The sequence below is a fragment of the Hydra vulgaris genome, chromosome 08, assembly GCF_038396675.1.
Source record: "Hydra vulgaris chromosome 08, alternate assembly HydraT2T_AEP".
Lineage (NCBI taxonomy): Eukaryota > Metazoa > Cnidaria > Hydrozoa > Anthoathecata > Hydridae > Hydra > Hydra vulgaris.
Genome location: NC_088927.1, coordinates 62,642,285 through 62,714,373, shown reverse-complemented (window position 1 = coordinate 62,714,373; position 72,089 = coordinate 62,642,285). Strand labels below are relative to the sequence as shown.

The window sequence follows — 72,089 nt, the reverse complement described above, 5'->3', positions numbered from 1 at the left end:
CCCGGCTAAAAACAGAGGTTTTTGCAAACCTGGCCCCGGCCCCGGCTAAACAAACACAATTTGCAGGGGTTACTAGCCGGGGCTCGATTTTTGTTGTTGTTGTTGTTGTTGCTGTTTTTTTTTTATTTTGTTCAAGTTAAAATTTGTTATGAAAGTTTAAGAAAATATAAGAAAAAGTCACAAAAATAATATATATAAACATAATATAATTTATAAATATTTACAATGACAAATAAAAAGAACAAAGTAGATCAGATGGATATATGGTGTCTTTAAAAGATAGGAAAAGAAGTAACGATCTTAGAGAGAGTATGAGAGTAGTAATTATATTTATAGTGTGTATCAGAGAAGATGATAATGATGCCAATGATTAAGATGATGATGATGATCATTGTCATCGTCATCATCATAATCATCTTAATCATCATCATCAACTGTATGCTTGATGATGATATGATGATGATGATGATATGATGATAATCATATGATGATGATGATGATGATGATGGTACTAAGATGATGATGATGATGATATTATGATGATGATGATGATGATGATGATAATGATGATGATGATGATGATGATGATGATGATGATGATGATGATGATGATGATGATGATGATGATGATGATGATGCTGATGATGATGATGATGATGATGACGATGAGATGATATATACACCTTTATATAAAATATATCATGAATTTTAAATAACAATAATATATTTATAAGGAATATCAATAGTAATGCAGCCCTGGTCACAAACCCGGCCCGGGCTATGTTTTATCAAACCCGGCCCCGGCCCCAGTCAAATATCAACCTTGGTCGCTTACTAAATGTCATTCGTTGGGATGACAAGATATAATGATGATGATGATGATGATGATGATGATTATGATGATGATGATGATGATGATGATGATGATGATGATGATGATGATGATGATGATGATGATGATGATGTGTCAATCAGGTTTAGCCAAAACACAGAAATGAAGATTGTTGAAGAGTTTTTTACATTAAAAAATTTTGCTGACTTTTTTCTAACAATTTGAAACAACTCAAATTTAATTAATTAACTAATATTAGTTAAAATGCAAAATTTAATTTAATTTAGTTGAAAAATAGTTTAAGATTCTACTATTTTCTATAAATAATAAATTTATTTATAAAAAAATAATTAAATTTGAAACCAAACCCTTTTTACTTAACCTAGTTTATTATCTATACGCTTCACTCTAATAATTTACTCTAATAATAAAAAATACAAAAAATACTAAATCATATAAAATGAGATTTTATGCTTAAAATAAAATCAAAATACTCCTTTAGCAAAGAGAATAATAGAACAAAGTTTAGAAAATAATAAATGTAATTTTAAACTATATTGATTCAAAATGTGCAACCTCAAATCCTATAAATCAACTATTGAATCAGATAGTATATCCCTAATACAATATTAAATAACAATCAGTTAAATTATAGCCAAGTATTTTATTTGTTACTGACTACATACTTAGTTCTACAAAAATGTGCAAAATTATTAGCTAAATTACAACTTATATTTCAACATTCAATTGGACAATCAAATGTAAATTTTAATGTTTTTAATATTTATATTCAAAAAACATGGTATTACAAGTAAATGTTCTTCTTGGGTAAACTCTTTCTTTTCCAAGCTATGGAAACTTTAGGCTTTCAATTTAGCTCTGCTATAAAAGAGTGAACCATACTTTAAAGTGTTTGAAGATTTTTATTTACTTAAACAAAATCTATGAACTAGACTATGAATCTATATTTATAGTAAATATATTGTTATTGTTGACATTAAATGATTACTCACATGTTGGCATTAAGTAAGCATTGTTTAACTCAAGTAGTAAATAACTGAATTCCTAGTTAATTACTTGTTTCACTCAAACTAATTTCTAATAAAATTAATAATTCACTGTTATTGATTATTTTAAGTAGTATTATTTTTTTTGTGTACATGGTTCTCTTTATTTCAAAGTATGATCAATATGAAAACTTTGGTTTTAGGACTTGTGATAACTTAATGATAACTTTAAACGTTAAACTATAAAACCGTTATTCTCATTATTCGATCAAATTGCAAATCCAGTAACTATGTTAAAGTTTTTTAAATATAAGTTGCATAATAAACTTTCAATTTAAATATTTTAAATTTGTAATATGGTATTAAACTGTTGTAATTCTAACTATGATTTACATCATACTAAATTTTTATTAGAAAAAATTAATTGTTAAAATAAACTTATTAAGAATGATTATAATCGCAATATTTAATCACTTAAGTTTTAGTTATCAACTCAAACTATCAGCTTTATTATCAACTCAAATTTAATAAAAAGTAAACTTTGGTTAAATTATATGAGTATTTCCAAAAAAATTAAATATGTCAACTATGTGGGAATAATATAAATAGCTTTTAATATAAATTAAATTACTAACCTCATTAAAAAGCTATTATAAACTATTTATTCTTAAAAAGTTTTTTATTCGCTTAATTTTGAAATTTGCTTTGTTTACATGGCCGAAGATCGATAACACCGTTAAAATGGTATATAAAGTAAGTTATAACATTTACGTCAGATATGACACAGACTTCGTCAAATCTAACGGAATTTCAATTTTTTATTGCAACGCTATTTTAAAAGTAAAAACTTTAGTTTGTTTTTCTTATTTGTTTTTGCTTACATTTTGATATCTTTAAAAAGATCTTTGAAGTCTTGTCGCCAGACAAAATATATAAAATTATGCTTATCAAGTTTTACTTAATTTAATGAAAACAGCATGGAGAAAATGTAAATAAAAAAACAAAGCAACTCATTTAATAAAAAGTATTGTTAAAAAACGATTTATTAAAGTATTAGTATGTGCTATTAGATCGATAGTTTTTTATCGCACCAAAGACGGCGATTGTAATCAGTTTTCAATGAATTGCCAGTATTTATAATTAGTTAAGCAAATCTTCTATATCATATAATATGCTTTTTTTTCTTGTAATCAAATAGTCTTGAAATTTTTTTTTTTAAAGTGGAAATATCTAATTTTAAAAAAATCCAGGTTTTAAAAAAAATCCAGGTTCCAAAGAGATTTGAAATGTGCCCAGGGTTCAAAGCGAGCTTTGGGCATATTTCGCACATTCGCAAACGTGCGAAAGTTTTTTTCTGTTTTTTTTCAATTTTTGCATTAGGTGCCCCAACAAGACCTAACGGTCTTGTCACAGAGCACTGTTGAAGAGTATTTAACTAGGAAGTGCGCCTTCTTCCTAACTAATTTATTAATTTTAAACCTAATGTGCTCTACCAAACATCTAAAGTATGTGACTATATTCAATTTTTAAACTGTCAATTTATCTGGAACCACCAACACAATAACCTACCTTTAACTTTCATCAATTTCTTTCCAAAAGTGCTAACACTCGTTATCACCTTCGTTTCAATAGTAATTTAAACCTGTCTTTCTCTAAACACAGCTCTCATAATTACGAACATAAATCTATAAAATATCAAAGCATTAAAACTTAGAACAACCTTCCTTATGAACCAAAAGCTCTCAATTCATTCACAACCTTTAAAATCAGTTTATTCTACTTTTTATTAAAAAAATACAGTTAATATTTATAATTTCAATAATCAATTTTTGTTGTCTTTAGTATTGTTAATTATATCTGTTAATGATAAAACACGTTCGGTATTTCTAATTTCTATAATTTTGTTTTCATTACTATTGCTTATTGTTATTTTTATAAATATTTCCATTACTATTATTAACTACTTTTAACTATTATTGCTAATATTAATATATTATTATTATTATAGTAATTGTTATTGTTAATATTAGTGTATTGTTGTTGTAATAATAATTATTTTTATTACTGTCATTATTGTTGTTGTTGTATTATCATTGTTATATTATTATAGTATAACTTTTTATAATTACTACTATTTATGATTTCTACATTACATTTATTGTTGTAATTATCACTATTTTTATTTTTATTGAATTTGACAGGTGTTTACTTTATATTAGTACTCTTTACTATTTGTAAATATCCTTGATGTAAGAACTTTTATTCAGAAATGTATTTGATTTGATATTTGTTTTGATTTGATGCATCGGTAAGTAAGAAAAAGAAGAAACTCGAAACTTTAAATTTTTAAAAAACAAATTAGAAAAAATATGTAAATAAATTATTAAAAATAGTTTTTAAATAAATTAAAAAATGTTTGATGGAACATATTTACTAACAGTGGTAAAACAGTTCTTTATAATTAGAGGGTTGGTTAAAATATTGTCGTTATTATGGAGATTTACAATTAGTGTTGGGTGAGCGGTTTACAGTTTGCATTCAGACTTAAAGTGAATAATTTTTGAAATATCTTTTCAAGATGCTTTCATATTTCTAATATTTTTTTCAAAGTAGTAGTTAATATAGATTCTTTTATTTTCCTACAATTTTTATTCTAGGAAAAAATGGGTAAGGCATGGACCAAGTTATTTCAACAAATTTAACATATAATTGATAAGTTTTAAATTTCAAACAATAATCAGTATAAATTTGTAACCTATTTAATTTGCGGGAGTCAGTAGACTAATTTTAATTTTAGAGTTTAAAATGTCATTATATTTAAAAACGGGTTAATCCTACTGCACACTAAGTGGAGTCAACATTGGCCCAACGCTTCTGAAGTTGTTTTGACGTTAGCCGAACGTAATGTGCTGGTTAGGAAATGCTTAATCACAGGGTTCTGGGATTTTTGGATCCCATCAATCTCAACCCTATAACATTAAAGTTTGGACACTATAACCTGTATCAAACCATTAACTTCGGGGTCTTAGGACATGAGCGAAAAATATAGTGTTGGATCAAACGAAAAGTCAAATTAAGACTAGAAAAAAAAACACGACTCTCAAAGTTTTTAGCTTTAAATACAACTACTGGACGGTATGTTTTCCACAGTTCCTTATTTCAGCGTTTTAAGAATATTCTCTTTCATCGAATTTTTAAAGATTGCTATTTGTTTTTTAGAGTTCCAAAATTGGAACAATTTTTTTTTTAATAATCTTACAATATCTGCTTGCAGTTAATCCATAGGTTATTTAAGTAAGCAATTAATTATGATTAGCAAGTTTTGTAAAATCTATGCTCTGAAGAGATTGAAAAAATAATTTTTTCAATCTCTTCAGAGCATAGTTTTTACAGTAAACTTTTTTTAAAAAACATTTTTCTACAAAAAAATAGAGACCGGCAATCTAATATTAGGCGGGTTTAAACCCACAACTGGACTGTATATCAAATTTAAATAATAGTGTATTAATCTCAGTTTTAACGACTTCTTCAGTAGCTCCATTTGACTTTATGAGAGTTAACTAGTGAATCAATCAATCAACCAAAATTTATTGACAGGCTCAAGCCCCAATATAATAAATATACAATGGGTAAAATAAAGTGGATTAGAATAAAACAAACGCACTTGAATATAAACAAAACCCAAGAAAAAAAATAAATAAATAAAATGAAGGTAAGAAATTATAGTGTTAAATTAAGTGTTATAAATATAACTCAGTTCTCCATTTAAACATCAGTGGAGACTGCAAGAACCTGTCTGAGTTAACAAAAGCTTTTATGACGAGGTTCTCACTATTCTGCAGCAGTAACAGTGAGGAGTATTGTTGCTTGCGAATAACAACATTAAGTAAATGGGCACCATGTTTCACAAATAATTCACTTGCACTATTCCATGGTGGCTTGTTTAATATCAAGCGAACTGCATTATTATATGCAACACATAGGCGATGGAATGAGTCTTTTCTCCAAACGATACCACAGCTGACATCCATAGATTGGGCTGCAAACGGCATTAAATAACGTGATCTTTGTTTGTATTTGTGCAGAGCTGAACTTTCTACGGGTGAGGTTAGCTTTAACGTACATAGAGCGCACGTGTTTTAAAATATCTTTGTCATCCTGCATATCGTTTGAGATCAAGTGACTCAAGTATTTATATTGACTAGTGTATGTGAGAAGCATATTTATGAGGGGTTTATAAATTTCAAAAAATATTATTAGAGACCTAATACTTTTATAAGCTATATCATGTTTCACAGCATAACTAGAGCATAAATCAAGTAAAATCTGGAGACCTTTGGCTGAGGGTGCACACAGGGCAATATAATCATTAACACCAGCAGGTTATAGCAAACAGAACTTAAATTAGCATACTTTTAGACAAAAACAGAATCCTGTGAAAAAAACAAAAAATATGCTAAAAAAATCTTTTTTTATCTCAGTAGCAAACTTTTACATAATAGCGCAAATAAACAAAGCTTTTTTACGCTTTAGCTTTCTATCCAATGTTATGTGTTTCTATAAAACACCAAATGTCGCCGCAAAATCCTTGGTTGCTGATTTGTGTTTCCAATGACACAATATAAAAAAACATAAAAAGTATCACTCCAGAAACAATATTTTGCACAGTTGTTGTTTAACCTATAACTCTATGCTCAGGGTCGACCAAATCGTACATAAAATCACTTACGATTATAATTAAGTTACGCACGTCATGAAATGTCATGGAGCGTTTATAAACGTTTTCGTTGAACGGTGGTTGACAGCGCAGCCTAAATATAATCTGGCATCACTGCTAGTTGTCTATTGTCTGTCAGTGACGCAAGTTTACGCAACAATTGCCTGTATCTCATTTATTTCATAATGATGATTCAAAATAATTTTATTAAGTGTTAATAAATGATAAATACATCTTTTGATTATTGATAAATTTAAATTAATTAATTGCTGAAAACATTGAGGGTAAAGAGATTACTCCGCACTTTGACTGCAAAAAAATCAAAAAGATTGAGGATAATTAAAGTATTACCCTTAATGTTGAAAGAATTTCTTTTAATGTTCTTCACCAGAAATTGATAACGCAAATGATATCCTCCTTGGAGTTGTTCAAGCTGAAAACTTGAGTTAATCAGACAGATGTAATTTTAATTCTCTTAGAGTATTACAAATACTAATTGTTAATAAGGTGTTCCCATATGTTGTGACACAACTTTTTTCAATACTGAAGTGTTTTTTAGCATTATTACCGTTCTTACAAATATTCTCATTTTATGGATGCTTTTACCGGAAAGAAAATAAAAGGGCACAGGAAAGCATATGTAAGACTGCAGAAAGCATAGCCAAGCATCTTGGAAAAGATGGAAAAGATGGAGGAGATCATCAGGTTCAATATATCAGATATAGATCAGGAATGAGCTATAGGCTGGATCATCCTTGTACAAAATTACAAGAGAGATCTTAGAGTTTTGCAAAAAGACATTGACCACAAAGACATTTAATAGTAGAGACTACACGAAGCTCTGTGAATTAATTGTCTTCTATTTAGGAGGAGATATCAATCTGGAGCCTGTAATGAGATCTGGTCATGAAACCATGTGTAGTTAAAGTATATTATTAATAATTTTTATTTTAAATGAAGAGGTTCTTTTCAATATTTTTTAAATATTTAGTAATTAGTTTATTTATAAGATTCGTGGCAGATGCTTTATACCTGCTGATCTTGAGAATGACTAAGAAGGTAATCCATATCAAGAATGAAAAAGAAAAGAAGATAGTAAAGCCAGCAGCATTATTTCTTTCTATATGTTATGGACTCTGGTACTTAAAAACTTATATAAGCACAACTTCAAAAAAACGTCAAACTCAAATGACTTGGCTGCTCTTAGAGTGGTACACCACCAAATATTTTCTGACATTTGAAAAAAGTAAATTTTTTATATTTAGCTCATTTGATAGGCAATTTATTGTAGGTTAATAATATAAATGTTTGTTTGTAATTTGTTTTTTAATTTTTCGATAAAATAACTAACAAAAAAATTTATGTAGCTATGACAACAAAATTTACTCATTTTTTGCGATTTTCTCCGGTTTCAAATTTTGCAGAAGTGCAACTCACTTCAAATTTTAAGGAAATGTTTATTTAAGAAATAGTATAATAAACTTTATTATACTGTTTCCTAAGAAGTGGCATTTCAGAATTTTGAAACTCTGCCACAACCTTTTTTTTTAATTTTTAGGCCTGAAAAAGTTTTTTTTTATTATTTTAAAAAATTTGTTATAATTTTTGATGTACTTTCCTTACACGTCTAGAACATATGTAGAAAATATCACAGATTTTGTTTCAATATACTGCAAGTTATCTTTTATCTCGAATTTTGAATTTAGCCGTTAAAATGAATGTTTTTTGATAAAATCGAGGCAAAGATATTGAGACAAAGTAAAATGAAGTATAAAAAAGCAAATTTATCTAGCTTTTATTGATATAAAATTTATCTTTTTTTTTAAAGTTTAAACAATTTTTAATAAAGATTGTGAAAGATGAAAAAAATTTTAAGTCATCATTTGAAATAAGGGAATACTACCCAAAACTAGTACAAGCTTTCTTGTCAGCATGCAGCGACATGCTTGTTACATAAAAGACCAGTGGGTTATACTGGTCTGAAATAATGTTGACGAGAAGGTAAAGAATAAGATGCCAGAGATATTGATTAAGAGTAATGTCCTCGAGCAGTTTCATATAAGGAAACCAAAACTACCGGTTATTACGAGTTTGCTGAGTTTTCTGTTGGAAAAGTAAAGAAGGGGGAGATGAATTATTTATCTAGTTTTTTTTCCCGAACTTCAACCATTTGGAACTCTTGCCAGTCTTCATATTTTTCTGACTCATACAACCTACAATTTTTTAAGTCTTCTGTCAAATTTTTTAACTATAATCTTTATTTTCTAAAAACTCCCAACTTAATAATGGTTGCTTGCAATATTGTTGGGAGTGAATCAAAACAAACGCGCCAATAGCATAGGTGTTTTCTTGAATATGATGGAATTCTACGTTAAAGTTGGCAACTTTAAGATCACATAAAACTTTGAGTCTAATATTATTAGTGTTGATTAAATCTGAATATAGTGTCTCAATGTAGTAAATTTTTTATGCTTGAGATTTTCTTGGTGTGCCATCACCTTTGATATGTTATTAAGTCCAAGACCCAATATCAAAAAAAAATTATACGCCGTCAATTCTAGTCTTGATAAGATAATATATTGAGTGATCTCTTTTAAGCAGACCATATCCAAAATTATGAAAATCAAGAACAACATCAACTCATTTAGCTGACATATTGCTCCGCTTATATCCCACCAAGCTGCAGTCATTGCAAGCGCTTTCATCGTGAAATGGACAACAATTGCCTTGTTTGATTTAACTTTTTCAACAACCACGTTGCTCACCCATGGAACGCACTACCAAACGAAGGTGTCAGTGCAATCAATGTCAACTGTTTCAAAGCAAAATTCGATCAACTCACCATAATTACCACAGCGCATCATCTAGTTGTAAAAATCTCATACTACACCAGGATTTAAATAGATAAAAAAATCTTTGAAGTTTATTATTTGGCTTGACTAAAGCGCGTTTTTCATTTTCAATTACGCTGCAAAAAATTTTATTTTGTTTATTTTTATAAAAGTTTTTAACATTGGAAAAATCAAATTCCCGCTGACATCAAAATAAATTGATTTTATTAATTCCTAATGAATATCAAAGGATATTTTACTTTTCATTTATACAACATCTAATAATTAAAATTAGGATACATCCGTAAAGTAAATACGTTATAAAATCACTCATTTAGTACCCCCTCCCCCCTTGCACACACCTGTGAGCTTTCAAAGACATAATTTTTTCAAAACAATTGAAAAAAAAAAACTTTTAGTTAAACACATTATTTTTTTTTTTAAAACTCGTGAAATTCTATGTTTTTAAAAACAAAAAAGAAAAAAGTTTCAGGAGAAAAAGACGAGATAGTCAAACCGCGTACTTACTTGCTTTCTTTAACACCCCTCTCCCCCTTGTACGATTAAACAACCACTCTGGCAAAGTTATTATTTTAATCAAGAACGTATAAGTAAATATATTAATACTTCCTTGTTTTAATTAAATAAAAACTTTTTCAATAAATCATATAAAACGAAACTTTGATATCAAGTTTTTTACAATTTCTAATTATTATTTAAATTGCTCGTTAACTTAAAAAACAAACGTGAAAATATTGTTCATAAAATCCGCCGGTGGCTAGGCAAATATTTCCGTCCTCAATTCGATAGCCTTAGCTAGCTGGGAGGCAGAAGATTCTGGGGGTGGCCTCCAAATCAATTTTCCTCTAAAAATTTTTCTGGAGGCGATTACCAAGTAGGATTGGTCTATAGAATATGTAGAAGAACATTTTGCTGCCAAAAAGTTATTTGAAGGTAGCTACCGTGGAAGAAAAGTGGAGGCGAGAAGATTTTACGCCGTTTATCAACACTGATTTTAAAACTTGAATGATTAGTTATGAACTACATTTTTACCACTTCCTAGAAGATTTAATCTCTTTCATTTTTGATAATTTTTAATTTGTTATTACTTCCATTTTTTTTTTACTTTATTTTATTTTTATATTACTTCATATACCCAGTTACCTTTCTAGGTCACTGTATATACATATGTATAATATACGTATACATATATATATATATATATATATATATATATATATATATATATATATATATATATATATATATATATATATATATATATAAATATATATATATATATATATACATATATATATATATATATATATATATATATATATATATATATATGTACATATATATATATATATATATATATATATATATATATATATATATATATATATATATATATATATATATATATATATATATATATATATATATATATATATATATATATTAGAGGCGGAGCCACATAGGTCATATGGCTTGAGCCTCGAATTTTGTTGGGGCATCAATTTTTTAAAATACATACTTTAAACACCAAAATAAACATCAAAATAATAATTTTAAATTTCTAATTATTCTAAATAATTTAATTTAAAAGTTGAAATAATTGAAATTAAAGTTGACTTAAGTTATCAAATTAATTTCTTTTTCATAATTATCAATTTCCAAGCATAAATCCGACATTATAAAGATTACATAAATTAATGACGCAGTTAACCCTCCGTTGCACAGTGGAGTATTTCAAAGTAATAGTCGATCAAAAGTCGATTACAAAAATTTTGTAAAAGTATACTATTAACTATATATCATGAAAGATTTATAAAGGCTACATCACTAAACAACAATTTTAGTGTTGCCTACTCCCCCTTCCAGGTATAAAAAAAGTTTAAACTCGGACTTCGCGTGAGCTCATTGTATTTGTTTTTTACGCTTCCTGTCAAACACAACTTTTAAAAGTATTATTTAAGCTTGTATGCTGTAAAACCTTTAATAAATCACGATGAACGTTGAAGAAGAAGTTATGTACATACAAATTAAATGTATAATTTCTTCATTTTACTTAACAAAGTGAGATTTTTTAAAATATATATTCGAGACTAAAATTGTTAGATTTTTTTTTGTAAATACTATATTCAAAATTGTTTTCGTATATGAATTAAGCCGAATTTAGCAAAGATTTTTTATGTAACTTAAACATTAGTTATTCTAGTTAGCATTTTTGAAATAAAATGTTCCACATAAATCTTCCATTTTTTTAAATTTAATTTTGATTAAATAATACGACAAAAACGTTGTCTTTTGAATAAAAACTTATTTCATTTTTTTTTAGAATCCCAACCAATGGTAAAAGAGATGACTAGAAAAGAACTCTACCATGTTATGAAACAATGCCCAAAGAAAAAAATTGATGACAAATTTGTGTTTTTAGAAGATCATCTCAAAATTATTACAAAATGTACTGAAAATGAACAAAGTTCACTAAAAAACGCCTTAAATACTTTCAAGTTTCATTTTAAACAAAAATGGATAGCTGCTAACTACATAGAAGAACGTTTTTTGAAGCACAATGAACTATGGCTCGATGCTATCATAAGTTTACCCACCTGTATAATAAAAAGGCCTGGTCGACCATCAAAAGATTTTGAGTTGTTGAGTTCGCCAAGAAAGAGACGTAGAACAAAAGCTTTGAGAGACCAAATATCTTATGCACAACTAACCTATGCTGCCCAAATGAGTCAGCGTGATGCAGGACATTGTGATGCGTCTAGAATAATGAAAGATATTAGCTGCTCACCGGAAAAGGCAAACAAATATAGAGAAAACTTCAATTCCATTCAGACGAATTTTATAAAAAAACACACACCATCGGAAGCATTATCAATTTTTGTGGAAGCCAATATGACAAGGAGACAATATGAAATAATTCATGCAGCTAATAAAAATATTTATCCATGTTATTCGCTTTTAAAAAAATCAAAAAAACAATGTTATCCTCCACAAGAGTCAATGACAGTTTCAGAAACATGTTGTGAAATTAAACTACAAGATATTCTAGACCACACAACTAGACGCTTGTGTGAATATTTAGATGAAGTTTTGGAAACCTTAAACGAAGAAGAAAGAAGCAATTTAGAAATGTTATCAAAATAGGGTTGTGATATATGTCATATTGGTAGCCAGAAGATTGTTTGGCAAAACCCTGTGCCCTCTTTTACAAGATATTGTCGCCCAATTCGAATTCGTTTTACCCATGAAACTAAAGACATAACAAATGAAGAAATCTGCTATGTAGAAGATCAAATAAAAAAAACTGAAATATCGAAGTTTTTAGGTGGTATTATACATATAAAGCATACCTTGGCATTTACAATGGTTGATGCAAAAGTATGCAATGCTGCAACCAACACGACATCTACTATGAGGTGCTATGTATGTGGACTAACATCAAAAGACTTAAATAATTTAACAATAAAAAAATAGATAATCCAGATGCCCTTAAATTTGGCTTATCGATATTGCATACAAGGATTAGGTTTTTTGAATCTTTACTACATTTATCATACCACATTCCCATAAAAAAATGGCAAGCGAGAACACAAGATGATAAAATAATTGTAGCTGAAACAAAAAAAAAACATTCAAAACAAATTCAAAAAGAAAATGGGGCTGCTGGTGGATATTCCAACTGCAGGTTTTGGGAATACTAATGATGGCAATACATCAAGAAGATTTTTCTCAGATCCTCAAACTTCATCCTGCATTACAGGAGTTAACATTGGACTTATTAAAAATTGTAGTATCATTTTGGAAACCTTGTCAAGTGGATATAAAATAGATATCAAAAAATTTGAAAAGTTTGCAGAACTGACAGCAGAACTTTATGTTAAAATTTATGGATGGTATCCAATGACTCCTACAATGCACAAGATATTGAGACATGGTGCCACAATAATTGATCAAGCTATATTGCCTATTGGTCAATTATCGGAAGAGGCGGCTGAGGCTCGAAACAAGCACTTCCGTGATTATAGACAGAATTTCTCGAGGAAATTTTCAAGAGAAATTTGTAACAGGGTTATCATAAACAGACTTCTGTTAAGTTCCGATCCTTTGTTGAGCAGTGTCAGAAAGAGGCTCAAGAATAAAAGAAATGCTATTTCCAGTGAGGCATTAGAGTTCTTGCAATTAGAAACATTGAACGAACTACAACAATATGAAGAGGAGGCATCTAGCGAAAATGAATCAGACTAATGTTTATTTTTTATCGTTTTTTAAGTATACTTTTTTATTTTATGTTGTTTTTACTTTTATAGTAGGGTTTATTTCACCTTTATAGTATGTGTATTTGTATATTTCCTTTTGTTTAAATTGTTTGTATTTGCATCACTTTTTTTAAACATTTTTACTCTTAAGGCATTTAATGTTTTAATTGAAGTTTAACAGTTTATATTGTTGTTTAGTTTTTTTTTTAATTTTTATTTTTTAAACTTTTTTTTGTATGGTTTATATGCAAAAGTGTGTTTTGAGTAAAAAAAAACCTTTTTTTTTAATTGTTTATCTAATTGTTAAAAGCCATAAATTAATTTTGATCAACTTTTTACCATAAATACTACACTGTGCGTCGGGCGCGCTTGATCAAATTGATACGTCAATCATTTTTATCTTGTACGAGTTTTTGAGTTATGACTGAGTGTTCTACTTTTTAGCAGCTTCATTTTTTTCTTCTTTTTTAGTTGTACTTCATCGAACAGGATTAAATCACTTTATTTTGAACTGTTTCTTTACATTTTGTTGAAATTGATACATTGCGCCTTTGTCCGTTACGATTTGTTCGTTAACCTCTGTTTGTTATATTTTGCAACTAATTTTGTAAATAATTTTTTAATTTTTCAAACATAATTCAATATAAAAATTTGTATAAGTTTAATTAATGTATAAATTTATTATGTTTTCAAATTTCAATATATAATCAAATTTCAAATACCTTTATAATGAAGAGAAAATTTGATAGTGGTGCATGTAAAAGGCGGCGAAGAAAAGAGTTGGCCAAAGGAGCATGCGCCAACTCGAAGAAAACATATTCGTTTTTAAAAAAAACACCAAATACAGTTCAAATTGAACCAGGAAACTAATCTCAAAGTGTGAGTGCCAGTGGTACATTGAAAATGAAGTTATTCCAATTGCTGAATTTCAGGTTCAAAAGTTGCGTGAACAATTTAATAAGATTTTACCCCAGTAAAAATTGTTGCAGGAAATACAGGTATTTCATGTGAGTTTTTAACTAGTCGTCATTTGCCAAGTCAAGATGATGCCGAACTGTATTTTAAAATCAACGTTTATTTCGTCATTATTGACTTGATTCAATCTGGCCTTACGCGACAATTTCAGTCGTTACAAGAAATTTGCAAACTTTTTGGATTTCTAAGGCAGTTTAAATATTTGAATGACAAAGATCTTGTATTGGCTGCTCAACATTCTAAGCACAAATATGACAAAGAAATCTCACAAGAACTTGAAAATGATTTTTTTATTTTTAAAAAGAATCTATGGTGTCAATTTTAAACTAGATTACAGACCAAAATAGTTGCTGAAAGAAGTTCTTGGACTTGGTCTTTCGGGTGTTCTTCCAAACATTACATTTGAATAACTTATTATTAATAGTTTGCCTGCATTCACGGCTTCGGGCGAACGCACATTTAATGTTTTAAAGCAGATAAAAAATTACCATCGTTCAACTATGGGGCAGGAACGGTTGAATGGACTTACTATGCTGAATATAAATTGCGATATTACAAGAAAGCTGGATTTTTCAAATATTATTGCTGCATTTTCAGAACAAAAAGCATGAAAGGCATTCGCGAAAATTAAATAAAGTTAATTCATTCTGTTTTATATACAATTAGTGCATTTCTTTAAATTTCATTTTCAAAATGTGACCATAATTTAATTAATCATTTATATTGATTTGCAAATTACCTATTGAAAAAAAGCAATAAACAAAAATCAATGAATAATTATTTATGCAAGAGTCATACATTTGTGAAATCTGAATTGTAATATTTACGATAAAGTAACAGTGTAACACTCCACTAGTACGGTCGTACCCTCCCAAATCCCAGGCCTCCCTAAGAAATATGTAATTAGTTGACTATCCTATTTCTTGGCTAGTTGGGTAGCTAAAACGCACAAAAAGCTAACTAAAATAGAACTAAATAGCTTTACACAACTTGCGTTGCGTTTTGCGGAAACTTTGTGCAAATCGTCCTTTTGGGGCCTCCAATTTATAATTGTCCCAGTCCTCTCCAAACCTCTGAAAAGGCCTTATATATATATATATATATATATATATATATATATATATATATATATATATATATATATATATATATATATATATACATATATATAACGTTTTTTCATATTCTGAAATGTTTTTCCCGTAAGGAACTGTTTCTCAAGTATTCTTTAGAAATAGTTTTCTTTTCGTAAATCGTTATTACGGAGTTATTATTATTTTTATTTTTCGTATAATGCGTTACGGAAGGTGAATTTGCGCATGTACATTTTCCGCAATAGCAATTTGAAATACGGAAGATCAAAATGCGAAAATTTCGTAAATTTTGTTTTTCGGCGAACAACCCTAGTTAAATGTAGTTTTGTTAAAAAAAAGTTTTCATTATATAGAAAAATAATAAACTATTTTTAGAAAGAGAAGGTGTCAATATTGTTTGCATGGATTTTCTTAAATTTTTTCTTAAAACCATTTGAATTGTGAACACTACCAGGCTATTGAACATAAGCAAATAGTTTTTTTTTTAGACTGCAATTATCTTGCAATTTTAGGAATAAAACTTTTTTTGGCTTTAATGTGTTTTCTACTCCAAGACTTATTATGCAAGTATGTGTGGCAACTTTTAACGCTTGATAGTAAACTTTGTTCGATCTAAATGTTTGTTCAACTTAAGAATATATTAGAATGTGAAAGTCGTTTCAGCGTTGATTAAGGATGTATTATTTGAGGCTAACGTGTTACGTGAATTCAATTATACCTATCTGCATGTTTGTTTGGTTATGTATTATTATAAGTAAGTGAAATACACTCACCACAAAAATTCTTTAAAATTAAACTGAGATTCAAAACTATGTTATCATTAAAATACGACTTCCTCTGTAAAAACTTCAAATTGCGCCAAAACTTTACGTCAGAAACCAATTAATAAGTCTAGAATTCTTGATTTAATGAAAAGGCTAAAGTCTTTTGGTTCATTAAAAAGGAAAATTTAGACATAAAAAAAAAGCATAGGGCGTAACTATGTAATTAGTCGGAAAAATGGTTGTTAAGCCTTAATTTAAAATTACTAGGCAAGAATAATAAATTATAATATCATTGCTAAATTTATCATAAATAAGTTTTATAAAGAAAATAAAGGAATCAACATGAGTTTCATAATTCAAAATTGCAAAGTAAGTTTAACATATGTTTTTTTCAGGTTTTGATTACATGAATTTATTTATTTATAAACTTATAAGAATATTTACAATATTTTGTAGATATTCATTATTATTACCTTCTTGTATAACATTTTCAAACCTGAATAATATTTTCATTTTCAACAACACTAATCTAATCAAATTATTTTATTTCAACACATCAAATTTAGAATGTTTTTTAAAGGAATTCGTAAAAAGTTACTTTTTTATGGTGATAAGGCCGTAAGGACTTCTTGGAGCACATGAACAACTAAAAAAAAAAAAAAAAAAAATTTTCCAACTTGGATAAATTTTACTCGAACGGATACTTTATTTTACACTTTTGTTTTTGTTTTTTTATTATTGTTTTTTTTTTTTTCTGTTAAAAACAATAGAAATGTTTCTATTACAATGTACACGTGCATATAGATATCATAATATTAAATATAAAAGTATATACTGAACTTACAAAAAAATTAAGTACAAGCAGCTAGGACTCAAAAAAGGGTAAGGATAACATTACATTAACTCAATCTTTCATAGAACCCCTCTGTACATATTGATATTATTACATTCAATTTTTAAATAGAAACTTTATTTCCATTATTATTATTTTTTTTTTGATTACCTTGTTTAATTCATTCTTCTGAGCCTAGGACAATACTGCCGCATCAGATCAAAACGGGTGTCCATGATTCCTTCGTGTTTAATAAAGAATAGTATTACTAGTATAAAATTATTTAATAAATAATTGTATTACTAGAATAAAATACTACTTAAAAAACATTCTAACTATCAATATGGCAAATTGTTTAAAATAGAAGTTTATTTTAACGTATTGTTTTTTTATTATCATTGTTTCAATAAAATATACTAAAATATTTTTTTTTAGGTTTTTATGATAATCTACATTAGAATATTTTTTCTAAAAACAAACAATTGTTTGTTATTAAACAACGAAAACGGTAGCTCAATAGTTTTACAGCCAACTTTCACTATATCTCAATTAAATGCCAACTCAACTATCGACAAAAATGATTTGTTACAAGAAGCAACTGAGGCTTTGGATGCTACCAGTAGCACTTTTTCATATCCTTTAAACACTGCTAAAATTAATAATTTATCTACTTTAAATACTGCAAAAATACTAAATTCAAGTTCTTCAACTTTACAGGTAAATTTTAATGATATAATTTATACATCAAACAATGTGTTATTGACCGGTACTGGTACAAACTATTATCAAAATTCAACTACAAAGTTGATGGCCAAGAATGTCACATTTGACACTAACTTATTAAAATCAACAAACGAATTTCTTTATCAAGATTTTAACTCTACAATTATTTTATTACCTAATACAATTAGAGCGAGTAGCAGCTATATAGTAGATAGCAATATATTGACTTTGAATACTCAAACGTCATTGGTAGTATCTATTGCGGTAGTATTGCCTTCATTAATGCAACCGTCAATTCTATTTAAAACAAAAGCATCAAAAAACGTTGCAATCGTCAATAAAAACTGGAACCAGTATGAAAGATTTGTTATTTGTCAACAACAAGAGAACGCCTGTTTAAACAAAGGAGTTTGTTATAAGTCTTCTACTAATAAATTTTGCAAGTAAATTTTTTTAATTTATTTAGAGTTTTTTTTATTTTTTATTATTGTTGGTTATATTTTATTAATATATTTGTTTTTATCATTTCTACTATTGTTTTAGTTAGATAATTTTTACGTTGACATAAAAAAGTTTTTTAGATATTATGTGCTTCATAAACTTATGTGTTTAAAAGTTCTATAAAAACGCTTGTGCGGCTACGTAACCTCTTTAGATCTTTGCGGTAAGCGATGAGCGCGGTTTTAAGAGTTAATCGTAAAACATTATTTTAAATAAAAAAACTCATGGTTTGTAGTGGTTCAAAGATTTATTCAGTGTTAACATGTAGTTTAAAATAAGAAAAAAACTTCAGACTTATTTATATTGATACAGGCGTAATATAAACTTTTAAATTTACTATACTCATCAGTACCATTATTACTAAAGAACAATACTGTTAGTATTTTAAATGAGGGTGATTTCTAAAAAATGGTTTAATGAGGATAACTTGCAGCCTTCACAAAATTTATTTTCTCAAAACTAAAAGTTTTTACTTCATATAAGTTAATAAAATAAAGTTTTTTTCACCTACACTACCCACCCACAAACTACCCACCCACAAACTACCCACCCACAAACTACCCACCCACAAACTACCCACCCACAAACTACCCACCCACAAACTACCTATTACTTTTATTTTTAACTTTTTGCCCCCCCCATTTTTGATTTTTCAAACATTTTTTATCAAGAAAAAAACAACAGTTTTTCAATTTCAAAAAATATTTTCAGCTTTTTAACTAGCAATTTTGTGTCAACATTAACATTTAAAACATCTGGTTGTGCGAAAATGACAGTCTAATTAGTAAAATGTTCCTTTTTAGTTGTTTTTGTCTGTTTTAGATGCACTGGGGATTATTTTGGTTCACTCTGCGAAATCAAAGCATCAGGAGGTGAGATTTTAAACAACCAATCAAAATTTTTATGGTAAAAAGCTTTAACTGTAATCTTACAGTAACGACGCGTTTTTGTTTCAGTTATGGACAATGTCAATATTTGGTTAGGAACGGTTTGTGGGGGCTTACTTCTTCTTTTGATCATTACTACATTTTTTGTTTATAAGAAACTAAGGTAAGTTGCTTTAATATAAACTTCTTATCAAAATTAAAAGAAAATTTATTCTATTTGTTCTCAAGATATATATTGAATTTTATAACCAAAAACAACAAAACCTTTTGGAACATGCACATCGCATTTTAATGAATAAATTTGCATCTGAATATCTAATTATAAAAAAAAAGCTTATTGCATGGAATTAAAATAGAAAATTATTTTTATTTCTATAGCAAAGCAGATAAAAATAAGAAAAAGCTGGAAAATGAGCTTCGGTCACTGAAAATTCAACATGTTAAATTGATTGCTGAGCTTAAAGTCGGAAGAAAGCGATTTTCATCAAGTGAAAATAGCTTTAATTCAAGTGATTATTATGCGCCTCGACCATACAAACAAAGTTTATCAGATACAAGCAAAAGTTTTGAAATCTTAACTAATGTGGGAATTAGCACATCGTCAAAAGACGAAACAAAAAGCAAAAGCAACGAATGTATTTTTATTGATAACACGAGATGTCAAAGCAATGAAAAAATGAGTGCTGGAGACATATCAACAAATAAACAAATACCAGAACTTAATTTAAACAAAAAACGAAAAGGAATTTGGGCTCAGGAACAAGAGAGAAAAAAAGACTTATTAGTTTAATTTTGACAAATGCATTCAATTTTACTGATTGTTTTTATGCTGCTCTCCAAACCCCCTACTTTTTAACTTTAAAATCTTACTTTTGAATATCATTTGTTTTGATGGTTTTTCTATTTTTCAAATATAGTTTTCCTAAAGAAGTTCAAAAAAAGTCTAAAGCTCTAGTGAAAAATTAAAGATTTTAGAATAATAAAAAAGCTTTCAATGTTATGAAAATTTTCAATACTTGATTGTTTTTTTATTAAGATTGTTTCCTTGTTTTTAATAGCTAGTTATTTTTATACAATTGTATTTGTGCAATATGTTTATTGAAACTTACAAATACAGTAAACTTCCGGTTGTTCGAACTAGCACTTGTTTGAGTTTTCGCTTATTTAAAGCAATTTATGTTCCCGTTAAATTTTCCTTAACAAACTTTATTCGGTACATGGTTTTCAGTTATTCGAAGTTTTGTTTAATCAAAGTAAGTTCTTGTTCCCCTAGGAGGTTCGAATATTATATATATATATATATATATATATATATATATATATATATATATATATATATATATATATATATATATATATATATATATATATATATATATATGTATATATATATATATGTATATGTATATATATATATATATGTATATATATATATATGTATATATATATATATATATATATATATATATATATATATATATATATATATATGTATATATATATATATATATATATATATATATATATATATATATATATATATATATATATATATATATATATATATATATATTAGAAAAAGAGTACTTAATATTTGAAAATCAAAATTTGACTTGATTGACTTGCTAAATTTGAACGTTTTATTCAATACTTTCTTTATTTTAAATAGTGCAGTATTGAGAAATAAACAAAGCGATTTTTTGCAGTGTGTTCATAATTTCGAAACACTCGTTTTACAAACAATGTTTCAGCAGATTTTAAATAAACGTTTAAAATCTGCTGCAATAAGTTTTTTTATGATTCTTATGAACAAATTGTCAACAAAAATTATTGAAGAAAAAAATTTGTAAAAATTGAAATACGCAGAATTTTTTTGTCATTTACTCATAAATAACTAAAGTTACATGGCGACCGAACTATGGCGATTTTACGGTATTTTATCACCAACTCAATGAAAATATCTTATAGTTATGGGTAGGCAATTAGTTTTTATCGGCTAATATGAAAGCCTTTAACGCTATTTAAAAGGAACTACAACTTCAAGAAACTATAAATATATAAATAAATGAACATGTTATATATAAACATATAAAAAAAAAATATATATGAATAAATCTATTCTACTATATACTCTAATAAAAATTAGAATCATATATTGAAGCAACATTAATATTTATTCCTTTCACAGAAGCATTTAAACGATAGATATTTTGTTACACATAATAGTATAAATGACAAAAAAATTTATTAATGTCACCAGTTTTATTTAAACATGATCGCTTTGCGTGCCTTCTTCTTTACAAAGTTTTGGATTACTGTCTCAAAGTCTATATGAACTGCAATCCTAAATTCAATACTTAGCATAACCAGATTGTTTAGGAGACTCATACTCGTGGTATCGAGACCTCAGAAATTTTTTGAGATTTAAAGTTATTAATTAAAAGCATTTAACATTCCTAAAATTTATGCACCGAAAATCGGCTTTGTGAACTTTTGTTATGTGTTTGTTATTTGTCTTCATTGATGTCTTACTTGTTTCTTCATGTGTTTGTTATTTGTCTTGATGTCTTAATTGTTTCTTCATGTGTTTGTTATTTGTCTTGATGTCTTAATTGTTTCTTCATGTGTTTGTGATTTGTCTTGATGTCTTAATTGTTTCTTCATGTGTTTGTTATTTGTCTTGATGTCTTAATTGTTTCTTCATGTGTTTGTTATTTGTCTTGATGTCTTAATTGTTTCTTCATGTGTTTGTTATTTGTCTTCATTGATGTCTTAATGTTTTTGTTATTTGTCTTGATGTCTGATTGTTTCTTCATGTGTTTGTTATTTGTCTTGATGTCTTAATTGTTTCTTCATGTGTTTGTTATTTGTCTTGATGTCTTAATTGTTTCTTCATGTGTTTGTTATTTATCTTGATGTCTTAATTGTTTCTGCTTTAATTTGGCTGCTTTACTTATTTAATTCTTTTCTGTTCTTTTTTTTTTGTACAAAAGAAAGCTAAAATTTTTAGAAATCTGTTTTTCCGCGCTAAAACGAACTGTAACCCGTTTAATATCACACAGAATATTTGTTTTTGAAATTGGATTTCAAAGAGAGATTTGTCTACTTAGTTCATTTAGCATACATTTTTATTTTCTCACCTGTGTCTGGTAACGCTAGTGCATCTAAATAGTTTTATTTCTAAATGAAAGCTAAACACAACAAGCTTAACTTTGAACTAAACTACTTTTTAACTGTCACTAATTGCTACTACTGGTGAAAGCAAGCTCTATATATTTTAAACTTTCATATTTTAAATTGCTAACTTAAGTTGCATTACTAACTTAAATGATTTTGTTGTAAACAAAGTCATTCGATTAGCGAATGAAATGGCATTACTTTCCAATATTATGCAATTCCACTCCTATTTCGAAATCGTTTGAGTAATTTCAGAACCGTTATTTCAGCTACTTTCAGAATACTTTGCTTTAGAATAGAGTTTCAATTACTATGCACTGCAAAGATGGCGAAAGATTCGGCAAAGAAAATAATAACATTATAAATTTGTCTGAATGTTAATAACATTTTTACACTTGCACTTGAAATAATGATTTAACAAAATACCAATTCTGTCTTGCAATGAAAGACGTCTTTTTATTTTACATTATAGAAGATTACATTTTCTATGCCAATTACTTCATTCATGGTCCAGTTACATAACTTCTGTCAACTGGAATGAACTGACCCAGCAGTAATTAATACAGATTTGGAAGTAGTACTTAGCTCGGAGCAAACACCGTCAATTGCTAAACTTTATCTGCATAAAACTACTCGGGTATTTGACACATTTTAATCGGGTGAATTTTAGTTTTTGGACTTTTTTTTAAGAGCCACTCAGTACGTTTTAAGGATTCACCTACCCCCATCCCTCCTAATTTTAATCGAAGAATAGCTTCTGATTAAAATTATTCCCATTAATAAAATGCTAATCTGGGTCGTAAAAGTTATTAAGTAAAAAGTTATTTGCCAATTTGAAAATATTAAAGTGTAGCGAAATCTATTGTTTGTTTACTGATTAGTAAAGAGAATCATTATTCGATCGCTTCAACTTACGCAAAACTTATTTTCTTATATTCTAAATTCGCAGCAATAAATTTTATTAAATTCAATCTTTACAAATTTACCTTGATTACGAAGAATTTTAACTTCATCCCAAAGTTTTTTTCTCTCTTCTGTAGTCTCTTTGAAAAAGTTTAGTAGTTTTACTACGATAGTCCATGGAGTTTTTTCTTCTTTATACGACCCATTTTGATACGCTCGTTTCACAAACACTTTGCTTAAAACTTTATGATCGTTTATGAATATTTTTTTCACATATTTTTTAGTCACTTTCTCTTGGCGACTCTTTCAGACCATCGGTTCTTATGCTGTTACAACGAAAGCGGTTTTCTAAGTCAGTATTTTTTTTATTTATATTTTTAGTTTCAAGATCATATCCCTTTCTTATTTGTGTTAATTATTCCTTTATTTTTTTTCTTGAAAGTTGAAATTTTCTTTCACATCATTAACAACCTTTTTAATATTTTGCATATTTACTCTGTTCATATTTAATTCATTTTCTATTTTGTCGAGTCTATCAGTTTTAATCAGTCAATTATTTTTATATTCCCACTCATTATTTGTGTATCTTTTCTTGGTCTTTAAATAGACTTTCTGTTTCTTTGAGCAAACTTCTTTTTTGTTCTTAAAAATTGTTTGTGATAATTTTTCGATATTTTTAATTCTAATTTCCATTATTAAAATTAATATCTTCATTATTCATTGTCCATTTATTCATTTATTATTCATTGTCCATTTATTTAAATATATATTCATCGTCCATTCGGGATTAGATCTAAGCTGTTTAACGTTGTTTGTTGAAGTATTAACTGTGTATTTAATTAATTTTGGCTGTTAATTAAATGTGGCCCTAAAGCCCGGATCATGGTTTATAACAGGGGTCGGCAAACCGCTGCTTCGCGATTCGCATGCGTTTCTTTTATGGAATAGAATAATATTTAAATAAAGTACATAATTATTTTTATAATACTTCTGCCGTTTTATTCAAAAGCAAGTTTAGTTCCTTTAAAATTTTTTATTTGGATCTTCTTTTCAATGTGTTGCGATTGCCTTGTCCAAATGTTTCAGGAAAAATTATGGTCGAAGTAAAATAAAAAGTTCAGTATTACATCAAAAAATTAATATTAATAAATCAGATATATTTTGTTCTAATAAAACATCAAACAAGTTTAATAAAGACTTTACAAATGTTGGGATTAGTCTAGCAAATAAAATTATACCAACTTCTACATCATTTAAAACATATCTAAAAAAATCAGTAGATTCAACAATGTATGTTAGTGACTTAACTTTTTTTGAATTTGACGCAGCTTAATTTTTAAAATTATTTAAAACCCCTATATCTAACAAAAAAAGCATTACAAAATCTTTGTTCCTTATAGTAAGTTATCTTTAAATCGAGGAATATTTCCTGATATATTTAAACTTGCAAGAGTATACCCAATTTATAAAAACGATGATCACGCTGACGTATCTAACTACAGACTCATATTGGCACTTTCTGTTTTCTCAAAAATCTTCGAGCGTTTAGTTTGTAATCTTTGATTATTTCACGCAAAAATTTTTTTTTATCCAAAACAATTGGGATTTCAGAAAAACTACAACCAACTGAACATGCCATTATTGAATTAATTGATCAAATAAAAGATGGTTTTGAAAAAGTTTTTTACTCTCGGAGTATTCATAGGTTTATCCAAGGCATTCAAAACCGTTGATCACTTTATTCTGTTAGAAAAACTAAAATGGTACGGGGTATGCAATAAATTATATCATTGGATAAAAAGTTATCAATCTATTAGAAAAAAAATATGTTCAAAAAAAGAAATCCGGAATACTGAATATTCTGTGTGGAGTGCCTCAAGGATTAATCCTAGGACCGCTCTTATTTTTAATTTATGTTAATGATTTTAATAACGCATCAGTAAAACTAAATGCTATTAGGTTTGCAGACAATACAAATCTATTTTTATCAAATAGCAATATTAATGATCAATATCAGCATGTCAGCACATAAACATTGAATTAGAAAAACTAAATGATTGGTTCAGGTCAAATAAACTTTCTCTTAACGTTGAAAAAACACAATTCCTACCAATACCTTGTTTTATATAAAAACACAAGAAGATAACCCTCCTCTAAAACCGCCAAAACTTATTATAAATTATAAACGCATTAAAAAACAAGGTACTATAAAGTTTTTAGGAGTTATTGTGGATGGTCATTTATCATGGCTCATACATATAAAGTATATACAATCAAAAATTAGTAAAATCATTAGTATACTTGTGCTTAATTCATTGCTACATTACTTAAGCAAATATTAAGTGGGCAAGTTGTCAACCAACAAAACTTAAAAAAGTTCTTTGTTAACAAAAACATGCTGAAAAAATTATATACAACAAAAAACGGGGGATCACACTAAACCTTTAAAGATGGATATGAAAAAGATGAACATATATCAAATAAACATTTATCAACACCTAAGCTTTATGTATAAATATACCAATACTCTAACTCCTGAAATCTTTTTAAGTAAATTTAATAAAAATCTAAATGAGAATCCTCTTCTTTTTTTCTTATTTTGACTATTGGGGTCTATTTATAATTTTAAATACTATATATCCTATATTCACTATATGTAATATATCTTCTTTTTTGACTAATTGAGGATATTTGCACTTGTAAATAATATACCTTCTTTTTTCTCTACTTGCATTTTTAAATATTATCTTCGTTTTTACTGTTTTTTTTGTTGTTGATTTTTCTAATTGATTTATTTACCATATTTTACTCTTATTGTCATAATCTGCAAAAGTTTTAAAAAAATTGCAGTATTTTTAAAATTGCTATGATTTTGCAAACCTCTTCTAAAGGCATTTTACAACTTTATTTATTTATTTGTTTATTTTGCTGTAATAATTCATTATTACTTATTTATTCTACAACAACTCTGATGTAAAAATACTGTTCGAAACAATTAACACTGAACTAGAAAGCTTTAACCAATGGTTTATAGCTAATAAGTTATCATTACATTGTGAAAAAACAAGTTTTACTCTCTTAAAATAAAACAATTAACTAATCTTTCGTTAAAGTTGCCAAAACTGTCAATCAATAGAAATGAAATAAATCGAGTAAATCATACAAGGTTTTTGGTGAGTATATTTTGGTAATATTTGATGAGAACCTATCATGGAAAAAACATTAGTCTCATTGAAACAAAAATATCTTCTTCTATAAGTGCATCATATAAATCTAGGGCCTTTCTTGATTATAAATCACACAAAAATGCTTTACTTCAGCCTTGTTCATTGTCATCTTTCCTACGCTAATATTATTTGGATTAACACACACAAAACTAAATTAATAAGATTATAGAGCCCACAAAACCACGCATAGTTAGCCTTAACTAAATTTAGGTTTTCTGAATTGTGTCCAAATTAATTTCAAATGGTATTGTGTTATATTACATAGTTTAAGAGTGGATAATCACATAATCGGAATGTTTTAAATCATCAATTATTTACAAATATAACATTAAAAACTCAATGTGAACGATGTCAAAAAACCTCTAACAAAAACCTTAAAGTGTCTCCTGCTTTAAAACCTGTTATACGAGAGCAACACGTAATGAAGTAAGTTGATGTTGATTTAATTAAATTACCTGCATCAAATGGATTCAATTACGTTATTGTTCTTATTGATTATTTCTCTAAGTGGACTGAACCTCTTATTGACAAAACAGCAATATCAGTAGCATTATTTCTTTACAAAGTTATTTGCAGACATGGTTGTTTTCAAATACAAATAAATGACCAAGGTCGAGAGTTCGTAAATTCAGTATCTATTGCACTGCACGACATGACTGGAGTTCAGCAACGTATCACCTCGGCTTACCATCCACAAGCCAATGGCCTTGTAGAGAGACAGAATCAGACAATTAAGAAAGCCATTATCAAGGTCTTAAATGAAAATGTTTTAGGTTGGGTATCAGTTTTAGATGAAATCCTTTTTGCTCTACGTGTTAAAGTGCACGATTCAAGCGGGTATTCACCATTTTACTCTATGTATAACCGACAGCCTTGCCTTCCGATTGATGTAAAATACACAGATATACTCAATGGGGATAATTATGAACCTGTTTATGATAAAGAGGTTTTCCAAAAAACTTTACAAATGAAAAGAGGAATTGAGGAAAAAGCCATGAATAATATTGTTTTTTCATAAAAAAAAAAAAATTAGACTATGACAGAAAGCATGCAACGTCATCAAAATTTGTTGTTGGTCAAAAGATACTCTTGAGAAATTTTAAAAAAGATAATAGGAAAGGCGGGAAAATGACTTTCTCATGGCTGGGTCCATATAAGATACTTAATATTTTATCTAACTCAACATGCTTATTAAGGAACAGTAAAGGCGACACATTAAAAAAGAAATACTCTCTACATCATATTAAAACATTTGTTGAAAAGTAATTCAAAACTGTGTAATTTATCTACTGAGTGTGATAATCATGATGAATGTCACTCCAAATGAATGAAACATCCCTCCAAAGAAATTCGCCAAAAAATAGCTGAAAAACAAGGGCTCAAAATATTTATTATGCCAGATCTTACTGACAGAGAAGAAAATCATGTACCTTCCAAAATCCATGTATGCAAAGGTGATGGCAACTGTTTTTTTCGTGCAATTTCGTTTTTGCTGACAGGTTCTGAGTGTCAACATATACATGTTCGCAATGTTGTTGTAAAGTACATGATATTATATCTTGTTCCAGTCTCTTATCAGGATATTTAGGTGATGATGTGGAAAAGTATATCACTAAAAGTGGTATGGCTACAAATTGTATATGGGCTACAGATGCAGAGATCCTGGGTACTACAAATCTAATTTGAATTGATATTGCTGTGTGGTCATTCACTGGAGAGAAACTAGCATGGCTCAAATATCCAGCATCCGTTAAACTCGACCAACTAACAGCTAATACTATTCTTTTAGAAAATAAAAACAATAATCATTATAATGTTGTTTTGTCACTAAAACCTCTATAAAGTAAAAAATGTTGTTTTATATGATTTTTGTTATAAAATCCGTAATAATTATCTCATGATTGCATGTTTTTCACAACAAAGGGAACATAAATATTTATGTTCTCTGTTATTAATAGCTTTTTTTGTAATAAAACATTAAAAAAGTTTTGTCAAGAATCTCTATTTAATTAATAGCTATTTAATTTATTTTTAGATAAGATTTCGTCGCACAAATAAAGAAAATTACTTTACAGTAAAATAATAACGAGCGCAGTAATATTATAACGTTAAAATAATACTGCCTCAGTAATATTTTAACGTTATAGTTTTACCGCTAGGGAACCTTTAACGGTTGAAAGTTGCCGCGCAGTAAAATTTTAACGCAGTAATTTAAAAACGTTACACCGGTAAAACAAGTCTATCTACAAGAAATTCAGAGGGGTTTCCATGTACTAATACAGAGTTTATACAATTCATAAAATGTTGTGCACACTTAGGCTTTGAACCAGATTCTTTGAATTTTGTATAGTAGTTTTGACAGCTCTCGAAAGTTCTGTATGGAGCATTTGTCCAAGTTTCTCTTCTATTCCACTCACATACATAACAGGGATGAATTGAACTGCTACTTGGAGATATACCTGTCAGAATTTGACTAAGTTTGCTCAACTTTTTCAAGACTTGATTTTTCAAATAATATTTTAATGTTTAAATATCTTTCTGGGATTTCTGGAGCTACCAGAAGAAGAAATGAAGCATTTACTGACGAACCTTTAAATATTTTTTAGACCATTTTTATATAAAGACCTGCAAGCTGTTACCGGTTTTGTTTTAATGTAATCTATTTCAACTTTGCCGTAATTTTCAAAAATTTCATTGAGATTAACTGTATTTAAACAAAATTTAATAAAACCACTTCCCCCGTCAACAGCAATTTTTAGCAACTGATTCTTAGAATCAACACATTTAAGATCCAGGAGTAGTTTAACAAAAAGAGTAACATCATTGCAGTACGCTACTGTAATATTTTTATACTCCAAAGTTTTATCTTTGTTTTTAAATTCAAATAAAATATTTTCTTCGGTAAAAAATGAGAGAAGATAACTGTCCAAATCAGAGACACAGTCTTTCAGTCCAGGTTCTACAGCGTTTCTTCTTTTTTCAACAACTCTGTAATTATTAAATTTTGCATATTTTACAGCTGCAAGTTTTTAGTTTTCTGAAATTATATAAAAAATTATAACTTTATATTTCTTTACAACAGATATATAAATAAAATTTTACCATTTCGTGTTTTAGCCGGGATAGTCATCTTTGACCAGTCAATGTCAAAATTAATTTTCTGCCTGAGATCAACAACATTTGTTCTTTCAACTATCCCCCTACACCTTAAAAAGATAAGGATATGCTAGTGCTAAGCAAAATGAGATTTGATTCATTTATCAAATCTTATTTCTTTGAGTTCAACAAGGTATCCAATTTTTCAGTTATGTGAATGGTTTTACGTTTACGACAAATATACTTTTTATATATATTTATTTAGTTAAAAATCATTAAGTATACCAACCTTGGACACAATCCAGTAGGATATCGATCATTAGCAATGTTATAATCCGAAAAATAGCTCTAAAATTTAGAAATTATTTGGCTTTGGCTGTTTATTTTCATATGACATCTGTTCTTTTGATGATCTAAAATAGTCTGAGGATGTGATTTACCAATTCTTAATATTTTTTTAAACAAAATTTGTGCTATGATTGTCTTTTGCAACTAAATTTGTGGCAGAAAAAATGGCGGATTAAAGATGGTCGTAAAAGACAAAAAAAGCGCGAAAAAATGGCGCGAAAAAATCTTAAAAATGCCACAATTACTTAATAGGAGTTTTCTGATTTGGTGGACTGTCTACATAGTGATCAACAAAATATGCTCTTTCAGAAAACGTTGAAATTAATTTGGACGCAATTCAGAAAACCTAAATTTAGTTAAGGCTAACCGTGCACGCATGTAAAGCAGCTAACTTTTTAAAGAGATTAGAAAACCCTTCCCCTGTAATGAAATTACATCCGCGGTGCTCTGTGATAAGACCGTAGGGACTTCTTGGGGCACCTAAATAAAATTAAAAAAAAAAAAAAATACATGAATGTCCTAAATGTATCAAAACTTAATTCGCTTCAAATATTATCATTTATGTATAAATATAAGAATAACTTGCTGGCAAAACTATTTTCTGATACTTTTACATCGGTTTTTTCACAAAAATTGGAAAATAACAATATAAAAAACTTAAAAAGCACTTTCTCTTTTAAACGACAAATGAAATTACATCTCCTTAATTTCTGACTTAAATCAAGGAGTTATTATAGACTGGAGTGAGAACGAAGTTAAAATACGTCATTTTACAAGGAACAGTCTTCTTAGTAAAATAATTTTTTTATTAAACACTGCGTAATTATCATAATTAAAGTTAACCAATCACATTCCACGTTTAACAAAAATTATCTAATGATATTGTTTCAAAACGTTATAAACGATTGCAAATAAAAAATGGAAGTTCAAGAAATTCGTTAACAATATTTAGAGTTAGTTTATTTGTTATTTTTTTGTTGTGCTTTTGAACGACTAATAATAAATTTCTAGATTAGAATTTAACTAATAAATGTTTTAATAAGAATTTGGTAGTATTTTTGCCGGATTTACAAAAAGTAGTTTTATATTTCTATATTTGCTTTTAAATCCGACAAAAATACTCCAACACAAAATAAAATCCTGGAGGGATTTAATAAGTTCCTGGCCGAAATAACAGTTTTGAAGAACGTAACTAACCTGTAGCTGAACAGGCAAGCAAAAAATAAGGTTCAAATAAGTAGTAGAGATTAAAACTTTGAGAGTCTAAAACTTTGATATTTGTACCAATAATTGAGGTAAGCAAGAGACAATAACTTCGCCTTAATCGTGATTTTTGTTTTAATTAACTTCTTGATTGATTGAATAGTCGTTAAAAACATATCTAACAAAGTTTTCTTTTATTTATCCATTTTGATTGCAACTCTCAAAGCTTATTGATTACGTTTTAAAAATTTCCATTTTTTTGCAAAAGCGCCGTTTTGACTTGCTTCTGGAATAATTATACTACAAAGACTGTAACGCGATTTTAATTCATTTTCGGCTTTGTTTCCCTCCAGCTAAGCTATTATACCTCCTTGCTTAAATCTAAGTATGTTTGTATATGCGTGTGTGTTTATGTGTATATGTATATATGAGTATGTATGCAGATTTTATTCTTCGCGTAGTATTTTTAAGAAAAAATATTTTATTGTAAATTTAGTAAAGCTATATGGGCGTTAAATGTTATTATAAAGGGGATCTATGAAAAGATTGTGGTGACACCAGTCATCCGTATCTTCTTTGAGCCCCATTCTCTGTTTTATATATATTCTTTGTGTAACGTAAAAGTTTCTTTGTAATTTCATTATTATATGAACAGCAATATATATAGCAATAACAATATATTAAAAAAAAAATTTATAGCACAGTTTTATGTCTGATAACGATCTATTCTATTAAGATATAATTATTTGACTACAGTTATTTATAGAACGTCTTAAGTTCCAATACAAAAAGTTTAAGTTATCCAAAAAAATTTGCTGAAAGGGGGTGGAAAAATGGTTTACCTTAAGCGGAGAGTTGTAGAATTTAACGGAGAATCGGTCAGATAATTTCAAGCGATCAAATGAAGCAGTTAGAGATGATAAAAGTTTGAGTTAACCGGTGTTTGATTTAACGGAAATAAACCATATTCGTGACCAAAAGCAACCTGAAATAAAGCTTCTGAAAAAGGATTAACCTACCCCCATCTTTAGGAATTTTCCTTTAAAAATGCTTTTCTATAAAAATATAAAATCTTTGAAACATCGGGCTTATTTAACTTATTTTGTCATTAAATTTCGATTTTAAAATAATTCATTTACAGTCTACACTTTCTTTAATTATATTTCAGACATTAAACTGGATTTAAGTTTTAAATAAAAAATAAAATTAAAAAATTCAATCAGCAAAAATCATTTTGATTGTAACCGGATCAGTCTCGGTTGTTTAATAAAAGGGAAGGAAGAGAAGGCGTTTCAGTTGTCAACGAAGAAACCATATTCGAGAAGAGCAATGTAATTAAAAACATTTTTATCTTTAAAAAACTTTATGCGGTTGATTTTTAAAAGATAAAGTTTGAGAGCCATTTAAGCATACCTGATTTTGTAATTTTTTAATTTACTCTCCTGGGATTGTCCATAAATTACGTAACGCAAACTTTCACAATAAACAAAACAAAAAAGATTAAAAGTTTTCCCTCGCAGAGTCTTAATTTGAATAAAAAATAAAAATTGCGCATTAAGTTTAACGAAAATCGCCGCGTAAAAGAGCTTAATATCTCCTACTTCAGTTTTTAAAATATATTTTGTGTTGCGTAATTTATGGACGGTCCCCTATGAGAATACCACAAAAAAATACGCAAATATAATGTGTTCTAAAAAAATATTTACATTATCAACACACTTCAATATATATATGTATAAAAAAAAATAATTTCTGTATGTTAAGTTGTTTATGATTTTGACTGTCGTGTTTATCTTACAGATAAAGCCTACTTTTGTTTTGTTCACTAGGCTGCGTTAACTCCATTCCTAATGCGGCATTTTGAAATTAACTTCGAGAAAATTTTGTGAGAATAAAAAGTATTTTGTATTCTCAGCCTGATTCTATTTGAAATAGTGGTTGGCCTCGTTCAGCATGGTGATTTATTGCTTCACGGAAATCCTTAAATTATAAAGGTCTTCACCAATGCAACAAACCACTATTGCATATACTTGGGACTTCTCAAAACAATATTAGCAATGCTATTATGAGTTAGCTGATGTAACGCACACAGCCGATCCCATACCGGAGAGCATTGTATCAGCCGGAACTCTATTTTTGCATTCTTGTTCCAATTTTTCTCGGTGTAAACTTTCTTCTGCAGAAGCTTCTAAATATTCAGAACTGTTTAATACTTTTTTTTCATTGTCTTGCTGCGATTGTTGTAACGGTTGCAACAAACGACTAACACTTTGTTGCTGAAGTTGAAAAACAGCATTCGAACTATGCACTAATGAACCTTGTTGTAATTGATGACGTAATGTTAATGAAGGTCGACTATGCTTATTGGACTCCACGTTAGAAGTGATTGGATCACTTAATTTTCTTTTTTTAATGTCTTCGGTTTGAATAAGGGCTGGACGAGGATAAGCACGTTTTGCTGCTTGTAAAGCTTCAGTAGGATTCTGAAGAATACTAGAAGAGGGGGCTAACACAACAACAGTTTGAGGACTGTTACAATTTTGATAAGCCACTGAAGCAACTTTGCCAATTAAGCCGTTGACCGAATTTTGCTGACTAACTAAAAAAAAGTCATTAAAAATTAAGTTTACCTTTATTAGACGTATGATTATAAAAAAAAAAATATAATAATATATCTATACCTATGTTTCTTGTAGTTAGTATATCTGTTATAGAAAAAGCTTCTTTGTTTAAATCTTTTTTGTCATCGCTAGAACTTGAAGCTTGAAGAGCATCTAAATGCGAACCTGTGACTGAAAAAGTAATAGGAATCATTGAGCCCTGTTGTTGGTTCATCATATGATTTAATGCATTTACACTCAAAAGTTGAGCAGAAGTAAGTAATTGTGCAGAAGGTACTACGGATGTCACAATGGTTGTATGGCTAAATGAAGATGTTGAGTGATTTCCATTTTGACTAGGACTCAGTAATGGGGACTTAATTGGCTGATGAAACATCATTGTTGTTGGTGGGTTAATAGGTGATCGAACTTCAGTGGGTTGCCTATCATTTGTTTGTAAATAAATGCCAGATGGAGTACGACTTGGAGCAGCTTGAATTACTTGTCCTGAACTTACTGTACCAATAAACTTATTTGATGTAAAAAATACAGAGCGAGGACTAGGTTGGGCACTAATCGAAGAAATTCTAACAGGCTGCAAAGCAGGGGGTAAAGTTAGGTTAAGATCATTCTGTTCTTCAAGATTATTTAAATCTTGTTGATCATCTTCATTATTTCTTGACTGTGGTTTAAATGATGGAGGTAACATCACACCTTGAGTAGGTGAAACTGGAGCAGACCTATTGTAATTATTGTATATTTTGATAGCAGAAGAAAAAATGAAAAAAATCATAAAGCAAAATTATTAAAATTAAATCTATTAATTTATTGGTTTTTAAATTACCTGGAAGATATATAAGGAGGCCTGAAACAAGCCACACCTCTCTGTCTTCTCTTTCTAAATGCTTGCTCCATCAGTTTCGTTTCACATGATAAATCAATACGCCAAAAAGAGCCTTTTCCTGGCTCATCTTGAGATCGTGGAACTTTAAGAAAATAGCGATTCAAAGAAAGGTTGTGTCTGATTGAATTCTAAAACATTAAAAAAATAGAAAATAAATACCAAAGAAATAGATCTATTTATTCTTTTTATAAGTACAAATATTAACTTAGGAATTAATTGCTATATTAACCAAACCTGATTATATAGGTAAAAACAAGAATGAACTCTAAAACTACAATAAAGTAAAGGCACATATTTTTGAAGCGCCCATATATAAAATATATAGATCTATATATACATACATATCTATCTATATATCTTTATATATTTTCTTGCTTGGTTGTCTTTAATTTTTACCATAAAGTGTCACCTTTATGTTTGTTTGTTTTTTTTAAAAAAAATTTAGAAAACTGGAAAAGATTAAAAAATTTTTGAAAATAATTTTTTTAAATTGATAGACTGCCTACCCAAATCAAACCCTCACCCCTTGCAATATTTATCTATCTCTCAGTTAACGTAGCAACACCCCTTGCATTTTCTATCAACTCATCAGTCAATGCAGCGGCACTCCTTGCATGTTCTACCTATTCTTCATGGTTTTGACATAAAGAGTACTTGATTTTGTCTTCTGGAAACACAGTGTCGTTAAGAGCTGTTTTTTACCACAAATAATAAATTTAGATGTCAAAACTAGAGGAATATATATTTATATATATACACACACACATATTAGCGTTTTTTACCTGGGTTATTATCTTACAGGTTACCCAAATTTTCTTTCCGATTACCCGGGTACTTTTTAAAAATTATTTTTTGTAATAACAATGATATTTATATGGGCAATTTTGCAAAAAAGAGGCAAAAAAAAAAAAAAAAAAAAAAAAAAGTTTTTTTTATAACTATTTAAAAATATTTTTAAGCAAAAAAGTTATCAGAAAAAATTAGTTTATCATACCATAGCTTGGTTTTAAAGTTGTAAGGGTCGTATAAATGTGTTTTGATGCCTGTTGTGTAGCGTTAAAAATTGTATTGTATATATCCATAATTGAGAACTTTGATGTTATATTGCATTTTTTTAGCATAATATACATGGTTGTTAATAATTATTTATACTTTTTTACTTACATCATTGATTGCGTTGTTTTATTTGTTGTTTGTAAGCATTGGATTTTTTGTTACAACCATCATGACAAAAAAACAACATAAAAATGCTTATAAAACTTCAAGTAAAAACTACGAAACTCAGCATATAATAACATCAATATGTGCTAAAATACACATACCAAATATATATATATATATATATATATATATATATATTTACCATGCTGTTTGCTGCATTAGGTCAGACAAAGTTGTTTTGTTCAGAAGTGGTAAAAAGTAAGTGTCACACTCCGTAGAGTTAATTTTTGACAAAAAAATGAAGACTTTAATGATGTAACTATTACATACTAAATTATATGATAGTATTTCATATTTCTGCAAAGTTTCAAGTCATTTCCGTTTTTGGTTCATTTTTAATAGCTTAAGAGTGTCAAATGCTACTTCCGCTACTCTCGCAGAATCGCCCATATACATACATACATACATACATACATATATATATATATATACATATATATATAAACACACACACTTATGTATCACAGCTATATATCATTCATTCATAAAATATTTATATTTATTTGTTTATTAAATAAATATACACACACACTAGATGTCTAACTTGCAGGATTTTATTTGACGTGAGCATGATGGCCTTTTTTTTAAAAAACTTTAAACTTTAATTGTAATAAGAGCAAAAGCTATAACCGATGTACAAAACGAAAGTTAAAAATGCATGTTGAGAAATCAAAGATCATTAGAAAATTTATTTTAATAATTCATTTTAAAAGATTTTTATGAGCATAGGTTCATTAAAAAATACCCTAATTCATAAAAATGCTCCAAAAAGATCTGTCATTTCACTTGAAACTTTTATTTGACAAGGCTAGGAGGGGGAGGGTAAAATCCCCAAAACTTTTTGACATAATTAATGGACAACCCTTTGGTTGTTAATATGAATATATATATATAATAATATATGATAAAATAATTATTCTGGTAATTCTTAGGTAAATTTAAAATTACCCATTACCCAGATAATTTTTTACTGCTGGGTAATGGAAACACTAATACTTATGTATGCATGTGTGTGTATATGTATATACATATATATATAAGCCGAAAAAATACTAATATCAATTGAATATTTTAAAAATAGATTGTTTTTGTCCATAAATGGAGGTTAGGAAAAATATGATATTCACTTCTTTATTTACTACTTTGATAGTACCAATTATATAAATTATATAAATTTAACACAATAAAATAATATCAACATAATTCTGCCCAAAAAAGAGGTTAAAATACTCCCAAAATGAATTCTTCTACACTTGATTTTTTACATGTTGATTTTATAATCAATTACCAATGAATTTAAAAATAATTGCCAAAACTAATATCATACTATTCTAACTTATCAATCCATTTACATTTTATATATGAAAATTTTATTGTACTGACAATTTCTTACTTTATGCAAAATCTTTTAACTTTATAAACCTATTGTTTCAAATTAGGATTTTCTGTGCATCACCTTTTTCAATTGTTTTTTTATCTTCATAATTTATATTGTATTTAACTTTATTGCAATTTTTAACATAATTTATTTTATCACAGGATATATGAAATGGAAAACAGCATTCAAATAACAAGTAACTTCTCCTGTTCTTTTAAGAGAGTCTTTTAAGAAAGAATAAAAGAAATAAAACTAAATAAAAATAAAAAAGAAATTAAAGATCTATATTTAAAAACTTAAAAGACTTTTAGAACATAGAAAAGGAAAAAAAAAGAGTAAATATTTTAAAAACATTGTCAAATAGAAAGTTTCTTTGTTAAAAAAATATATTTTTTAAGTTAAAATTAATAGACTAATATATTAATTTACAACTTATTACTGTAAAACCTATAGTCATTAATCATTCATAAAAAATAAATAGCAATAAAAAGATTCAATATGTAAAAGCAGGGATGCATAGTCCCAAAAATAAATCTGGCTTTATATCTTTATTTTTTCCTGGTCTCCCATGTCAAGGAGCTCTAAAAATGCTGAGTGACTTAATATCTACAATAAGAAAATCATGAGATTTAATAACTTGGAGCCTATTGTTTTCCACCCTAAAGTCCTTGCTACCATTATACATAAGAATTCCAGGTTTAACAATTAAATGTTCCTAGCCTAAAAATCCTTATTTTTTTCCCTAAAAGTAGTCATAAAAAGTAATTCCTAAAAGAAAAAGTAAAAGTCTTTTATACTTTTAGAGTTCCTGGATAAAAAAAACCAGGAAGAAATGATTTTTTTTTTTCAACTTTCAATTAAATTTTGATAAAAATTACTTTTTTAAAACAATTAAATTTTACTTTAATGATAACATTTTAGTGAATAAAAATTATTATAAAGAACTATTAATACCTGCCATCCTTTGTCATTTATTCTGTAGTATGGATAATTTTTCATAATAAACTGATAAATGCCATTTAAAGTTAATTGTTTATCAGCTGATGATGTTATTGCTTGAACTATTAACTGAGCATATGAGTAAGGTGGTTTTTCTCCAGAATTTTTAGATTTGCCATCTATACTCATAGGAGGCAAAATAGAAGTTGGGGTTATAGCTTCATCACTAGAATCCTGACTAGATTTTTCACAAAACTCATCAATTCCATCACTATCCTCTTTATCATCATCAGCTGCTGCAGATGCTGCTGCAAGTAATTCAGAAGTGTAGCTCTGATGCTGGCCAGAACTTTGGGAGTCAGGTGGAGTTGGAAGATTTTGTTGAGCAGGACTTACAGGACAAGAGTTAGGTACACTATAAACATAAGACAAGTTGAAGTTTTTATAGTTATTCAGAATTATTTTTATGTATTGTTGCATTACGTATTACGCTGCAGACATTTTAAGAACAAAATTCTGATGGTTTTCCAATTCCTAAGCTATTGTTTTGCAAAAACCTTAATCTACTCAAAAAAACTTTAAAATATTGTTAATGTGAAGCTTATTTTGATAACATTACATCTAAATTATTTTTTAAAATATTTTATTTTAAATTCAATATATTTTTTGCTTAGAAATATACTTTTTAACTACTTTTTAAAATTTTTGTTTTTTTGTTTTTTTGTTATTCACCTCCTCAAGGCCGATAAAGCGACTACAGATGAGGAGGCTACTTAATAGTGGTTATAACCCTCTCTCAACTCTATAAATCCGAAACACGAACCTTGACGAACAAGGCCGCTGCGCGGAGAAACAAGTTGAGCGCGGTACTACCAGGGACGTGGTGGGGATCGAACTCGGAACCTCTCGCTTATGAAGCGAGCGCTTTACCACTACACCACTACCGCATTAATAAAATCTTATTTAAAGTCTTATTAAAAGTCATTTAAAATCTTAATAACTAAAACTAATATTTAAATAAAATTTTCAAAAATTTTTTTTCAACTACCCAAAACTGAATTTTGGGTAATTAAAAAAACAAAAAAATGTTCTTTTAGGTTTGATGTGCATTAACTTTTTCCCATCCTTTTATGAAACTGGTATGATCAACTTATATAAAAGTATTACAATAATATTTAAAAAAAAAAAGTGAAAATACGCAACAAAGTTGTAAAAAATTAATTTGCTTTAAATGGTTTTTAAATGGTTTTAAGATTTTTCATAGCTTGACTAAAATATTATTGATATTTTATATTTATCAAGTTTGGTCGCAATATTGTATATCGCAAATATTCCTTAAGTCATAATTTATATTTATGAACATTAGTTTGTTCATAAATAAGTTATTGTAATCTGATATATATCTTTTTGAAAACTACAAAAATGACTACAAAAATGTGCACATATATATATATAATATCCTACCATAAAACATAAAAATGAGGTTGGCAATTTTTTGCTGACCTCAAATACTTTTAAATTGGCAGTTTGGTCGGCATAGCCGAATGCCGATCCTAATTCCAAGTGTTGCACATACACACACACATATATATAAATAAAATTATTAGTGAAATAATGTTTGATAAAAACCTTGACAAATATTTTTAAATTAAAAAATGAGTTATTTTTTAAACAATAAAATACTACTGACCTAATAGTACCTGAAGGAGATGGAGCAGGTGACGAGTAAACTGAATCTGCATCTGGAATGCTTATTCTAAGTGGAATTATAGACCTCTGCCTGGGGGGACTGGCTAAAAGATTGTCAGTGGATGATTTATCAAGTAGGGATGTGAACCAGACTTTGATATTTGTAGATGGAAATCTTAAAACACATCTAAACAAAATATTAAAAAAAATAATAATAATAATCTCTAATATATATATAAATATATATATATATATATATATATATATATATATATATATATATATATATATATATATATATATATATATATATATATATATATATATATTAGGGTGGTTTAAAAAACAACTTTTTTAAAAATAGTCTGGTGTACTTAACTAAATGTGCTCTATATAATACAAAAACACTAGGTTTAAAATTCTTTTGAATAAAAAATATTTTTAGGGGTGCCTCAAGAACCTTAAAAATTTGACAAGTCCCTAATATTTTGATAAAAAAAGTTTTTCTAAAGTATGTCAACCTGGTACTCAAAAGAAGCGAAATTATATAAAAACATAAAAAATAATAACCAATTTACATAAAAATAAAATTTTTTCCGATATAATTGCCTAAAAACCATTGTTTATAAGATGAAAATAAAAAAAAGTCAATATTTTTAAGTTTTTTTAAAATAACTTTTTTAAACATGTTTTTTATGTAAATTGATTATTATTTTGAAGTTTTTATATAATTTCGCTTCTTTTGATTGGGTTGACATACTTTAGAAAACCTTTTTTTTTTCAAAATATTACAGACCTGTCAAATTTTTAAGGGTCTTGAGGCACCCCTCAAAATATTTTTTATTCAAAAAAATTTTAAACCTTGTGTTTTTGTATTATATAGAACCCATTTAGTTTTTGTATTATATAGAACACATTTAATTAACTCCTAACTGGTTGTTAGAAAGTTTTGTAGCAGCACTCTGTTGCAAGTCAGGCTATTTGTCAGTCGATGTAGCAGCATTTTGTTGCGAGTCAGGCTATAAGTCGATGTAGCAACACTCTGTGCATGATTTACAGTAAAAAAAAATAAAAATAAAAACACTTGATTAAAAAAAAAAAAAAAATTTTTTATATTATTAAAAACATTCAGAATGTTTTTAAAAACATTCTGGTCAATTAAATTTGCATTTTTGTGGTTTTTAAAAAAAATGATTATGTGATGTATTTGTTGGCATAAGAATCATTTTTTTCCTTCCGTACTCCCAAATTTCAATCAGCAACAATCTCTCTCCCCTTAAAAAAAAACATATTAAAATGAGTTTTTGTTAAAAACTTTTAAAACCTACATTCGCGTCACTATGTTGTTCCTATTGTGTCACAATGTTTTAGCTGCACTCACAAAAAAAAATCTCACCTGCAAAATTAGCATTAAATTTCTAAATAAATTCTTATACAATGCGTTAAAATAGAAAAAAATTATAACTTTGTGAAATTATTAGATTTCTTCTGTATGCTATCAATTGTATGAGTCAGGAAAACACAATAATAGGGAAGAACTTGAAACCACTAATATTTTAAAGAGAAACCTTAAAAAAGTAGGAGGCTCAACCTTGGCAGTTAAAACAGACCTAACAACAATATATTTTTGGATCTTATTTAAAATAAGAAAAAAAAAAAAAAAAATGATAACAGTATTCTAGACTAAGACAAATAAGAGATCTATAGAGGTAGAGAACGTAATCAGGAGTAAAAAAAGTGGTGAGTACAATAAAGAGAGGCAACTATAGCAGATGCCAAGTTTGTGATAACTATTAGGAGTAAATAACTGAGTTTTGTTTAGGTTAAAAACCACTGCCTTGTGCAGTTTTGCAAAATTAAACTTGAGCAATGATTAATTGTTTACGAATGTAATCACACAGTATCAATATATATCAGTGTATAATAATTAAAGTAGGTATTACTTTTATGCGCGTACAACTCATTTTTTCTTAGCTGTACACACATTCAAATCATTTTTTCATAGTTCTACACGCATACAAAATAAATGATAAACATGACTATAAATAAACAACAATAACAGTTAAAAAACATAAAACTACTTAGAAATAAAATGTTAAAGTTAATAATTAAAAGTCTCCGCAATAAGGATTTTAACCTGCATTTATGTAAACCTTAAATGCACACACATACAAATAACGACTTGGTATAATTAATTGTGTCTTATAGTATAATTAATTGTGTCTTTTAGTATAATTAATTGTGTCAAATCACTGCATTTAACAAATGTATCAGTGTTATTTACATTAACTTAATTATCAAAATATTTTTAAAGTTTTACTTTACCCTAAACATTTTTTTATCAATTCATCTCCTTAAGGCCGAGGGGGGCCAATACATATGAGAAGGCTACTTATCTCAACCCTTTCTAAACCCTTTAACTCCAAAACACGAACCTTAACAAATAAGGCCTCTGCAAAAAAAAAAAAAAAAAAACAAGTTAAGGAAAATTGCAAGGATTGAATTTGGGCCTTCTTGCTGATATTGCAAGTGGTCTACCACTAAATCATAACCACATAATTTGAAAATTATGTTTAATAATTCTTTTTAATAAAAAAAAACAACTTAAATAATAGAAATATAGGTGTGTGTTTGTCCACAATATGCATATATGCATTCAAATTACCTACATGTAGTTCTTTATTCATCTATAAAATATCATTAAAATATAATTTAAAAAAGCATCACTCACTTATTCTTTAAAAGAATTCGTTCAGATCCTTTTCGATAAAATTGTCCATCGACAAAAACACCGTTTTTCCCTCGAGTAGACAGATAAAAAAACGGGGATTCATATTTTATTTCTAAATGCTTTCTAGAAATAAAACTCGAGTGACCCATGTTAATGTCAACATCACCAAGTTTACTGTTTCTACCTATAGAAATTCTGTTTTGACGAACCATGTACTCAAACTCTCTACCGGCCAATTTTGCAATAGGAGAATTATTTGCCCATGCTGGCTTTTTTAATTTCTCGTTTTGTGAATCTCCCTGTCGCAACGATAATAGTGCTAAAGCTGGATCTTCGTGTTCATCTGATACACAAGCCATGTTAAGGGTACCTTTCCCTCCAAAAGTTTCTCTAAGAAGAGAACGTGTTTTGGAAGATTCGATTTACATGTTGTTTTTGAGATAACAGAGATTAATTTTTTGCGTTTAAAATCTCCCTTTAACTTTAGAAATAAAGATAGGTTCTCCGTTATATTCAGCAATTCTCCGTAAGTAAATGTAGTAATGATTTATAAGCAGAATAAAAACAACAACAACATTACTGTTTATCAACAAAACGCGCAATGGCTTTTGGGTGAAAGCATGCACATTTAAAAACATTGATTTTAAAAGCAAGAAGCTGTTTTGGCATAAAACCACCATGCAATGTTTTGGAACAAAAATGTTGACAAAATAAATGTGTATTCAAGGGGTGCAAAGCAATTGCAAGACCGTAGACAACCAAGCTAAGCAATTTTGAAGTAAACTTCAATTTTGTACTTTAATTTTTACTTCAATTTAGTACTTCAATTTTGTACTTCAATTTTTGTACTTAAATGTACAATTTTAATACTTCAAAATTGAAATATTTCATAAATAATTCAAATTTGAAATACTTCATATATATGAACATACTCAAATATGGAGTTTTCTACAAAACTCCATATTTGAATATGTTCATATGAGGAAAGAGGATGTTATACAAAAAATTGCGGCGATTGGATATTGGGAGCAACAAAAACCCTTAAAACGTTATTTCCCTTCCCCTCTCCTCCCCCTCACCCCAAAATATGAGGACAATGAGTAAAAGTTGTTATTTTTTTTTAATATTAATTTATATTCATCGTCGAATTTCAAATTTGATTCAATAATCTCTTGATCTCTTGTTTTTTGATCTCTGTCAGCTTTCATGATCTTTAAAGTTTACAGTTCTCTCAAATTGAGAGGAGGAGGGTAAATTTTAAATAGTCATAATTTTAGAACAGTAAGAGAATATTAATTAAATTTCCAAATCTGTTGATGAATACAAATTTAGTTAATTGTTGCAAAAAAATAATAACAACTTTAACTCATCGCCCTCATTTTTGGGGCTGGGCCTACGCTTTAGGGTTTTAGTTGTTCCTAGTCTCCAATCATCGCAATTTTTCTGCATAGTATCCTTTTTCCTCATATATATGAACATATTCAAATATGAAATTTTCTTCATGTTCAAAGTTACTTAGCTTAAACATCTAAAAAAGTTAGGTCAAACAACTAAAAAACTAGACAGAACACCATAATGGTGTTCTTGATAGTTTCGAATAGGCAACTATCAGTAATATAATGAGGGCATGAGGATCAAGGTAACACAAAAAAAACTTGAAATATTTTACTTGAGATACTTTGAGACAAAACGTAAGGTCTTGGGACAACATCACCAAATACAATGTTGTATGAGTTACATAGTTAATTGTAATACTTTGATTCGTCCTTAAAAAATTAATATAATTAGCTCGTTTGTATTTAGTTAGGATGCGTCAAACGATAGACTGTATTGTCGATCATTGGTTACCCCATGCTTTAGAAATATTTGCCCAAAAATACCAATATCGAAATCATCATACTTTTGCTTTCAAATGTTTAAAGAATTGTTTGTTTCAATACAAAAAAACGAAGGGTAAAATTAGACAAAATAAATTAAAAGATTTATCAAAACTAGCACTTGTGTAAAACAATCACCATCACTAAATCATTACTTTAGCTTACTAAAATCTTAACATAGGCGCCAGCAAAATGGCAAAGGAAGGAGAGGAGCACTTGCCCCTCTGCATTTACTAAATTATGAAAATGTTTTGTGTTTATTACCAATCTGCGTGCCATAAAATTTGTTACAACAGTACGGTTATAGTAAAAATATACAGTATGGTCATATTAAAAAAAAGTTTTTCGATACTATAGCAAACGAATTAGGTAATAAATTATCTGTTTGTGATGATACTAACTGATCTATACCGGCCTCATCCGTCCTAAAAGTTCAAAGGCGATATTTCTGGAATTGAAAAACGTTATTTCAGGTAATTTTTGCCATCTCAGTATACTCCATGGTTATCATATTCACCTAAATTAATATATTCTTTTTGCGTATTTTGTTTTTATTTTCACAACCAGTTAAAAGGGGATCTCAAGTTGCCTTTATTATTACCTTTTTACAAAGTATTAACATTACAAAGTATAAATTCTTTTATAAAGTATAAAGATTTATATAAATGTGCCAAAAACCATATCAACTTAGCATGGCATCGCAGGGCTCAACAAGATACAAAACACTGTGCATCAACAATAAGAAATCCAAATAAAAATATTCTTCGTCATAAATATTTCAGTAAAACTATTGTTGAAAAAAAATAGCAAGAAGCTGTAGCTTATTATTTTTACAATATTTGTGGAGCAAAATAAGATTGTAAAAATAATATTCCCTATTTTGCGGAGCAAAATATCTTGCATTAGGTGAAAAATATAGTTAAAAAAAAATGTACAACAACTCATGAGTATAGAGTTGAGGTAGAATGTGTTTAAAAAAACCATTTTGTTACAGCTGCTGAAAATCCACGTTAAAAGTCACACCATTCAAATAAATTTATTATTAGATTTCCGTATAACTTTACAACCATTTTATTGTAAACTCAAGTGTGTATAATAAACTTGTTTTTTTGAGTTGGCTACAACATTTACAGAAGTTATTGGCATCTATATATCAACTCTACCTATTGGGGCACATTGATCGATAAGTATGCGGGGCTTATTGATCGAAAGAACTTATATTATAAGACTTATATTTTTTGTTTAAATTTTATACATTTAAACGAATGGCATTTACAAAAGACGCATAAAAAATTTTATGTAGCAAATATTATTTTTAATATACCATTTTTAAAATATAATAGTGTTAAAAATAATATTAAAAATATTATATTTTAGTTTTACATAAGTTTTACAATTAGTTCAAAATCAAAAGTGGGTTGTTAACCATGTGATGTAACTGGTATTTATAATGTAACTGGTTAAAATCTTTTAAGGTATTTTATAGAAACAGCATCTTTGATAACTCTACTGAATCTTTACACAAATAGCCAATTATGTCGTCAAATGAATCCCAGCAGTTGATTCCAAAATGTCCTTCTCGGTTGACATCAACACCAATGTCTCAAGCTTGTCGTTACCTAGTAAGAATAGCAAGTTTAGACAATTTTAAATTTAATTGATGCCCGTTCATTAGAATTTTTTGTTTTGTTTTTGGTTGTTTGTTTGTTTATTTCACCATTCAATAACATTTACAATTTAAAAGTATATAAATAAAAACACTGGCAGGGCAAGTAGAAAACATTATTTTGTCATATCACCGAGCCCAATCGTACGTATTTACAATAGCCATATTATATATGTATACTGAAAAATATAAATGTAAAATAAATAGTATGAATGTATATTGAAAAATATAACTGTAAAATATATAACAATTAGTTTAAGAAATACATCAAGAACAATATTCATGTTAAGAGTGATAATCAAGTAAACAAAAAAAATTGAAAAAAAAGGATAAACAAATAAATTAAAGTGCACGTATTTACAAGAGCCGTAATATGTACGTATACTTTACAACTTATTTATTGAAAAATTTAAAAGTAAAATATATAACAGTTTGTGGTTGGTTAAGGAAAATGTTTAAAAACAGTATTCGTGTAAAAGTAATATTTAAGTAAAGTAAAAGTATAAGTAAAAGTTTAAGTAAAGAAAGAAAAATTATAAATAAAAGAGTACTTACTATTTACAAAAATCGCATACTTTCATATATATTATAATCGTATACCTTATATATATATACCTTAAAGCCATAAATGTATATTTTAAAACCAATTCGTATGAAAGCAAATTAAATAACAATTCATTGATAGTTAAAAAAAAAAAAATTCAAGAACTCATATTAGATTTCTACAATAATATTCAAGATTAAAGGTTACACCATAACTAAGGTTATAACAAAAAGTTGATACATTCTGTGACGTATTTTAGTTAATTGAATTTTAGTTTAAAAGAAGCGTTTAAAATCGGATATGTTAAAACCCATAAGTGATAAACCAGTTCCGATTCATTTTTAAACTGTTGTATACTAACATTTTTCGTATTTGTAATCTTAGGAAACTTTTTCCACAAATAAGGTCCACAATATTGAAATTAATGTGTAATTTGTTTTGAGTTATATATAGGGACAATGTAGTTATTATATGAAAATTTTGTCGGGTATTTATGAACTACTATGTCAAAATAGCAGGGGCAGATTCAGCATTTTTTGGTCTTTGAGATATCTAACTTCCAGACATGGAGCAAACTCCAAAACTCCTTTTTGGGCTTTATTGTTCTCAGCCTCCTCCAATCATCGCAATTTTTTGTAAACCTTCATTATTTGACATAGTATAAACATAAATATGTTTGGAGTTAGCTCCATGTTTGGAATTTAGATATCTCGAAGACCAAAAAATGCTGGATCCGCTCTTGCAAAATGGGACTGAAAAAATTTAGGAGATTAGGAGAGTCTTTGTTTTAAACATGAACACTAAAGCATTTGTTTTATGCATAAACATTATACTTGAGAGTGAAAGTATTATTAGATATTCGTAAGCCATAAACAGATTTGAATAAGCGGTTGTATTCAAACAATATTTGTATGAAATACTATAGCAATATTTGAAACAATTTAATTTTTAAATTTATTACAAGACCATACACAACGTTCAAAGTTTTGAAAATCTCTGTGATTCTCATTTTCAGTAGCTTTTGATGAAATATTCAACTCTGAGGCTGAGTTTGATTCTTATAAATCATTGTCACTAGGACTCGCTAAAAATTCATCTTGTAGTGTTTATTCAGAGTCCGTAAAAGTTTATTGCAAAGCTATGCAATTCAGACCGCAATCTCTCAGAACAAAGATTATAGGATTCTCTTTGTATGTCATTAAAAGCAAGTTTCTCTGCCATACTATTTACATACATATTTCTTTTAATGAATTCGTTCTACATGCGACTCTATTTCTACTTCTAAATAAAGTTCACTAGCATTAAGGAGGGTATTAGTTTATTTAAAAAGTACAGCTGTCCTAGAAGATATTGTCAGCAGTTCTTGTTTTTTTATGACTCCACCATATTCTAAGCACTTAAATAATCTAGATATCCAGTTATTAGTGATTTCATGTTGTAATTTTGTCAAAGCCGTTTGCGCAAACGTCTCATATGCAAGCATTTAATTTATTTAATATAGATAATTTAAGTGCTTAGGTTATTTCAGTGCTTGGAATATGTTGGAGCCATCAAAATAATATATGGAGTCACAAAACAACATATGGAGTCATAATATTATTAACAATGCCATGAAAACAATATACGAAGCCACATAGTATTGTGGCTTTACGCCACAATATTATTAACATATGTAATATAGTAACTATGAAAACATATAGTGTTATCGCTTTATGTCTAAATTCATATTCTTAAATTTTTGACAATACGATTAAAGCATCATGTGAGCATAAACTTGATAGCAATTGCTATCAAGTTTTTGATACACGCGATATCTTTTTATTGATTTTTTTGCTATTGCCTTTCGAATAAGCCAATCTGACAGGAAACTGACAACTTTTCAGAACAAAAGGTAAATTAGAATCTGATGGAGCTAACTGAGTTCGAGGTACAAAGACCCTTTTGCCAACAGAAATACCTGTCAAAATTCTGCGTCAATACAAATATTTTGAAGAGCACAAACTTTCATTCAAGTGCCATTGCATAACCTAGTTTTGAGATCTAAATTTCTAAGTAACAAAATTACGCAACCAATTTTCGATTTTAAACAATGAGGACGCATACTTGAAGGAGTTAAGCTGCTAAAAAACTCAACAGGAAAGTTATTTCTTTTGTTAATGCCATCAATTAATAATGAATCCACATTGGTGGGTGTTATCACACGTCAAGAAAAATCATCTTCTTCACCATCTCCAAATATACCATCAACAATTGAGTCATTTTCTCTAATATTGCACTGATTTGGTATTTCAATGCATCCTTTAAAAGGATCCTCCTCTTTGACAGGTATTATTCCATTACCAAGTTTTAATAACCATTTAAAAAATCCTCCTTCCCCATCATGACTCTCATATTTTTAGTTAATGCAAATTTCTGAAACCATCGCCATTGTAAGGAACATTTTATACACGATTCTACAATTTCAGTTGGTTGCCCACTTTTCACAACAAGCAGTATTTGCCTAAAGTCACCACAAAAAAGAATGATTTTTCCTTCAAACGAAAAGTTGTTGTTGCATGCAACAACAACTTTTACTTTGTTAAAAGATGTTTTTATGCAAACATCTTTTAACAACTTATCAATATCCATGTATATTATGCCTTAAAAAATATCCATGTATAGAGTTAGGAGTTACATTACATGTGTTGTTATCCAATATTGGGACAGGAAGTTTGAATAAGTCATGCAATGTAGATCCATTTGTAAGAAGAGTTGCTATTATGCCAGTCCATGAAGGTCTTGCAGATTTAAAACCCCTACTTATAGTTTCAGCTATCAAATAATATGAAAAGTTTTTCCACTGCCAGCTGATCCATCCATAAAAAATAATTGATAATGTTGATTTTCTACACTTGGTTGTTTATTCAGTGCAGCAAGTATTGCATTAAATAAATTTAATTGTTTGACATTGAGCAACGGTCTCATTCAAATAGCTTCGTCAATTGATTGTTGAACGTTTTCATCAAAATTTTATTGATTAAATCCATGAACTACTCAATAGCAGGCAGATTGTAATCGCCAGTTTTTACCATTTTGATTAATGATCTTTTTAATTTGATATAGAGTAGCTTGTTCAGCTACTAGAAGTGGGGCTAATTGGTGAATAAAATCCTCTATCATAAAAGGTTTGTATGTATTCCATAAATGCAAAGGTTTATCAGATTCACTAAAAGTAAAAATAATTGAAAATAACTGTCTAATTTACTTTAGCATATGTGTCAAAACTGCCTCAGAAAGAGTATTCTGCCATTCGGTGTCATCATTCAAGAAATCATTTAAAACAGATGCTTCACTAAACGTTTCAATAACAATACCATTAATGGTACGTACATCCTCCCAAGACATTGCTCCTTTGCCTGAAAAAGTAGCAGTCTATGAAAAAAATAGTTCTTCGCTTGGATTAGCTTTATACATTCTTACTATAACTTTATAACCACTTCTTTGTCTAACCTTCCATTTACAATTTTTATCATCAAAAACAAAGTGATAAGGAATGTTTACATATGAATAGCAACGAGCTCATTCATTTTCAGAAATCAACTTAAACCATGCCGTAATATGTGTATCTCGTTTAGTAGCACGATCTAAAGCGACTTGTTCCGCTCCTTCTCAATACACTAACTGATTCTCAGGAAGATGAAACTCAAGGCGGATAATAGTGTGTGACATTTAAATAATAGGATACTCAAATATTCGCCACAATGCTTCAAGCGCACTGACATAACGACAATCTAAAAAAGCGTTTACTTCATCATGATTATTTTGTTCATTTATCACAATATTTGCACAGTCATGCCCCTTGTATAAGTGTTTGTACAAATCTTTAACAGCCTTTACAGACATGCAAGGTTCAACATTTGTATAGGCTCGATATTTAATTGATAACCACGGACTATATGGTACAACCCAACGGTTATCTTTACCTTTACATTGTTGCCTTTAATATTGATAACCAAGCCATTGTCACAACGCCATTAACGTGGATAAAAATTATGAACTGCTACTGTGTTGGCATTAAATTATCTAGGATATTTTTTGCTGCATACTCCATCTTTTATGCAGAGAAGAAGTTGGACTCAATATACCATATGGACATGAATCAAGAAAGTTTTAATAATGTCATAAAGTTCACGGTTTACTATCGAATCTGGAACTTCTGCAAATATTAAATTATTGATAACCTGTATTGTCTCAAGCGTATCATCATTTGCAAAATGAATTTAAATATGAACATGTGGCAAAGCACGCTTTTGAAATTCAACAGCTTGAATATCAGTTACAACTTTCCCTAATACATCATGATTGAAAATATCATTTAGAAGATTACTCAATGCAACTAAGGCATGGTACACGTTTTTCCGAACAAAAACACGTATATTGTAATTGAAAAGTTTTTTCAATTACAATATACGTAAGTTTTTTCATCAAAAAGTATGACATATTTGGTATGTATGGAAAGATTATTTTAACCACTATTTTAATCTGGTAAAAGTAATGCGACTATATTAAATCGTCAAGCGTAGTTTTGTTTAGAAAAGATATAGTTTTCAGCATATAGTATTGGCTATAGATAAGTCTATGGATTTGATTTTTTCATAAAAGTACGTATTGGTATTTGTTTTCAATGAATGTAACTTGACATTTATATTCAGACATTATTTGGGAAAATTATCCATGAAAACTATTTTTTTAATGAAAATTGAAGTTATTATTTTTAATACCACACCTAAATGAGTATGTTTAACAATAATGTCACGTTAGATTCAGATAAACTATGGTAGCGTTAATTTTTCTACAAAAGTTGTTTTTTGCATAAATAATCGTAACTTTTAGCCCTATTCAAAAAACTTTCGGTATTATGTATCATTTTTTGAAATACTCGGGACTTATTCGGCCGTCTTGAATAAAAATAGTTTAATTCGTTGAGAATGGAATAATTAAAACACAGAGAATGGAATAATCAAAACAAAAACAAAAACAATTAAAAAACAGAGGCGGTAAACTTTATAAACAAATTACTTTCATTTCAAACTCGTTTTGTTTTTATATCAGTAGTAAACTTTAATTGAGTTTCTTTTGTTTTTATAACAATAAAAAGTTAAAAGTAACGTAGGTTACTTTTAACCTATTGTTATAAAAACAATTGTTATCAAAAGTTGTTATAAAAATATCTTTGAACGTCGATACATTTGTAGTCGATACATTTGTATATTATGGCTTACATTTGTATATTATGTAAGTCGATACATTTGTATATTATGGCTATTATGGCTTCAGGAATGTATAATAAATACTTTTTGTTGTTAGCACAGCGCAAAATGAAATATATATTACATAATTTATTCCAACTGCTTTTAAAAGTAGCATATTTTTTATAAATATACCAACACCAATGTATTGATTTGTAATTAGGTTCATAAATTATGTCAAAAAAAACTTCAAGATATCTTTATTATTATATGAATATATCTCCTGCAAAACTAACAGACGCTTCATATTTTGTCATTATTTACGAATTCTTTGTTGTCATAAATTAAATACCAATAAATAAAAAGTTGTTTGGTTTGCCATTAACAAGCAATCGGATTTGTTTAAAATTATCGGCTTTTTTTTTAAGAGTTTGTTTGTTCTATGCCTTAGTTGCAATGAGTATTTAATTTGAGTTTAAATACTCGAGTAACTAAGTCAGGTCTATCATTTGTAGTCTGTCCTGGATATAAGTTTTCAGTAATCTAATGCCATTTGGGGTTGCTGGCAAAGGTTATAAAAAGATCTGGTTTACAATACTTTTTAATTACAACTTTTTATTATAGCATCTTCAAAGTTTTATTTTAAAGCTCTAGGACTTTCTACATAAGATGATGGCAAAACTACAACACGCCATACTGCTGGCTTCTCAGTTTGTTTTGGTTATTTTTGATGAATGCAAGACGCTGCCTTTCAATTTTAACATATGCATCAACAGCATATTGTTGAAATAGTTTCTTGATATAAAATATTAAACAGAAGTTTTGTCTTACTGAAAGTCTATAATTTTAAAATTTAAAAAATATTACATAATTTCTAACCAGTGTTGCATGTTCAGGGTTTTGCAACAATTGATTATGCCAATCAGCATCACCTCTTGGGAAAAAAAAGCGGATAAACCATAGAAACTTAGTTGGCTGACATACTTGATATAATTTTAACGAGATGACTTCTTGGGTAAATAACAGCTTTCCTGGAAACAGGTGGAACGCCATCCTCACTAACGAATACAACTGCAACTACATTATGTGAAGGCAGATTATAAAAAAAGTTTATCCTGCCCCTCAAGTAAAGACATTTTTACAACTGAGACTGAACTTCCTTCTATAGCTGCTAGATGAATTTCTTCATCTTCTACTTCAGCCATGTTTTTAAATACAAGAGCAAATGGGTTCTTTTGACTAACTATAGTTTGCAAATGAAACATTGAATCACGTAAGCAAAGATCATTGCCACGTTGTTGCATTCTAAAATTTACTGCGACAAGTGGGTCATAGATGTACAGTTGGCAATATTTTGGGGGAATATCTTGATCTGGCCTAAGATTACCTACACAATGGTGGCCCATAATTCCTAGGTTAAACCACATTAGCTGTAAATGAAGCAAAAGAAAGACAGGTATTATAGTTTCTAATGTATCTTTAAAAATTCATATTGAAATAATGATCTATGTAACTATATAAATATAACTTGTAAAGCTTGCGGAAGTAATGAAAGTGGAGGTAAAACCACCCTTCCATTATTAACATAGATATTGTGTTTCATCAGGAATCTTTTTAGGACCACAATGCTAACAGATCTGGTTTAATTCTCATAAAAAAATAAAACCTGGAGTATTATTACTTCTTGCTATAAAATGCATTCTTTCTTGTCTAACTGCATTTTATACACTTTGTCGATTAATTTCATTGTTAATATCATCTCGCCTGGCTCCGTTTCTTTTATTTTGACGACGGCTATCATTAACTCGCCTAACCTCATTACCCTCATCAGGGTTGAAATTAATTTCTGTTCGTCAAGCAGCATTTCTTATATTTCGACGACGATTTATGTAATTTTGCTTTGCTTTATCTCTTTCATTTCGAAGACGGTTATTATCAATTCTTCTAACTACATTATCCTTATTGGGATTCAAATTAATTTCTGCTCGCCAAGCAGCATTTCTTATTTAACAACATTAATTTCATCTCGCCTAGCTTCAATTCTTTTATTTCGACGACGGTTATTTTTAACTCACCTAACCACATTACCTTTATTAGGCTTCAAATTAGTTTCAATTCGGTGAGCAGCATTTTTGATATTTTGACGACAATTAATTTCATTTTGTCTTGCTCTACCTCTTTTGATTCGGCAATTATTTTCAAAATGTCTATTAACATTTAGATTAATAACTTCTTCAAGCCCAATATCATTCATTTCAATTTCACTGTCATCATGAAGCATATTACCAGTAGTATTACTACTGTGTATAACAAACAGAAGTAAAAAATCTTGTGATCTTTTCTATAAACTTTTTACTACTTTTTTACTCTAAAGTGAAGTAAAGACAAAAATAAGAACCACTGTTTTTTTAAAAATAATAAAAAAAAGGAAATTAAATCATAAGAGACTAAATTAAAATAAATACATACTATTCTTAAGTTAAAAAATGATATATTTTCAAGAACATACTCTAACGTGCATAATAAATAGGAGTGAGCGTTTATTAAATTTGGAATTTTTTCCCGCCCCCCAACGCTGTTAAGCCCTCCTCCTCTTTATTAATTTTTACTTATGAAAAAAACATTTCAAAGTTAAAAAAAGAATATATATACATACTTATATATATATATATATATATATATATATATATATATATATATATATATATTATATATATATATATATATGTATATATATATATATATATATATATATATATATATATATATATATATATATATATATACATATATATGTGTATATATATATATATATATATATATATATATATATATATATATATATATATATATATATATATATATATATATATATATATATATATGTATATATATATATATATATTTAAGAAAAACACGATATTTTTTAATCTTAACATGTTTCGTAGTTACCATTTTCAAAAGATAAAATTACAATTTAAAAGTTTGGATATAAATATAAAATCAATTAAAAAACATTTCAGAGAAATATTAACAGACAAATAGAATTGTTACAAACCAATAAAAGTTATAATAGAAATTATGATACCGTAAATAGCAGAAAAATAATAAGTAAATAAAATAAAGTAGATTGATGAATTTATATTATAATGAACAGTTTGTTTATTTAAAGATAGGTTTTCCCATTTAATATGGAGTGCCTCTTTAATTTCCAATTTGTTTTTGTTAAGAGCAGTATCTAAAGTTTAAAAACAATTATATGCACTTAAATTTTTACAATTAACAGATATTTGTAAGATACTCATGAATCCTTGTTGTTAAGTGTCTGGAGATTTCTCTAATATAACTAGCATTACATCCAGCACAAGAAAATTTGTAAACAACGTTGGATTTGAGCAGCTTAGGAAGTGGATCTTTTAAACATAAACTGTTTTATAATTTGTTGGTAGTGAAAATTAAATTAATTATGACATCTTTACTATATTTTTTGATGATTTTATTAACTTTAAATTTAGTAAAATTTGAGTAAAATTCAATAAATGGAAGTTTATAGTAAGTTAAATTGTAGTTTTATCTTTTAAAAATGTATTAAGTTAACTACGAAACATATCAAGATTAAAAAAATAGTTCTCATTTATTGCTATTACGTTGCTGAAGAAATATATATATATTTATATATATATATCTATATATATATATATATATATATATATATATATATATATATATATACATATATATATATATATATATTTATATGTATATATATATGTGTATATATACATATATATAAATATACACATATATATACATATATATATATATATATATATATATATATATATATATATATATATATATATATATATATATATATATATATATAAAAATTAGTAAAAACATTTATCAATTTTTTTTTAACAATTTGTTTCGCTAACAGTAGGCTCACCACAATTTTTATTTTGGGGGAACAAAAATTTTTTTTTTTTTTAATTTTTTTTTGGGGGGGGGGGGGCAGTACTACCCCAAAATAGTTTTTAGGACCTTTTTTTTTTTAATAATTTTTTTTTTGAATTTGTTAAGAATTATTTATTTAAAAAATTATCGTAGAGGCGGTGGGGGGGGGGGCAAATGACCCTGCTGACCACCCGGTTGCTACGGGCCTGCATCAGGAAGCTTCCTGATGAGCCTACTGATGCCAAAAGAGATTGTTGAAGAAAATTAGATAAGTGTTTTTAATAATTGTGTGTATATATATATATATATATATATATATATATATATATATATATATATATATATATATATATATATATATATGTACAATTTAAATTATTAGTTTAACAATAAATTAATAATTATTATAATTAATTATAAATAATATAATTAAAAATAATTATTATAATTAATATAAATTAACAATAAATTAATAAACAAATAATTAAACAAAAGTTAAACCAAACAAAATTAAAAATTTTTATTACAACAATTTTCAAAATAAAAGACTATTTTAATTAAGGATTTATTGAAATGCATATCTTTTTATAAGTTTATTTACAAATTAGTATTACAATATATATATATAGAAAATTTTATAAAAAAATGGAAATTATCTTGTGATACCATACAGGAGTTGTGTATTTACCAGGTGCAGTATAGGTTTTTTGCTTATCCATTTGATTATCTATACTATATTACAAATAAAACATTATTATGAAAGAATAATATGTATTTATTGACTCTTTAAAGAAAACGGACGTAAATATATTTAAATGTCAATATTTTATTGAGCCACTTACCCAGTGAAAAATAAAACCGCGTCCCACATGGGTTCCGCGTGGGTTCCGTGTGGGATTGATGGGATATATGTGGGACGGATTTTCCCATGTGGTATCAGTATGGAAATTTGTCACCTGTAACCCATGTGGGTAATCCCACATGGGTTACATGTGGGAACCATATGGTATTTACACACATGGGAAATCCCACGTGGGTTTCCTGTGGGATTTGCATGGGAATTAATTTGAAAGCTGGAAACTGAAAAAAAAACTTTTTAAAATAAACTAAAAAAAAATTTTTTAAATCAACATTGCATTGCGTTACGTTTACATTGTGTGAAAATATTTTATATTAATATAGAGAATGACAAGCAAGTATGTAAGGGTCAGCGCAAGAAAGTATCACTCAGAATACGATCAAAGTCCAATGACAAAAATACGTAATTATGCGTGTATTATTTAAATTAAGTTATGCAAACTTTATTTAAATTATTCCATCATTATAAAGCTTGTTATTGACAGCGTGCTCGTAAGCTAAAAAATAATAAAATTATAGTTTTATAATTAAAAAAAGTTTTAAATGGATATAGAAATGACAAGGTATATGTTAATTCTAAAGTTTAATAAGCCGTTGTAAGGATTTTTCCAGTTTGTATAAGTTTTTTATTCTTATTGTCAATAAGCGTGACTTACACAAAAAATTGCACTTATTGTCAATATTATTGACATAAATGATTATTGGCAATAATCAATCAATTGATTGATTATTGACAATAATCAAACAATCATTTATTTTACTTTATAAAATAAAATTAATACAAAGCTAGGATCAGTCACAAACAGTTATGTAACTGACAAAAACGTGACGACCTACAAATATTATCCGTTAATTTGTAAAAGTATATAAACTTATTAGTAAATTAATAATAGTAATAAAATTAATAATGATAATACAGTAATAATAATTGTAATAATAATAGTAGTAATAACAATAATAATTTTAATATTAACATTAGTAATTTGCAACAGTAGCAGTAATAAAAATAATAATGTCAATTATAGAAATAATAATACTTTACAATAACAATATGTGGCATAGAAGTGGTCATTTGAGGAAGTACTATAAATAATACCATATAAGCAATACCTACATTTATTTAAGACACACACATACATTATATTTATATATATATATATTTGTGTGTGTGTGTGTGTGTGTGTGTGTGTGTGTGTGTGTGTGTGTGTGTGTGTGTGTGTGTGTGTGTGTGTGTGTGTGTGTGTATATGTATATGTATATATATGTGTATGTATATATGTGTATGTGTATATATATGTATGTGTGTATGTGTATATATATATATATATATATATATATATATATATATATATATATATATATATATATATTGTATATATATGTATATATATATATATATATATATATATATATATATATATATATATATATATATATATATATATATATATATATATATATATATATATATATATAACACATATATACATATATACATATAACATTATATATATACAGATACATACATACATACATATACATACACACATATATATATACAAACATACACACAATACATACATATACATAATCACACATATGCATTAATGTAAATAAACACATATAAAAAAATAAGTAAACACATTATACATATACACATACATACACACAATGCACACTCAGGTTCATACAAATATATACATATATGGAACAGAAGGGTAAGGAGTGGTAGAAGAGATAACTGATAATAGGTTTAAAATAAGGGAAAACTAAAAGCTGTTATAATTTAGAAAAATAGACAGAATTAATTGAAGATATAAGATAGTGAAAATGCTGTGTTAGAATTTTATTGAGTATTTTTATGAAGGATAAATTTTTTGATATTGGCAATGAAAGCATTTCTAGTAATGTTTGGAAGATTTATTTTTATTGAAAGTGGCAGAGAGTTCCAAGAGTGAATTGATTGGTATTTAGTTGATTGAATACCATATTTGCTAGTTTTTTTGAAGGTAGCTAGTTTATAACAAGATATTGACCTAAGTTTGTAATTATGGATATCACTTGTGAATTTAAAATAGTTGTTGTAAGCAATAGGCATGGTATTATTAATGATATCCCACACAAAAACACAGTTTAATAAGAAGATGAGTTCATCTAACTTCAAGATATTTGATAAACTATACAATAAGTCTGGATTAAAATTACTTGGCTGGAAATGAACTATTCGTATAGATTTATTTTGAAGTTTTATAAGATTTTTAAGATGAGTAGATGAAATTTGGCAGCCATACCTTAGGTGGGAATTAAATATAGCATGCCAAATATTTATCAATGTTTCGTAGTTGACAAAATGCCTTACTTTGGAAAGCATTCTATTAGCTCGACTTAGTTTGGAAGATATTGCTTTTACTTGTCGGTGAAACAATAGACTTTCATTTAATATAATGCCTATATTATTTGATCTTATTTATGGTATTAATTTTTTTACCGCTTATTCTGAAATTAACTTTTTTTGTAATTTTGTTGCTTTGAGATTTTAAGATAACTATTTCAGACTTGGTATAATTTTGTTTGATCGTAGCCATTGTACCAAACATGCAAGGTCATGATTAAGATTTTTATTTATTTTTTTAAGAGATTTACTAACAATAAGAAGATTGGTATCATCAGCAAAATGATATGTTTTGGAGAATTTTACACATGTGTGCAGATCGTTTATATAAACGAGGAAGAGTAGAGGACCTAAGATTGAACCTTGTGGAACATAAATACATGTAAACCTAGTATTGGAGGAAGTGTTTCCAATGCTTACAAACTGAGAGCGCATATACAGGTACGACTTGAACCATTTGAGAGCAACTCCTCTGACACTATAATGATTTAATTTAGTCAGCAAAATCTCATGATCAACAGTATCAAACGCCTTCTGCAAATCAACAAACACTCCAGCCGCAAACTATTTTTGATCCAGAGCTTCACGTATTGTCACAGTTATATCAATGAGTGCTTGATTTGTACAGTGCTTTTTGCGGAAGCCAAATTGAAGGCTATAGAAACTATTAGATTGATTTAAAAAGTTTTCTAGTTTGTTAAACATGAATCTTTCAATTAGTTGGCCAATATTTGAAAGTAAAGATATAGGTTGATAGTTACAATGATCTAGTTTGGATCCACTTTTAAAAATAGGTACAACTTCAGCAACTTCAAACAAGTCAGGAAACACTCCAATTTCGAATGATTCATTCATCATAATGCTCAAAGGGTAGCTTAAATCTTTCGATGCTAAGATCAATATTTGAGTAGGAATGCTATTAGGATCAGTGCTTTTTCTAGGGTTCATACTGGATATATAATCATTTATTTCTTGTGGTGTTACAGGGGTTATATAAAAGGAGTATTTTTAAGGTAGTGGTTAAAGTTATGCCTAGGAGAGATGATTGTTTTAGAAAGATTTTCTAAAACAATCAATAGTCATTAAATGAGTTACAAAAAAATAGTCATTAAATGAGTTAGTGATTAGGGCATTATCAGTTATAATTTGGTTATTTATAGTTAAACTTAAACAAACATTCTCACTTCCTCCTTCATGATCCTCTTCATGCAACAATATCTTTGTAGAACATACTAGGACAATAAAATTTGGCAGCGCATCAATTAAACATTAGTGCACCAATGCTTGGAACAATCTCCCTCATTCTTTGAAAAGAGAAAAACCGAAAACTCAATTTCTCGTTATAATTTTTTTAATAGATTAAAAAAACAATATTTGGATAGCTACTAGAATAATAACTCCAATAAAGGCAATATATCACTGTTAATAGTCTTATTAAAAAATACTCTCTTATGTATATATTTTTTATTTTATACCTTTTTTTTTTAAGAATCTTTATTTTTTTGTACAGCTTTTTTGTTGTCCTTGTACAATAATTGAATGTGTATGTACGTATGCGTGTGTGGGTATATGTATGGGTACATGTATAATGTGTGTGTATATGTGTATGTATGTGTGTTGTGTGTATATGTATGTATGTGCGTATGTATACGTTTATATGCGTATGTGTGTGTGTATAAATATATATATATATATATATATATATATATATATATATATATATATATATATATATATATATGTATATGTTTGTATGTGAGTATGTGTATAGATGTATGTGTGTTTATGTGTATATATATAAGCGTATGTGTGACATGTATGTATGTATGTATGTATGTGTGCGTGTATAAGTATAGATATATTTAAATATACCATTGTTATTATTATCATTGTTATTATTGCTATTACCTTTATTTTTATTAATATCGTCATTTTTTATTAATATCATTTTTTTTATTAATATCATTTTTTTTATTAATATCATTTTTTTTATTAATACCATTATTTTTATTGTAATTAATACCATTTTTATTATGATAGTTATTATTAATGTTATTATTATTGTTAACGTTATGATTTTTATAGTTGTTATTATTTTACTCTTATGTTATTATTCATTATTATTAGGTGTTTACAAATCATTAGTAATTATACTATTTGTAAACATCCTTGAATTGTAAAATCATGTAATTCAGAATATATTGATTAATTGATTAATATAAATAAAATAAATAGTAGTAATTTATTATTTATTATTATTAGTAGGTTAATCAATAATAACAATTATAATAATAATATTATAATAATCATATTATTTTAGTAGTATTATTATAATATTATAATAATAATATTATTTATTGATTACAATAATGTTGTTATCAATTTTTATCATTACGTTATTAGTTCAGATGTATCAGATTACGATGATTCAGACATATCAAATAATGAGGCAAAAGATGATTTAAGTCTTCAGGGTGATTTGTTTAACTTTTTTTTTTTTTTGAATATTTAATTTTTACTTATATCAAAAACATTCAAAGTAATTATGGTTTTGACTTATGCAAATTCAAATTTTAGATAAAAAAACGGTTTGTATTTACAATTCTGTCGAAGAAGCTGAACACTATCTTCTATCTGTTAATGAACCAACAAAAATTTCAAGTTTGCAAGATTTTTAGTTATTATTTGCTCTACAATATTTTCTTTGCATTTATTTTGAAATTAATAAGATCTTCACATTTCAGGTAAAAGTGATATCTACATATGTGATTCAGTTAAAGAAGCCAATCAGTGTCTTCATAACTATGAGATAGATAATACTGTTCGCTTTGCTGCTTTTTCAACTCCAAAGGATTTTGGTAGTACAGGTAAAAAGTTTTGGAACAATGTAAACTAAATGAAAGTTCAGAGTTACTTTATTTAAGTTGTGATATACACTTTGCAATAATCAGTTATTCAAATTTATGGAGTTTTTTGTCTCTACTGTGTTTACAGCTTATGATTATATCTATACAGTTTAAATAATAAACAGTTCATACAGCGTTGCCACCGAATCAGGGAGTTTAGGGAAAGTCAAGGGAATTTAGATATAATCAGGGAAAATATAGGGAAAAGCTTGATTTCGTTTAAAATCAGGGAAAGTCAGGGAATTTTTTAATTTTGTATTAATATTCTTTTTTTAGGTTACTATTTTAAAAATCATATCGCTCAAAAGATTGTTCAAATATATTAATATTTAATCATTATGAAAAAAAATTAAGTTTTATTCTAAAAAAAACTTAGTTATTAGTTTTGGTCTTTAGCATCGTTTACACTTTTAACAGAAAATATCAGGAAATCTCTAAATGGTTCTAAATATTTGGTTTTGGAACAGCTATCTAAATCATGCTGAATACAAATACTTTGACTCAAATTTTGGGCCACCCAAAAAATTTACTTGAGTACAACCACATCTTTGGCAACAATCAATTGCATAAATCTGACAAAACTGTGTGTGGATGGCCCAAAAGTAAAATGGTGACCTCTTGATATTATTAAAAAGCAGTGTGAGCAACAAGAATTTCCTAAACTTCCTAAAACTAAAAGTTGCAACCTCATGTAATCCAATATGCTTTTAAAACTGGTTTTCAATCAGGTCAATGAAAGTCAATGAAAGCTTCGAATGACTTTTGAATGACAGACTAAACTGTGTATTGATGAGATAAAAGTAAACTGTTAACCTTTTCATCTTATTAAAAAGCAGTTGAGCAACTCTTAGACAGACACCCTATTGATTCCATTTCTCTTTAAATATTTGTTTTCAACTGCTTAAAGCTTAATGAGTTTAATATTATATAAATACATTTTTGAATAACTTTTGTTTCATTTTTTAGATATATTTTCACACAAGCACAAAGTGTTATGGGAAACATCCCCAGAATTTTTTAATACGCCTTACGTTGTTTTGTCATCAAAAAGGTTTGATTGTCATCATGGCGTTGATCGGAATTCTAATGCTAAGCAAAAGTATATCGATGCAAAAGAAAATCAAAAAGTAACAATTAAATAGTCTTATTTATTATTGTAACAAATGTTCTTTAATTTCACTTAAAATTCTTTAAATTAAATAGAACAAAAGTAGATGTTTATGTTTATTATACTACTACTACTAATAATAATAGTAATAATAATAATAATAACAATAATAATAATAATAATAATAATATGATATGATTATTGTTATTATTATTACAGAAGTTTGATCATTGGTACAGAGGTGAATATGTGATTATTCAAGACACTAAGAAGTTTGAATGTCCTGCAAAAGTTAACATGAAAGAGATTGTATATTTTACTAGTTTAAAGGTATTTTACAAAACCGTAATTTTTTTTTTTAGTCACATTTTTAATGAATCTATCGTTATTAGAAAAATTATAACAATAAAAAGAATGATCAATTCTGTCATTTTATTTTCAGGTTGTCAACATGACAAATTATTACAAAAACCAAGTATCAAGAGATATTCGAAATTCTTTGATGAAGCATAATACTTTTGTATTTTGTAGAAAAATTAAAGTTGAAATAGACTGCCTATTATGTCACCGAAATCATCCACTTGGAAAAGTAATTGCTTTGCGCTTTGATACTATATTGCAAACTGTGTTAATCATTAATTCTTCTTTTTATTATTATTATTACTATATTTTTAAAACATATTTTTCATATTGTAATGCTAGTAGTAATGCTAAGCATGATTTTTATACATGTACAAAGTTACAACTAATTTTATATTATTTGTGCGTAATAATATGTACCTTTCATATCTTGCTACTGTTTTATTAATTGATGTAGTAGTACAAATGCAGATAAGTAGTTACATTTTGTGTTACTCAATACTATTTTTAGAGTGAACTCCTGTCTCAGAAAATTGACCATCGATTGTCAACAAAGATTTCTGAATTTGTGAAACAAGGCGTTTCAAATGTATGTGAGATGAAGAGGCTTTTAAAAATTATGGTTTGTGATATGTTTGGAAAAAAAGATTTGCCTCCTTCTAACAACAGAAGGTTCTATCCAAGAAATAATATCATTCGTACACACATAGTCATTGAACGTCAAAAGCTTAGGTAATTTTTTTATTTAATTTTTAGTACTTTTAGATGTTTCATATTATCAAAAAGTTTTTTGATTTATTAATTTTTCAGATTCTCAAACATTGATCAAGATTGTTTAGAAAACAAAATAAATGAGTGGAAGGTTTCTGACGCCACTGTCAAAATACATTACCATCCAAAAAGAAGTCATAGTAAGGATGAGCTGTTGTTTGTTTATCAAGCTGGTTGGCAAAAAAAACTTCTAAATAAATATGGTAATGAAATGGTGTTTTTAGATGCAACATATAAGACCACTAGATATTCATTACCATTGTTTTTCTTAGTTGTTAAAACTAATGTTAATTTTCAAATAGTTGCAACATTTGTATCTGAAAGTGAAACTTTTGATACAATAAAAAAAGCACTTAATGTCATCAAATCTTGGAATCTTGATTTTCAACCTTTATACTGCATGATTGACTATTGTAATGAGGAGATACGTGCTTTGGAATCTGTTTTTTTTGGTGTGTTTTTCCAATCTGTATTTATTTATTTAATTTTTAAGTTATTAACTTCTTTAAAGGAATCATTTTTTATATTTCATGCGATTTAAGCTCATAATCATTTTTAATAAAATTTTGTTCTCTTATTAGGGTGTGAAGTATTCATCTGCGATTTTCATAGAGAACAGGCATGGGATCGTTGGATAAAAAAAACTTCCAATGGTTGTTTTAGTAAAAAAGAAGATATTTTAAAATTGTTAAGATGTATAGCTTGGTCAAGATCTTGTGAAGAAGAAGTAGATGCTATAAAAGCGTTAGAGCTTTCTGACTTTTGGTGTCAAGATGGTTTTTCTAAATTAAAACATTATGTTGAAATGTATTGGATGCCTATAAAAAAGGTATTTATTATTAAACATGAGTTTAAATAATTAAACCTTTATTTGAGAATACATTTTGTGGCAATCATTTGGTTTGGTTTGTATTATTTTAAGGTGAGGTATGTAAAAGTAGAATTTCTTTCTTATTGTTTAGAGATGGATCTGGTGGTATAGGCAAAATCGTCTTCTAATTAATTGCAACACAAACAATGGTGTTGAAAGACAAAATGAGTCATTTAAGTATTGCTATTTAAAGAAATATAACAACTCTTCTTTGACAGGCATGTTAACTTTATTAATTGAAGAATTCTTCACTGATAAGCTAGAAAGGTTAGTTTAAAAGAAAAGTTAAGTCATTGAACTGATGTTTGAAAGGGACTATTGTCAATTTAAAAGTTCACAGTAATGATATTAATATAATCTTTTTATTTTTATAAAGTTTTATCTATTCAATTTAGCTACACTGATGCCAACTTCAAAATGGATGCAAGATACAGGAGATATGGCTGTTGGGTGCCAAAATATTTATATAATCGCCCTCGTAGTTTAGTTAAGCATTGCTTGTTGCGAAAATCTACTGCTGATTATATGGATTTGAACACAGTTGTAATGATGAAACATGGTATCTTTACTGTATCTAGTACCATTGATTCTTCTACAAAATACTTTGTGCATTTTGGTGATGAAAATATTATGCCAAAATGTACTTGTTATGATTGGATATCAACAGGCTATCCCTGCAAACATTTTTTTGCTATATTCAAAAAGTATCCTGCTTGGTCATGGAATACATTATCAAAACTTTATGTAAATTCTCCATTCTTAAATTTAGATGAAGATAACTATGATATATTCCATGAAAAAAAACCTTTTAATTTTTCAAAGTCACTTTCACCTTTAAAAGAGTCATCTTTGTCTTTAAAAAAAAATAAAATGTAGAAGATCAGAATGACATATGTAAAAAACATGTTCCCATTTATTCTGGTGTCGATGTTAGGGAGATGCTTAATACTATTAAGAACTTATCATTTGAATTTGAGGCAAACTCTGATGAACTAGTGATGTTACATAAAACTCTTTCCACTCTAATAGACAAACTAAACAAAGGAAGAGTAAGAGAATCTGGGATTCCTGTCACTCAAACAAATAATAAATTAAGCAAAAAACATATTTCTATTCCTGTACGGAAACCAATAAAAGCTCAAACTAAGCGTGTTGGATCACAAAAAGAAAAAACATCAAATGCTTCTAAAGTGTTTATAGTAGCAGAGAGTTACTTAGTTGACTCGATTGAACATAAAATTGTTGATGAGCCTGTAAACAAAGAAAGGTTTGTTGTTGACCATGAGATAGTTGTTTCACATAACAATGATGAACATTTAGTAGAAAAACTGGTTTTACTTCCTCAGACAAAACTCTCATCAGATGATATGAATGATATTACAACCCATCAGATGTTGTCAGACAATGTCATCCATTCGGTACAAAAAATGATAACTGGTGTTTCTGGTCTGCAGGATCCAGTTTTGGGGCAAAATTTGTCATTTTGTGTGGTAAAGGGCTCCTTTGTACAGGTATTACATGATGGTGATGTACACTGGCTGACAATAAGCACTTTTGGGTGCTCTGAAGGTGAGGTATTTCTGTTAGACAGCATGTTTAAGGGCAAAATAAAGAATTATGTTGTCAGACAAATTTGTGCAATAATGCAGTGCACCAAAGACAGTTTGAAAGTACGAGTCTTACCTGTGCAACAACAAACAAATGGTGTAGACTGTGGTTTGTTTGCATTGGCGTTTGCACAGCACATTGCTTGTACCGGCTCAAATCCACACTACATTTCATTTGAAAATGATGAAATGAGAAACCATTTATTTAAAAGTGTTATAGAAAACCACTTAAATGAGTTTCCAAAGACTGGAAAATTGACTAGGTTTTGCAAAGAAAAAGAATTTAATTTAACTCTTTATTGCGTATGTTGGCAAATTTGGATGGCTTCTGATAAAGTTGTCAAAGATAAGTAAGTTATTTAAATTATGTTTTAGCTTTTCAATCTAACTAGTTACACACACACACACACACACACACACACACACACACACACACACACACACACACACACACACACACACACACACACATACACACACACACACGCACGCACTTATTACTTTTATTTTATTTACACACATTACTTTTATTCACATTTTTTTGACTGTTTTTTATGTGTTAATACATTTAGGCATATGGTGCAATGTGGAAAATGTGAATGTTGGTTTCATCGTGTTTGTGAACGCATACCTGATTTTATTTTAGAATGTGAGAGTGTTGAATGGTTTTGTTCGCAATGCACAATAACTTTACCATGTAGTACTTTAACTTAAAAGAGATTTTGACTTAAACATTTATAATCCTTTTTTATGTAGTTTTTTTTTTTTAGTACTACTTAGTTTTACTTTAGTATTTTTTTTTTTTTTTTTTTTTTTTTTTTTTGTTATGGTAGGCAAAAAGTGTATGATTGATAAAAAATCTTATTTAAATAGTTTTTCATTTTCTAATTTTCTAATATATAGTCTTAAAGGAATACATGATTTTTGAAGGATAGCAATGCCTAAAAAGTTGTGTTACCTAAATAAGGTTTATTTTAGTCAAGAGTCCCTTAAGTAAGATGGTCTGGTTAAGTAAGTAAGATGATCTGGTTAAGTAAAGGCATGTTCAAGAACAAGATCAATTTTTTCAAACTAAATGGTTCTTTTTCAACTCTGAAAGTGGTGTTGTATTTCAATTTATTTATTTTTACCGTAAACACTTTTAGTTTCAGTCTAAGTATAAATCTTAGTATTTGTAATAAGTATTTATTATTAATTACATTTCAATGAATATATATTTTTTTAATATATAATAATTTTTTTAAACATAACAATTTTCCTTTTTTTTTTAGTTGCGTTTGTCATTGCTTTATTAGTTTGCCTACTGTTGAAACATGGTTTTAATTTAGTAAATTTATGATGTGAAATTTACTCTATTAATCATCAGATAACAGTTAGGGAGAAATTGGAATTCTACATAATTAAGGTAAAAATGATTATGTTTACAGGTATTACCGTTAGTTGCCGATGGTAACATTACAAAACTAGTTTTTATGGTTGATTGTGTTTCAGCTCTTTAGTTTTATACTGTAACATTGATGACAAATATATAACAAAAACAACATGTTGTTTTTGTGATAGTCATTATCAATAAAAGCTTTTATTACGATTGTAAATCTTAACTATATGTTTTTTTAGCACTTATCATATTTCGTTATATCACAAATAATTATGACAACGTAAAAAATATTTAAGGATTTACTTTTGATTCATGATATAATTTTTCAAATTGCTCAACTCCAATTGTCTCTCTAGTTTAAATATTTTAATAAATGAAATCCCTTGAGTTCAAGTATTTTGTTGTAAAGTGTAATTATAGTTAATGATTGTTTTAAAGGTAACGATCGATTTGAGTTACTTGTAAATAATTGTATATGTATATAGACGTATTTGTATATAATGTAAAGACATAATTGTAAATATCAAGAGAATTAGTATATAAATTATGTTGAATTACGTTAAGAGAGAGGCGTTTTACGCTTGACTTATAAAGTTCTTTTTGATGTGAAACAAAAAGCTATTTCGGCTAAAATGTCGACTAAAGTTGATTTAAAGTTAATTCCGGAGTTAAGTGGAAACGATCAACAATTAGTCGCAGAATGGCTGGAAAAAGTTGAACTGGTATGTAAACTACAGACGTGCTGAGCCGAGGTTGTTTGAAGATCAAACGCAACCAAATTGTTACGAATGTTAACTCCCCATTCATTTTGCAAGAGATAGTCATCTGCGAAGAAATAGTAATCGAAACAAGTCGGGTCGAAGACGGGAGACAAGCGATGTTTTGTCTTACTCGTGTCAAGAGAAAGGACACATCAAGAATGTGTCCAAAAAACGTGCCGAGGGAGAAGATGTTTGCGCCAGTTCTCTCCCTAAACAATCAATAATGGCGTTACCTACTATACGGTTGAACATTAATGGCGTTTCTCGGAATGTGTTAATCGACTCAGAATGTACCTGCTGCATCATTTATAAATAATGTGCGCCAAAAATTACGAAGAAAATACTTAGCGTGGTAACTGTTAATTGACAACAACAACAGTACGAAGAACGTTAGCCGAACTAGAATTGTCACACCTAATGAAAATGAAGTTTTTGTGGAAGCACTTGTAGTTGACTTTAAACCACTTTGTTATTGTTTTTTTGGTGGAGTATCAATATCCGCAACTCGTGATGTTTGTTTTATGGGAAGAAACGAATCATGTTTACTTGGACTAAAAGGTGATATTTCAAAAGATGTCAGTAATACGAATATAATATCTCGGGATTTCACAGCTTTGTTTAAGAAACAAAATCGAGAATGGATAATTGGGTGGAAATGGAACAATAATTCTCAACCTGAAACTCTAGTGAATAAGATTGCTGAATTCACTATCCCTGTTGGCATAAAACACAATTACGAAAAAGAAATTGAAGGGTGGATAGAGAAAAAATGGCTTCAAAAGTACGATTTAAAGAAACACGGTCCAATAAAGGGTTTGGTTCCTCTCATGGCAGTGGTGCAGCAAAACAAAGGAAAAGTGCGACCAGTATTAGACTTCAGGGAGCTGAACACGTTTATTGAAGCATTCACTGCGAACACAGATGCATGTGCATACAAACTTCAAGACTAGAGACGGTTTTGAATAAATATTTCAATAATTGATTTTTCTTCAACTTATATGCAACTAAAAATCGATGAGAAACTCTGGACTTACCAAAATGTTGTGTTCCGTGGACAAAGTTTTGTTTAACACGTTTGGGATTCGAACTAAACGTTGCGCCAGTCATAGCGAAAGCGGTATTAGACAAAGTGCTATCGCAAGGTGAAACAATCTGGAAAGGAACGTCATCATACATTAATGATATTTTTGTTGAAGACATAGTACCTGTTTGTCGCGTACTTGATCATTTGGAAATCTTTGGGCTTAATTGTAAGCCGGCGGTCCGCGTATCCGATGGAGCAAGAGTTCTTGGTTTACAAGTCAGAATGGAAAACAAAAAGTTATGTTGGAGAAGAGATAACGATTTTTGTGAAATTCTGAATTCGTTAACAAGACGTAATATCTTTTTTTTGTGCGGAAGAATGACAGGAAATCTTCCAGTTTGTGGTTGGTTGCGTGTAGCGTTGTCGTATGTTAAAAGAACAGCAAACGCCCTGACAAAAACGTCAGGCAACAAATTGGGTAGATGCTAGTTCAATCGTACTAGACGTGGTTGTCGAGTTTAATGGCAATATAATCGAAGACGCAGGTCGGTTAAGAAAACATACACAGCGCATATAAACATGTCCAAACTTGATACAGTGATTAAAGGATTAAATATGGGCCTTAACTCGAAAATGGAAGTTTTGCATATCTGCACCGATTCGAAAGCGGTGTTCCATTTAGTTACCGACACACTCGCAAAAAAATCTGGATTGAGGACAAACGCATCAAACGAAATGCTGTTAAGGAGAATACTCAAGAATATTGCAAATATAATGGAAGAAAAAAATGTGTCTTGATGTTTGATATTTAAAAAAAAAAAAAAATTTGTGCAGAGAAAATTAAGCGTGAATTTGTGTATTTTCAGATCTAATCGTGGTTCAATCCCCATAGCCCATTTATCGTAAGAGATCAACTTGAGGATCTCGAATCAGGGCCTATGGATAAATTTAATCAGATAACTCGTGACTGTTCTGAAAACATTGGTACATCAATACAGACATATGTGTACTGTTTATATTGTCATGCTTTTTGTGGTTTTTTGTGGTTGCTAATTATTTTTACTATTGTTGCATTTTGCATTTGTTGCTATTATTCAAGTAATTTCATTTTTTTTTTGTCTTATCATAGTATTTATTTACATCCTTTTATTATATTTTATTTTAATCACCTTTCTTAGAAGGAATAAATGAGATAACACAACGTTTAATGATCAGAATCTGATCATTAAATGTTGTGTTATTTTAATTATTCATTATCTCTCATGTCAGCTCATTCACTTTTTCCTTTTTTGTTATTAGTCTAGTTTTTTTAACAGTACACCAACTCAAAGTAGATATTAGGCTTGTCGCTTCGGAATTTAACCTGGCCGATGCCCTTACTAGAGTGTCTAATAGTTGGTTAAAATTGGTTGATAAACTTTCTGAAATGGCAGCAAGTGGTATTATTAGTACTTCGCTATCCTCCAAAGAAATCGAGCACGTTTATAGATCTACAGGACATAATGGCGTGAAGAAAACATTGTACTTCGTTCGTAAAATTGACCCGTCAGTGGAAGAAGTATTACTGAAAAGAATACATACTGAAAATTATAAAATTTTTATACCTACTTTATTAATCCTTAAAAAAAAAGTTTTGGCACTCCTATTGCGTAAATGCATACCTTTGCGCTGCCTTTTTGGCACCCTAAGTGGTAGAAACAACCTTTACAGCTTAACTTACTTGAAACTTACTACTGACCTCATTTCATTTTTTAATCTTTTATATTTGTCCCATTCAATAATTTTTTTGTCCATTTTAATGAGTAGTTCTAAATAAATGGGATAAATGACCAGGTCTACTAAATCGTTCTTTTTACCAAAAGTACATAATAGTGCAAGAGTTAATGGTCATCAAACTGTTTTCAATATATAAGTTAAGCAACTTT

At 28.1% G+C, this 72,089-nt stretch overlaps 4 protein-coding genes across 6 annotated transcripts in view; 2 read left to right on the top strand and 2 right to left on the bottom strand.

Annotated features, from left to right (window-relative positions):
• The window catches only part of LOC100212716 (G protein-activated inward rectifier potassium channel 3), a 23,010-nt gene extending 20,247 nt beyond the window's left edge, over positions 1 to 2,763 (bottom strand). The window contains exon 1 of one of the 3 annotated variants that reach the window (XM_065804135.1): positions 2,721 to 2,763. Coding sequence is in view for 1 of the 3 variants with exons in the window: in XM_065804133.1 (XP_065660205.1) it covers positions 2,475 to 2,479 (5 nt within the window). In the remaining 2 variants the exon portion in view is untranslated. Of the gene's footprint in view, positions 1 to 2,474; positions 2,634 to 2,720 lie in introns of those variants that run through there. The other 2 variants (XM_065804133.1, XM_065804134.1) reach the window with 2 other exon arrangements.
• A 16,552-nt stretch (positions 2,764 to 19,315) lies between these two features.
• LOC136084419 (uncharacterized) lies at positions 19,316 to 20,279 on the top strand. Its single transcript, XM_065804413.1, has 3 exons — positions 19,316 to 19,425; positions 19,510 to 19,603; positions 19,819 to 20,279. Exons 2-3 carry the CDS (start codon positions 19,512 to 19,514, stop codon positions 20,228 to 20,230), a joined length of 504 nt encoding a protein of 167 aa, XP_065660485.1. The 5' UTR covers positions 19,316 to 19,425; positions 19,510 to 19,511; the 3' UTR covers positions 20,231 to 20,279.
• Positions 20,280 to 33,065: 12,786 nt separating this feature from the next.
• On the bottom strand, positions 33,066 to 43,454 carry LOC100202276 (forkhead box protein K2). Its single transcript, XM_065804132.1, has 6 exons — positions 42,857 to 43,454; positions 40,127 to 40,312; positions 38,452 to 38,851; positions 34,839 to 35,026; positions 34,076 to 34,734; positions 33,066 to 33,993 (listed from the first exon to the last, which is right to left on the bottom strand). The coding sequence occupies exons 1-6, from the start codon at positions 43,213 to 43,215 to the stop codon at positions 33,458 to 33,460; spliced, it is 2,328 nt and encodes a 775-aa protein (XP_065660204.1). The 5' UTR covers positions 43,216 to 43,454; the 3' UTR covers positions 33,066 to 33,457.
• A 14,014-nt stretch (positions 43,455 to 57,468) lies between these two features.
• On the top strand, positions 57,469 to 67,733 carry LOC136084054 (uncharacterized). Its single transcript, XM_065804131.1, has 13 exons — positions 57,469 to 57,549; positions 61,782 to 61,852; positions 61,956 to 62,039; positions 62,123 to 62,245; positions 63,251 to 63,411; positions 63,612 to 63,722; positions 63,835 to 63,981; positions 64,264 to 64,484; positions 64,563 to 64,975; positions 65,105 to 65,352; positions 65,486 to 65,661; positions 65,790 to 67,351; positions 67,574 to 67,733. The coding sequence occupies exons 1-12, from the start codon at positions 57,530 to 57,532 to the stop codon at positions 66,268 to 66,270; spliced, it is 2,256 nt and encodes a 751-aa protein (XP_065660203.1). The 5' UTR covers positions 57,469 to 57,529; the 3' UTR covers positions 66,271 to 67,351; positions 67,574 to 67,733.
• The last annotated feature ends 4,356 nt before the right edge of the window (positions 67,734 to 72,089 follow it).

Excerpts from the sequence above, each read along its gene's own strand:
- LOC136084419 (XM_065804413.1), top strand. The coding sequence starts at position 19,512 with ATGGACAATGTCAATATTTGGTTAGGAACGGTTTGTGGGGGCTTACTT. Across the intron at positions 19,604-19,818 it reads TTTGTTTATAAGAAACTAAG|CAAAGCAGATAAAAATAAGA; the intron begins GTAAGTTGCTTT and ends TTATTTCTATAG.
- LOC136084054 (XM_065804131.1), top strand. The coding sequence starts at position 57,530 with ATGGATATAGAAATGACAAG. Across the intron at positions 63,412-63,611 it reads ATGCAAAAGAAAATCAAAAA|AAGTTTGATCATTGGTACAG; the intron begins GTAACAATTAAA and ends TTATTATTACAG. Across the intron at positions 65,353-65,485 it reads ATTGGATGCCTATAAAAAAG|AGATGGATCTGGTGGTATAG; the intron begins GTATTTATTATT and ends CTTATTGTTTAG.
- LOC100202276 (XM_065804132.1), bottom strand. The coding sequence starts at position 43,215 with ATGGCTTGTGTATCAGATGAACACGAAGATCCAGCTTTAGCACTATTA. Across the intron at positions 35,027-38,451 it reads TAAATGACAAAGGATGGCAG|AATTCAATCAGACACAACCT; the intron begins GTATTAATAGTT and ends TTAATGTTTTAG. Across the intron at positions 34,735-34,838 it reads CCTCCTTATATATCTTCCAG|GTCTGCTCCAGTTTCACCTA; the intron begins GTAATTTAAAAA and ends TAATTACAATAG.